This window comes from Doryrhamphus excisus, chromosome 9 (genome assembly GCF_030265055.1).
Source record: "Doryrhamphus excisus isolate RoL2022-K1 chromosome 9, RoL_Dexc_1.0, whole genome shotgun sequence".
NCBI classification, from domain to species: domain Eukaryota; kingdom Metazoa; phylum Chordata; class Actinopteri; order Syngnathiformes; family Syngnathidae; genus Doryrhamphus; species Doryrhamphus excisus.
In genome coordinates, this window is record NC_080474.1 from 11,948,456 (window position 1) to 12,008,284 (window position 59,829).

Below are 59,829 nucleotides of genomic sequence, written 5' to 3' on the forward strand. Positions count from 1 at the left end.
CTAGTTGTGACAGCCAATACTAACGAGTTCATCTTGCTCATTGTCATCCTCCAGTCCAGTGCTTGTCCTCCGCAGAGAGCTCATGGAAAGTAACCGCTGTGTGTAGACTCCCTATCCGAAAATGATCTCAATCTCTCTTTAACGAGTCACTTGACCTCCCTCGACGTCCCTCCGATCCAAGAGTGACGCAGGGGAAAAAAAGTGGGCTGGCGAAGCGAAGCGCAGCAGCAGTTTGGAGGAATCATCCCAACTCGTGCGCACTTGTAAGCGTCTTTCTCAGTGCGTGTCTCTCCACTGTGGGATGTTACACCGATGACAACTCTTTGGACTTTAACATGTGCACGGAGGAGAGCGGCAACAGACACTTTTGCTCACACTCGTCAGAGAACACCTCTTGATGACTTTCTCACCGCTGGACGCCACATCTGGACCCGGGACGAGACCTGACCTCTCTTTTTCTTTGACTTCACTTTCAGGTTGGAATATTGGACTAGCTCTCCATAACATCCTTTTTTTGTTCTTAAAAAAAGTTTTTTTTTTGGACTTGGACTTCTTAATGCCAAAAGACAACAAAAAATGGAACACTCATCAGTCATCAGAGTGACATGTATTTTGGTTTTTATCTGTCTCCTTGATAAAAGGTGAGTACAAGTGATTTAGACTAATTACTGAATGTCTTAAAAATATTTAAAAATTAATTAATTCAACAGTGAAGAGAATTTGTGTTATTTCAAAATAACTCACAGCAGTAAAGAAACAAACTAAATGTTAAAAAAATGAAGAGCTAATCAGTGTTGTATTTTATTAAAGATGTTATCTTTAGCAAATTATCTGGTTGACCATGCACCCCTCCTTTCTAAACAATGTCTCTCTTAATTATATGTTGCCCTTTGGAAAGAGCTGTTGAAACAAGCCTAACCTCAAAGCAGGAAACACAACAGGTAGTCACAGAAGCCTAAATGGAATTAAGAGTTAAGCTACTACAGTATCAAAATGCAATACCGTCACCAGGATGATCATCATGATCCTTTTTATTCTTTTTAACTCCCAGCAAGAGAATAAAAGATCTTTATAGTCTTGCGGAGTAAAAATCTGAAGAGACACATACATGCCTATGAAATGTGGCAACAAAATGTATGCAAAACATACAGCTGCGTGTCAGGTCACAGTCAAGCATGTGCAGATGTGCGTGTGTACGCCTGCAGCCATGCTCCACATTGCGTCCCGGGCTGAGGCTCTATAACACAAGACCTGCTCTTTACACTTCATGACAGCAGAGAAAAGAAGAAGAAGAGGCTCACCTGTAAGCTAGAAACGCTCTCATCAGAAGGTCATAAGTACAGCCTGTGTTTTGCTTGTTACTGATTTTGCTGTGAAGTGGAAAATAAGTCTCTCGATATGCTGTCAGCTCCACAGCTGTGCCTGACATGACTGATCTCGAAGACTAACTACTGATGTTCAAGCATCTCGAGTTCAAGTTATTCTGAATTCACATGATAGCAGATATCCTTACTCGAATTGACATGGAAAGGTCGTTCCTTCATGCATGCCACCGTCAACTCATCCTTGCTCCGTTGTAATTACTGTAGCTGTTCTATTTCCATTTATCAGAACTGAAAAGTTGTGAAGTCTTTATAATATTATACTAGAACTGTTGCTCCAGTTAATTACATCATCATCCATTTCCTATGCAGCTGGGGTCAGGTCTTTGAGTCCGAGTTGAGCTTGACGAAATCCCAGATGACTTTGAGCGAGAGGCAGGGACCGGTCGCCAGTCAATCACAATGCACACATTAATATCGATACACAATTTAGAGTAATTAGCCTAAGATGCATGTTTGTGCACGCATGGAGAACATACACACAAAGATTTGAACCCATTTCTCCAGACATGCCAGCCACTACGTCATCATGTCATCATATTTAATTTTTTATTCATATTTCGGTATATTTTATTCATTATTGTCATTATGTACTTGTTTAGGTACTGTGTTTAATTGAGTGGCTGCTACACTGTTCTACTACTACAAGTTTAAGTGATCAAATCTTAGAACTATGGAACTTATTATTGCTGTTTTCGGAATGGAGCATGAACGTGTGTTTTTCGTGCAGGGTAGACGCTAATGAAATCCTTGGCCTGAAGCTCCCCAACATCGACCCGATTCTGAATGCCAACACAGTGTGCCTGACACTGCCGGGCTTGACCCGGCGACAGCTGGAGGTGTGCATGCGCAACCCTGATGTGACGGCTTCAGCCATCCAGGGAATCCAGATTGCTATCCACGAGTGTCAACACCAGTTCAGAGGGCACCGATGGAACTGTTCCAGCCTGGAGACGAGGAACAAAATACCTTACGACAGCATTGTCTTCAAAAGAGGTCAGACTTGTTGCAAGATAATATCATCCTGAGACACAGAACTTTTGTTGTGTTGTATTGCTTCTATTGTACACAAGTAGTGAATGTGTATGCAACATGTTGCATGAAGGTTACATCTAAAGCAAAGGTTCACAAATGGTCTCAATCTGCCACCCACATTATCTAATTGTCATTAAGTTGTGGATCACTTCTATTTAGGTCAAACCAAGCAAGGTATTTCACTTATAAGCGATATAGTTTCTGCCAAATAGGAAGTTACTAAAATATTGCTCTTTTTAATTTTGACTAAATACAGACTTTTCTCAACACTTTGAATTTCTTTTGTGGATTAATATGGCCTATCATTAGTCAAAATTAGCAAAATGTACTTATCTTTGGCGTAAATTAGGGATTCTCAAGCATTCATTCATTCATTTTCTACCGCTTATCCTCACAAGGGTCGCCGGGGGATGCTGGAGCCTATCCCAGCTGTCTTTGGGTGAGAGGCAGGGTACACCCTGGACTGGTTGCCAGCCAATCACAGGGCACATATAGACAAACAACCATTCACACTCACATTCATACCTATGGACAATTTGCAGTCACCAATTAACCTAGCATGTTTACCTGGAGTACCCAGAGAAAACCCATGTATGCACGGGGAGTTTTTGGAATGTGGGAGGAAACCGGAAAACTCATGCATGCACGGGGAGAACATGCAAACTGCGAGGGTGGAATTGAACTCGGGTAAAGGTCTAAAGGGCTCTAATAATGTTTAAAACTTGATTTAAAAGGTTGTAAACAGTTTTCTATGCTCTAAATTTGAAAATATTCCATTTATAAACAAGAAATCCAACTTCAAATTCACGGTCATATACCATTATCATGGTCGGGTCTGGACGTAATTATCCGTTATAAAGGAGGGAAAACTCTTAATTAAAAAAAACAAGTCAGACATTGGTTGCATACATATTTTAACGACATTTTTAAATAGCTGTTTTTGTGTCCTGACCCATCAGATGAGAATCACTTAAACAAAGGTCACCTCCATGAGCTAAAACTTACAAGACAGACTACGGAAAAACGTATGAGGGCATCAAAGATTTGATGTTCAAACAGGTTGCGGTTTCACGCTCAATCTCACATTGATGGAATACATCAAAATGACAAGTTCATAGGAAAGATTTGCTGCCACAATTACACACGTGAATGAGCATACAGTATGTTAGTGTAATCTATTTCTCCACAGTCAAAGGAGATCATGTTTTCTCTTATTTTGGACTGAATCTTGCACATGGTTACCCCCACTGATTTCTGCCTACTTTGTAAACACCCAGCCACCGCTGCACTCTCAATAGTTTGGACAAAAGATCAGTGGACTTCAAAAGTTAGTCATCTGCAGATTACCAAACTTGGTGCAGATCAGTTTCCTCAAACACTGTTTGAAGTGTTCAGAGCTTTACAAGTTAGCTACAAAAGGATGAAAGAGGATCTTCACATAGATGGAACCCAAGTTACTGACTGGAAAGGGCATCTGGTTCTTTCGAGCAACAGGATTGATGAGCAGTGCATTTCGTGTGCACAGTACGTTGAGTCAAAGTGGCTTTTCATTTTTTTCCAATGCAGACGTAAAAGACACTTAAGTGAGAATTTTAACCGAAAATTGAGTATTGGTGGGTGGTTTTAATAAATGACGCACTACAATGCGATGAGGACATGTTGTTGTAGCTGATGATGTTTAGGCCAGCTGTTTTTTGCTCTTAATATCTGTCCCCAAAATGCTGGAACTGCATTTTAACATTCACATTAAGCCTGTTCTAACAAGCAGTGGGTAAAGTATGCATTGCACTGTAATTTGTTGAAAACCATATATTTAAAGTGTCTTGTTATGAGAGGTCATACAAATTGTATATCCTCACTGTGTTGACATTATGGCAAAAGTATAGTATGGCATTTTGATGACAAAATGTTTGGTTTGTGAATGTGTCGACTCACACCCTATTCTATTGAGAATTTTGTTAACTTTAGAAAAAATTCAATTCTAAATTCTAACGGCGGTTGAGTGGTTAGTGCGAAGGCCACACAACTAGGAGATCCGAGTTCAATTCCACCCTCGGGCATCTCTGTGTGGAGTTTGCATGTTCTCCCTGTGCGTGCATGGGTTTTCTCCGGGTACTCCCGTTTCCTCCCACATTCCAAAAACATGCTTAATATCAATATATAAATGACAATTTTTTATTTGTATAAAACATTTTTAATGTACCTAGAGGTTGCTCATTAATGGGATAACAAGAAAAAAAAGTGAATAATTCACTTTGGTTAAACAATATTTCCGTTTTGTTTTGAAATACTCCTAAACACCATTTATGTATTTTTATTAACTGAAAAATATTTGGAGTGTTACCTTAAAGTACTGTACATCCACCATAGCCTTCTCCAGGAAAAGTCCCGGTAAATTGTTGTGAAGTCACCTTCTGTTGAGCTTGTATATACAGTATACTGCTCCAAAAAATAAAGGGAACACTTAAACAACACAACTCCAAGTCAATCACACTTCTGTGAAGTCAAACGTGGAGGCCACACACACTACATAGCCTCATTTTAACTTTTTTTCAGGACATTAAATCAAAGTTGGATCAGCCTGTATGTGTTTTTTCACTTTAAATTAGAGTGTGATTCTAATAAATCTATTACATTTGAGTTACATTTATCATTTTTGTTTTTTATTATTTTTGTTTAATGAATGAATTATCATCATTTTCATCGTTATCTATTTGTTATCTATCTATTATTTATTTGTGTTTCAAGAAAATGCTCATTATGTATTCATGCTCGGTGATTGGCCAGTCGCACACAGCGACCGCCTCTCCCTAGAAGTACTGCAGCCACAAAGGCGCTCAGAGATGCTTCACAATGTGCAGTTGGGAAGTTTAAAACAGCATGGCATTTGTCAAAATGCCTCCACTTTATTGGGTTTTCTTCAGCTCGTCTTGATTTCTGTTTATATCTTATTACTCGGTAAACTTGCTCCGTAACACGCTGTGTAGCTCTGTACAGACCTGCATTTACTGGCCCAAGGGCGGTATCAAGCATTCTGCATTTATGGCTGGCATAAAATATGACTCCCCTTGCAATACGTTGCAGTATGCACCTTGCAATCTTGAACTTGTTTCATAAAATACACAGCATTTTTAACAGGACAGAGGGCACGATCGTGCATCAGTCACTGTTTATTTCTGCATATTTGGGGTGGTGGCTGGTGATATATAGTCAGTTGGAAAACTGCTTGTAGTACTGAATGTGGTGCTTTTGAGAAAAAAATACAAGACAAGTTATTGTTATGTTTATTGCCATGTTTCACGTTTTCAGGTGTGCCATAAGTACATAAATAAATGACATGCATAGCCAATTGTAGGACAATACAGAGTCAGAATTTGTGTAAATGAAAACACATTGTTACTCCTCATTGTCTGTGTACTCGCCATTGGCCCCGCCTCCACCCACTCGGACAATGAGACTGAATGACTGACAGGAGTCACTCTGTCCATTCCGCACTTTGGTACAAACACATATCGTTATCAGTACAATAATAGCTTCTGTAGCCCCACAGAATATGCTTACTCATCTTAATCTGTACTTGTACTTGTTTATTTAAGGTTTGTCATTGTTAATTGAGGCCTTGCCTCAGTTGCAGAAACCATTGACATAAACAGGCCCTTTGAATATGATGATTCATCTGGTACATGCTGATTTGGTCTTTTCTACAGTAGCTACAAAGTGACTGAAATTAACAAACTACTACAAAAGTACACTACTGTAAAAGAGACTTAGAGATTTACTGTTGTCTTGAGATCCACTAGATTGGCTTCCATCTAGGTGGAGTAGCGAGAAAATAATAATCTCAGATTAAATTTATGTGTCGGAAACAGGTTATCTTCACTTTGACTCACCCTAAAACTCAACTGACAGATTGCACCGATTTGTTTTACACATGTGCCTGACCTCATCATTTGTGTCATTTTACAGCACTCACTGCTGCTGTCATTCTCTGCCACAGATCATTCACTTGATGGATTTCATAAATTATATGAGCCCGTATCTACTGGTGTTTAGCTTGCATTAAAATCAGCCTCAAGAGAGCATCAAGCAAGACATAAATAGACAGAAATAGGCGAATACCTCTCATTCCGTTACTTTTCCTGTTACCATCTTCCCGCTCGCTGGGCTGCTTCTAATGCTTTTACTTCCCTCGCCAGTGCAAGTGCTTGTGAATTTCCTCTCAGCACTTTCCCAACTCTCGCCGGCAAGAGCATAAAACCAGTTTAGTTGGTTTTTGTAACACAAAGTGACAGTTTCTTTTCAATCTTTAATTCATTTTGCCACTTTCTCTGCCATCAGTTCAGCCGGGCATGCCGCAGCCAGTGAATTATTTGTTAGATTGATTTGTTCCCAGTCATCTGGGGGCCTGCATCACAGAGCCAGGCTCAGTGCAGGGAAAGACCTAAAACAGGCTTTCTATGTATGAGGCAGCTCCTAAGTGCTATCCCTCTCTCATGAGGTACAGTGTGTGTGTGTGTGGGGGTCTGTGTGCGTGTATTTGGGGGGGTTGATGTATACAGTACAGAATAATAGACTTAATGAAATAATATGTAAAATACTGCATTGTATCGTGCATATTTTCTTTAAATTAAAGCGACTGTATGTAATGGGTCATTCACCATCAAAACGTACTACCTAATGTAGTTGACATACTGTAATAATGGAAAATAAGCCATTTAAGACATAAATATGACTTGTGCTTGTGTGTTGCTATAAATGTGTTCTCTGGGGGAACTCATTGAGGGGCAGACAGGAAGTGACTTTGGTGTTTCAGAGTCGAGTTACAGCCGCAACAGTAGCCCGTGTTTTTTATCAGGGATTATTGTGCCTATAATAATAATTCAAACATCTGGTGCTCATGTGTATCGTCTGCTTTACTGGTCTGTTGCTGGGGTTTCTGATCTCTGGCTGCAGGAAATAAACACAGGCAATATTAAATTTCGCTGCTGTGTAAATATTTTATTTCATTAAAAAATATATACATTCTGAAATAAAAGGCTCATGTTAAAATCCATCCATACATCCTTTTCTATGCTGCTTATCCTCACGAGGTTTGCGGGGGTATACTGAAGCCTATCCCAGCTGTCTTCGGGCGAGAGGCGGGATACACCCTGGACTGGTCGCCAGCCAATCACAGGGCACATATAGACAAACAACCATTCACACTCACATTTATACCTATGGACAATTTACAATTGCCAATTAACCTAACATGTTTTTGGAATGTGGGAGGAAACTGGAGTACAAACTCCACACAGAGATGCCCAAGCGGAGAATCAAACCCATGTTAAAATCATTATTTTAAATAAATAACATACAATTAAATTATTTTCCTCTGTCATCTGTGACATCTGTGTCAGTGGTGACCATGCACAGCCTCTCTGTTCTAGGAGATGAAAAGGGCAGTTCTCGCAGACGGACTCTGCCAACAAAAACGACTGGAGAGGAAACATTCAAGTCCTTGAATGAATATGTCCGGTTAACTCAGCTGGGAAAACTCTATTGGCATGTGCACCGACAGTGCCGCCGCAATGACTGACCGCTTATCTGGCATCATGACCGCATGGCACACGTTAAAAACATACTGCACACTGAACCACTCTATGCCAATCCTTCTCTTTGGAAAAACAGAGAATTGATGCCTGTGTTGTGCACCATGTTTTCATTTAAAATTAGTTTTACCTGGCTTTATATATGACTACAATGAGGATCATGAGTTATCACATTTTTGATATGTACATGAATAATCAGAAGACTTGAGAGCTCCTGGTCTTTGATGGTCAACGGCTTCTCTTGTTAGCATTAGTGTCAGTGCTGTTGTCACTGTCATACACTGTAACTGTCAAAACTGCCAAAATTAATCAAGATGTGCACAAAAGCTTTGGTTCTGGTAAAGCAGTGTTTTTCAACCTTTTTTGAGCCACTGCACGTTTTTTACGTTGGAAAAATCTTGTGGCACACCACTAACCAAAAATGTTACAAAATGTCACCACAACCTCACACGTGCATCAATAAGTCTATCAGAGGAACAAGGTAGGTGTTGTCACACGGACCAATATTACATTGCTCTGACAGTCTTTACACCACAGACACTCGACAGTAGCCACGTTTTTACATGACGAGTTTTCTCTTTCCGAATGACCTTTCAGGAAACAATGGTATCCATGGAAAGGAATATTCCAATCTCTTGTCTACATGCACCGTGAAAATCAAACAGAATAGTCAATAGGGCATGCCCAGTAAAACGTAAACATCAACATCACGTGATACCGGCTTCCCCAAGTTATTCTTTCACTTGTTGGAATAACTCCGTACTGCCAGTTTTTCGTCAGTCCAGTCTTGAAATTTAGTTTGAATCAAAAACAAACTTAGTCCAGTGCCGATTGCTCGCCTCTATTTTTAAAACTGAAGAACGTCTGGATCTGCGTGTTACGTCATATCTGAGCATGCGCTGAAAGAACGCACCCGGGATAAATTTAAACAGGAAAAAATCAAATTCAATCTTGCTAATATTTTATAATTAAACTCAGTACACGTTTTATATAGATATACATTTTCTTTTTTTAATAAAACTGGACTTGTGAATAAAGTATAGAAGGGTTTAGATTCTGTTTCACAGATGGCGGTAATGCATACGAAAGCTGCTTGCCAACCGCCAATAAACAACAGAAGAAGAAAAACACCACGAAGAAGAACGCACTCTGACAACTTTCCGTTTGAGCGGGTACAAGATACCTCAATCGGATTGGTTAAAGGAATATTCCATCCCTGTTCAATTCTTTCTGTTTGAGCAAATATACCAAATGCAATTGGAATATTTCGGTCGATATATTCATGGCTATTGACATAATATTTGCAAATGATGATTAATCAATGTTAATTATAAAAAGTGGTATTAGATAATTCCTCACGGCACACCTGACGGTTTCTCAAGGTACACTAGTGTGCCGCGGCACAGTGGTTGAAAATCACTGTGGTAAAGGATTCTTACTTGGCTCACCCCTCTGTCATTTTTGTTCAACCTAACCAGCCAGAACCAGCCGTCTCATGTTTTTTGCACTGACTGGAGGCAACAACGCAAGACTGACTAAACAAGGAAATGACATCAAACAATACTAAAAAGGCAGTTGGAGTTAATAGCTTTTTATTTGACTCCAACAAGCAGCATGAATAAGTTTTCCCTTCAAGCACTTCTCTATAAAGTTCCAAGTGGTTTCTTTTCATCTGTGCTTCACACGTTTCCTTTCTAATCGTTAGTGCTTTTTTTTACGACTTCTGTGACTTATGTGCGGCCGTATAATAACCGGATGCTCACAATCACAGGCCTGGGATTGAATGATTGACACTGAAGTTAGGGTGGTGTTCTTGTTCCCCTTCAGTCTTATGGCTTATACAATTAGATATTAGGTATACAGTCATTTAGAATTGCATTGTTTTATGCATGTAAAACTAGAATCTTGAAATCTTAAAATTGATTTTTGTGAATATTTTGGGGGAAAAGATTAATTGGATTTCCCATGGTAAAATTTGCCTCTAAACCTTTGAAAACTGGGGTGTACAAAAACCAATGATTATGTAAAGTAAGTTTTAAGTTATGTAAAGATGACTCTTTAAAAATGATTCCACATTGGAGGTCAAAACTGCTCTCGAAACACTTGCCCATGTCAGTCGTAACAGTCACTTTGACACTTGTGTGGAAAAGTTGAACTGATGTAACCATCGATTTGTAGACATCATAATTTTATCACTGTGACATTCACACCAAAGATCAATTGTGTTGGTTCCAGAATGAAGTCAGCAATACTGGATTTAAATTGCAGAACTTTCAGAAAAAATGTATAGTCAAAGAAAAATGATGACAAGGCGATTATAATAAGGCTCCAAATGCATCAAGTATGTTTTAAAGAGCCATGAGGACATGTTGAGTCCAATGATGCAGTATAAACTCAGATGCAACCATTGCGAAATTGACTTTATAAAAGTACATGTAAAAAGCTGGCCAGTGACTAAACACACAGACGGAGTCACACTCTTGTCTTGGAACAATGTGTATTTGGCTTGCCCGCCTTCTGATGGGAGTGGTGGACCTCAGCTGCTCCACAGAGACAAAGTGTTTGCAACACTTAATTGCCATTGTCCCAGATGTTATCCTGTTTTTTGTTGATTTTAAAGTTAATGGGCAAATCAAATTATTTGTATGTCCTGAACAAAAAAGAGGAAGGTTAATTTGTACTGGCTGTAAGTCCTTTAGTAGTGTTCTAAATGTATTACTTTGGGTGAAAGCTCAGTCTGCATGTCAGGTTTTTAGGTGAAACAGCAATGTTAGAATATGTAAATCGGCGATTTACATAACTTGCAAAAGACATTGAATGCCAATATATTTACCTTTAATATGTAAGAGAGTCACCTAAATTACATGGTTGACAAATTACAAATATATACAAAACATATGAAATATAATATAAATACCCTTACAACAAAAATTTTACAAGAATAATGTTATAATATTTTATTATTGTGATGTTATATAATATTCTGAAGAAAAATTGAGTTTTTTGTGGCAATCATTTATTCGTAATATTATGAAAAACAAAACAGAAATTAAGTTTTAATGTGTGGTAAGCATTGCTTTACATTTAAATCAGTGTGAACTTTTGGATTTTCAGATTTAATGGCAATAACCTTTAATAACCTTTTAATATAATTATTATTGAAGATAATTTTTATTAAAGATAATGTTTTTACAATTTTTTTTTACAATTTTGTGGCACCTTTTGCATCCAAACAGTAATTGCTTCAAAGTAAATGGACACAATAATGACATTAGACTAGCTGTTTTATCAGAAACGGACAGTATTTATATTTTGGAAATCAAAACTGTGGGATTTGGCATTGTGTTTTTACCCTCTTCAGCAGCTTGTCAAGTTTAAAAGCAGTTTTTGCAATGTTGCCTGCTCTTTTCCAGGCAGTTTCTTTTGGCTCCTTGCTAGATGGATTTGTGAAGCAAACATTTTTTGTGACACAAACCACACGGTGCGTCAGTTCATGTGTTCCTGTCCAGATTGTTCCCGGACACTGTGGTTGAGTGCAACGATGTTAAAGGTTGTTTCATCCCTGTTCCCGCTTTACTCTGCTCTCCTCACAGGTTTTCGAGAAAGCGCCTTTGCGTATGCCATTGCAGCAGCAGGCGTGGTGCATGCTGTGGCCAACGCCTGCTCCATGGGCAAACTGAAAGCCTGTAGCTGTGACGAGAAGCGACGTGGCGATGAGGAAGCCTTTCGCATCAAACTGCACCGCTTGCAACTGGAGGCCATCCATCGAGGGAAGGGGATGGTACATGGTGTCATGGAACACTTCCCTGCCGAGCTTCCCGGACCCCAGGACTCATGGGAGTGGGGCGGCTGCAGTCCTGATGTGGAATTTGGAGAAAAATTCTCACGCGACTTCCTGGATGCCCGTGAGACCTACAGAGACATCCATGCCCGTATGAGGCTTCATAACAACCGGGTTGGCAGACAGGTGGGTCGAGTAATAACTATACAGTGGAGGCTTCAAAGACGAACACCATTAAAGTGACACAAATTGAAATTCAACCAAAAGTAGTACAAACCCTAACTTTAGTTTTTGTTGCAATACCACACAAAACTTTAAAGGTGAAGCTTTGCTGTGGAACTATCAGGAATGTCTAGAAGTCATAGAATTAGAAAAACCGTAAACGTCACACAAATTATTTACATATTTCGGATCTGAAAACATATTTGTTGTTATGCGTTCACCTAACATTATCTGGCTGTTTGATACTATTTTTTGCTAAAAAAAAAAAAGTATGCTAAAAAGCAATCCGTTGTAGGCCAATATATGCTAAAATATCTTAACAAAACATCATATCAACTTTGCATTTCAAGTGACAAGTGGAGCAAATTTGTGTGATAACTAATGATGTGTGAGAGTAGAGGGAAGCGTCATATGTCGAGGCTTGTATAATTTCTGACATACAGTATCTTATAAAGCGGATGTGCGTTTTTACTTTTAGATAAGCATGAGTAATATACACTAAGTCACACCTGCACACTAAATCAAAGCTTTTGCCGTGTGGCTTCAAGCATGTACAGACTTTGTGAGAGATTGTCAGAAGTCCATCTTCTGTATTCATTCAAGCAGAAATGTGTGCCGAAAAGACTCGGGGACTCCAAGAACTTTGCGTAATATGAAGAATACAATGGAGTTCATTAAACATGTTAACTTTTTGGAGAGTTAGCTTCCTCTTGGAGCCTATCCCAGATGATGGGTGAAAAGCAAACAACACACCCTGGACTGGTGCCCGGTCAATCAAAGGGCAATTATAGGCAAACAACCATTCATATTACACCAAACCCACTAAGGTTGCACACAGGTTGGAAATTATTACTTTTAAGCTTGTAAAATGCTTATTAATTAGTTGTTATCCAGTCTATTGTAGACTTTTTTATTATGATGATATCATATAGTATTTTAACAGATGGGGCAACAAAAGATTGAAGTGATTTCACAAGCTAGCGGGGCACCTGAGGGAGGAATACAACCAACAGGATACATAAAGTCATTCAACACCTTAACTCCTGGCTTTATGAGCGCTTTGATATCAGGCACCTTTTTGTGGTTACATTTGATCATTTTGACTTGTGGTTCCTCCGACATACAGAATATTTCCTTTGCTATATGATTGCCTCTGGTGGATATTTGGAATCAACCAACTGCTCGGTTACCTATTTCTCTTTTACTCCTCAGCTGCAGCAACTTCATATACGTATGCAGTACATCTTTTTGCATATAAATATGTTACGTAGTCTCTTTTTGATTTTATTGATTTTTTGATACTTATTGATTTTAGATTTCCTTTGTCTTTTTCCTGTGGTTGTGCACTGACTGACAGTTTGGGTCAGCTTTTTTTAGGTGTGGTAACTTGTTTCATTGGCTATATTGGCTTATATCTGTCTATATGAAAATACTATATACATATAATCTAGGCACAGCTTTAAATAAAATTATGTGAGTGTTTATAAGATCTGGTTTCACCAATTTACAAGTACTTTCACACCATATGACAAAAAAAGGGGTCGCTCAACTGTAGTTATCATAATTTCTGTAAATGCACAGTAAAATGAGTACATGTATATCATGGTAATTAATTATCTAACAATAACCAGAATACCTCCTTTATTGCAGTGAATTAGTTCCAACATTAGAACCGTCTCAACATGAAAAACACCTATATAGTCACTTTTACACTCGGATTACAAAATATGATAGACATAATAAGCGTATGTAAGACTCGTGTTTGTGTGTGTTGCTATAAACGGGCGAACAGAAAATGATGCCCAGGGGTTCTGAGTTGAGTTTCAACTCGGGTTGGATTACAGCCACAACAGTAGTATTTTCATTGCGGATTATAGTCCTTGTTGTGAGATCATTCAAACCAGCAATAAAAGCCTGTTTTTCTGGCGATCAAGTGTTTGTGTGTCGGTAACATTGCTGACACCTAGTAATCTTGTAGAAAACTTACTTATTTAGTCATATTTATGTTTGACAATGCTTAATTTAGGCAAAAATACGTAAAATTTGCTTCAGTATGCATATCAACCATGAAACAGCAAAATTTCACTTCACTTCAGTACAGTACACTTGAAAAAGTATACTGTACTGTATACTGTACAATCTATAATCCATAACCATTTGGCATTTTAAAATAGGCTTTATTATAAAATTCACTAAATGTCAATAGTATTTATTTTCATTATAATATAATACTACTGTATAGTACATCTTAACTTGCTAAATGGTTGTCTTGACTTGCATGATGCAAATGATGGAGACTAGCCTTGATGACCTCCAACTACAAGATCGACACAAAGTAGATGAAAATTGCACATTGTTCCCTATTTCCTCCTAAGTCATTTGGGCCTGGATCTTTCAGTTGACGGCTGGTCCTCTTGATTATGCAGACAAAACACAACATGGAAGAGCAACAACATTTGCTCTCCCAGTGGTAGCTGTAATAGTAGAAATAACCCTAGTTTCTGAAATGGTGACATCAGTTCCAAGTCAGTCTTAGGTGGAGGCTCATATAACATGTAGTAATGCACTCATGAGCCAAAGAAGGGAATAAATTGTCTTTGGGGGCCTCTTTTGGATGTATAAAGTATTGTTATGAAACTCGTGGGTCAGTGGGGGCTCATACTTACCCTGTCTGCTGAGCCTCAGGAGGCTAATTGCTTCTGAACATTGAAGTCCTTAGTGTGTTATTATCTGCAGTGGACTTGCATGTGGATTTATAAGCAGTTTCAAAATATCCAAATTATATGACCTTCACATTGCATATACAGTTGAACCTCAGAAGTCAAAGAAAGACGTTTGAGTCAATTTTTCCATGTTTCGACTGTCACTGTTAGAACTTATTTAGGTTAAGATTAGCTTTCTTAACTCATACAGTCAAAAGTAAAAACGGCAAACAAATAATGTGTTTTATTTAACAGGTGAGTAAATTCAAATCATGCCCGAGTCGTCTTTCCTCTTGCCGACCACCTTGCTCCTTCCACCCACTGCCCCACTCCCCTTTGCAGAAAGGTACTCTTCAAGTAGAGGAATGTGGTGGTTTTTTAGCAGGGTGTGCATGTCCCCTCATGCCCACCCCAGGGTTCTCACGACGTCCCATCTTGTTTTTACTTCTAATTAGTGGCTGTTGGCAGTTTGGAGACAGATGTTTAAAATCCTGCAAAAGATTTTTTACTTCAAACACCAGAGTGGAAAGTAGAAAGAGTTTCGCCCTTCCTTCCCTCCACTGGAATAACCATCTTGCACTGCTCTGTTCACATGATGGAAACTGAGAAATCAGTTCACTTAGTAAGTTGAGCAGAGTAGATTTCTTCACAGGGGGTTTCACAATATTCATTAATGTTACATACGTATTAAAATACTGTTTGCATTTAATAAATTACAATCAGTGACCACAACATTAGTTACACCTGCAACATCTAACAAGGCCAACTACAAAAGCTGTATCAAACATTCTCAGTTTACATTAGATAGATCTTTATATTCTCTGACCATGTGAAAAATGATTAAAATTAGTATTACAGTGATTGCTCGCCATGACCAGATTCAAATTAAAAAAATATATATTCATGAATTTTCTCAATGTTTCGTATTGGCTCCAGCGTACCTCCGTGACTGTCATGAGGACAAGCGGCATAGAAAATGAATGGCTGTATGCTTTTTATTTTTGTTGAATCCGACTTATTGTTAGTCCCAAAAAATGCACCTAAGCAAATTTTACGTGTTTTATGCCGCAATTATGTATTGTCAAGCATTCAAATGAACTAAAATACTTACATATAAGGCATTCAGAAGACACATTCAAAGAAGCTGTGACTCATATATAGTATTCTACATTGGTCGCTTTATATGCACAGGCTATTATTGCAAGCTAAAACTCAACTCTGAACCCTGACATCACTCCCTGTTCAGCTGCCACTCCCCTCGGGTACACACTCATAGTACTACATATAAGTATGAGCAAGTACAGCACTATCTGTATCTGTTTACCCACTAAATTATCTGTATCGTATCGGAAGTGGGTGTGGTTTAACCGGAAATGGGTGTGGCTTAAATCTGTACATTATTTTAAGTCTGAATTTGACATGGATTGATGAGAAGTTGCTATATGTACTATTGTTTATTATTCAGCTATATGTGTACTGTGTGTGTGAGTGAGTGATCCTTAAGACTTTATTCTTTCATTATTTTTAACGAGGTGTGTGAGGTTGGTGATTCATGCAAACATGGCAAAAAGGGGAATAATTTGTCAGCCTTGTTGACTCTATTTTTGTAAAAAGCAATGCATTCAGGACTACAAGCAGTTTTCCAACTGACTTTATATCACCAGCAAGCAAGCAGCAAGCAGACGTAAAAAAAAACACTGTCAGTGACTGATACGTTTTATGAAACATATTCAAGATTGGAAGGTCCAACGCATGGAGAGCGATGTAATATTTTAGTACGTTCATGTCAGCCATACATGCAGGATGCTTGATGCCGCTCTTGTGCGACAAGTGTACCTAATGTTGTGGCCAGTCACTGCAGGTCTGCACAACGCTGTTCACCGCGCATATTACTGAAGTTTACCAAATCACTTCATAAATAATAAACCAAAATAGAGGCGAGCTGAAGAAAACCTAATAAAGTAGAGGCATTGTGACAAACGCAGAGCCGTTCTCAACTTCCCAATTGCACCTCTGAGCTCCTCTATTGTGGCTGCATAGTCGATCTCGAGAGAGGCAGTCGCTGTGTGTCACTGGCCAATCACATAGTGAAACTATGAAAACATGTTTTGTGTTAACATTTTTGGCTTTCTGGAACGGATTAATTTGATTTCTATTATTTCTTATGGGAAACATTTATTAGGTGAGAGTACAGTCACAGACAAGCCTAGTTTCTTCAGTTTCCTGTTCATTTTAATGGCTGTTACTACTACAAGTATGTTACCTGAAGTATAAAATGAACACGACAACATCGAATGCCTAAAAGCGCTGTTTTTTGCAGTACCATGTTATAGCTATTTATTAAAGAACTTAAGTGATTTTGGATAATTTTGAGAAAATCATGGAAATGGATAGATTTAAATTAAATTACATCATTACATTTGTAAAAACAAGGCTGGTCTAATAATTCCTCTCCATGACTGTACGTTTCGGTTGGTGTCGGACCTTCTAAAATGGATTAATGACGCTAACCAAAGTTCCACTGTATTCTTAAATTTCAAGTCAACAACACATCAATAAACATTATATAACAAAGGCTAAATAAAAAGCAGCATCCAGGTAACAGTTTTCACTCATCTTTCGCAAAGATTCACATTCAGAAACACAAAGTGTCTCAACTTTTGTTTCCTGCTGCTCATTTTCCTCACCTTTTCAGCTTGATTGCGTGTATAACCCATCCCTAATCCTTCTGTTGTGTCGCATCCTACACAGCGTTAACAGAAAAAAGTCAAGAAAAAAAAACAATGTCTCTTTTACTTCAAAGAGCCGGCCCTAAGAGCTGTTCCGAGACGTCACTACTACAAAGTAATGTGAGTGTGAATCGTTTATTTGTGGTGTGTGAGGGACTGGCAACCAGTCAAGGGCGTACCCTGCGTATTGCCCAAAGTCAGGTGGGATAGGCTGCAGCTCACCCATGACTCTGAACAAGATACTTAACAGCACGCTAAAGTTGTGGGCAGTGTAATTAATTTGTCAAAAAGGGGATCCCCAGCACACACTTGGTACTAAAAAGACATTCATGCACACATTTATATTAGGATTGTCTCCCCGTGCCAGGACAGTGCTCAATTTGCCATGAACCAAAACACGTCAGTCAACGGTAGTTCTATAACCACATTATAAGTACCTGCTTAAGGCAAGGAAACCCTTCTGTGGGGCTGTAAATTTCATGACTAAGTGCTCTGCTTTTTTTTTTTTTTAATTTGAGAACTCTGCGCAATCTTTCAGGCAACACACCTCTGAAAAAATGCTTGGCGATTTTCCCCGTGTGCATGTACGAAACCTTTTTGAGCTGTGCCTCGTGTTCTGTTCAATCATGCCTGTTCATTAGGCAGGTGGTGACTGTGCAACAGTATTTTTTGTTACTGGCAAACACCCTGTGGTAATTATGATTACCATCAGGGCCTGACTAAAGGCGTAGTGGGTGAGATGTTATGGCCTTTTCTACAAAGGACCCATCCTTTCTTTTCCTGTACTATATGCCTACCATTGAATGAACATACACAAATATACTCTTTCTGTTGGCTGTATGTCAGAATCTGACCAGAATAATTTGCCATAAGTAATTTTATAAGGTTGATAACTTATTTTTGGGGCAATTAAAATAGGTTGACAGTTTCTGCAGATGTGATTCAGAAGTTATTTCATCCAGAAAATACATTTGTTTGTTCTGAATAGATTGCATTGGCTCCAATAATAGAACCTTTCAGACAGAGTGATGATAAATGCCTTTCAATTATTGAGTCTGCAATGAGTCAGACCCCCAGTCAAAAGTAACAAAATTAGTGTTGGTTAAGTCCTTTCCATGTCCGTGGTTGGCTGAGCATTTGATGTGACTCACCACACAGATCACATGCATATGTATACAGTACACACACTTTTATAACTGCACCTATTTAGTCACACGCATGCATTGGCATGAATGCTCAGGCAGTCGAGAGTTTCATGGTAAATTCTCAACAGGTGGAAGCACATATGCTGGTAATGACATTTTATTACAGCTTCTGAATGAGGTTTGTGGACACTGGTGCACAACATGCGCTCTTGCTGTCTTATGTGCTGGAATTTATTATCTGTATAAGTGAGTTACGATGCTTGCAAGAGAGCTTGTCTGTGTATGGCAAAGTGTTCTTTTGAAGCTAAGCATTTGATTTGTTTAAAGTGACTTGTGAGTTTGTGCATCTGGATTTTGTTTGGTTCTTTGATGACTCTCGTTTTAGCATTGAACTAACAAACACAAGACAGTGTTGATTTGGGACAAATAGACAGCAGACATGGATTTTTCCCGAGTGACTAATCATGATGACAAAGAGATTGACTGGTGATTACATTCCAAACACGCTACTGTACATTAAACATAAGAATGGCAATGATTGTCATTGGTGTCGCCCAGTTACATTTGCATCTTGCCCTGATAAAGGTACATTTTATACGGTGAAACCTCAGTTTTCATTATTAATTTGTAAATTAAATGATTAATTTGTTTGGCCCAACAAAAAAACAAACTAAATGAAAACGGAATCATTTTTTCTCATAAGAAATAATGCAAATCAAATTAATCCCTTTCTGACAATCAAAACATTTTGTAAAAAATAATTAGTCTTTAGGCTGCATAGCGACCAAGTGGTTAGCATGCAGACCTCACAGCTAGGACACACGAGTTCAATTCCACCCTCGGCCATCTCTGTGTGGAGTTTGCATGTTCTCCCCGTGCATGTGTGGGTTTTCTCCGGGTACTCCGGTTTCCTCCCACATTCGAAAAACATGCTAGGTTAATTGGTGACTCCAAATTATATAATATATATGCCCTGTGATTGGCTGGCGAACAGTCTATGGTGCACCCCACCTCTCACCCGAAAACAGCTGGGATAGGCTCCATTGACCCTCCGCAACTAAGTAACCTTTACATTGTTGTTGTTTTGTAACAAATACTACCTTCGTACTTTCCTACAACCTCTTTCATGAATTCAATGGTGTTTCTCCGCATTCTTGTGCTTACATCTTTCTTTTGCCGCCGTCCTAAAGAAGCACAGATTCTTTTAAGAAATCTGAAATATGCAGTGTACTTCAACGCCTCATCAGTACACTGTGCTGTGCTTGAAAAAAGACAGGAAGACAACAGGTACAGAGTTATTCATCATTCTGTGTGCATTCTATGAACCAATAAACCATCCACACACACGAGGATGATTCAAGGATTCCCTGCAAAAATCGAGATACAGTTCTAGTGATAATTGTTGGCAAAAAATGAATTCTACGATAACCAAGGTTCCAAAGTACCAAAAATAATACTGCTGTGGCATCAAAAAGTAACAGATGAATGTATAATCTGGAATCCAGATCAGACTTTGTCCAGCAAACATGAAAAAACCCTCCAATGTTATGGAATCCCATTCTTTGGTCATCTTGTGTCATAATGTCAGGGAGAGAAAAGTATGGCGAAGGAAAGGAACAGCTAATAATCCGTAGCATACTTGGTGGAGGTGATGACATGGGCATGTTTGGCTGCTAATCAAATTGTTTATAGATGTTTTTGATTGTTTATTAAATTCTTTATTGATGATGAAACACCTGGTGAAGTATGAGGTGTGTAGGCCCACATTACAGTATATGATGCATAATTCCTAAATGTTAAATGTCCTATCTTTGTGAAACTTTTGAAAGTCTACAGTTCAATCACATGGTTGATAAAAAACTAACACATTTAGGAACAAGGCATCAGCTTTGTACCGCTGACATTTTTTGGTTATGAATGCCAAGTCTTGATCATTTTATCACCTAAAGGTATTACAAAAATCATGGATGACTGCATAGTTACAAAAGTAATGTTTTTGGGATGTGATTTTAAAAACCACACACAACAGGAGTGTGGCAATACTTCACCTTCTGCATGCTGCCGTTATGTACGGTGTGCATTAAAGCACAACTCTAACAGGTATTTGCATGCTGAAAACTGCCTCCTTGTGTTTTCCTTTTCTGCAATATAATCACTGCAATTACTCACGCTAACACATTTCTTATTGACCTTGAAATTACACAACACTTCTACATTCTTGCCAAATGTGTGACAAAAATCAAAACAAAAAATAAGTATAAGTCATCACGCTTTCTTTCAGATTCTTGGCCGGGAATCTTAGTCTTAGTCACTCGCTCTTCCTTATCTTTTCATACTGTCTGCTGTGAATACATTTTGAAATAATCCAACCATCCAACTATGACAGCTAAAGTACATTACATGCCACCTCTAACGTTAAGATAACTGCATCCACTCCTTGCTGCACAGTAGTCGCCTCCGATATGGTGCACTGACGCCCCCGCCTCCCACCCACTCCCACTCAAATGCATCCTGCATCCTGCAGTCTGAATCTGCTCCCAGCATGTTGTGTTTGATCTTTGTCTGGGGTTGTTTTATAGTCGCCTCTGTCTCACTCTGTAACCCAATTAAAACTCGCCAGATGTTTGTCTTGAGCTGCGGTCTAATCTTTGTAGTGAACATGCAATGTAAACCCAGACATCATTGAGTAAAAACACAGTAGGTGTGGATGTCACCATCGCCATAGCCACCCTGCCGAAATTTAATGACGCCATGCAGGGGGTATACAAAATTCCTCTGTATAAGATGTACTTTTGGCGATCTGGAACTAATGAATTAGGGTTACACAATTTCCTTTGGGACAAACTACCTTGGTTTTTCTGGAATTTTTTTTGGTTTTTGTCTAAATGAATTAATGTCAAAAAGCAAGGTTTGACTGTGCTAGAATTTGTGACACATGGTGTCGAATGAGAGAGGATATAGGAATTGTGGGTATTGTTAAACGGCTTGTGTAGGTAGAATGATCTGTGATTTACACAAACGCTCACACATACACACTACAAGCTGAAGTCCTCTCCAAACCAAAAATCATCGCTTCTTTCTCCTGTCATCTTGTCTTCCTCTGTCATTTCCTTTCCCCTACCCCCCTTTTACTGCACACCCCTTTCAGCTTCACCAACCACTCCTTCACAGAGGCCGCATGAGGACCAATCTGTGCATCAGATTTCTTCTTTTTCTCCACCATTCAGTCATATGTCAGAAAAACTGAAAAGAGTGAAACAACCTATTTCTGCGTCTTTATGGGCAATCTAATCTGTAAAAAAAATGACAGGAACAACCCAGAATCACAACCATCTATGATGTACTGTAATAAATTAAAACTGGGACTAAAAGTAGTTTAATTTTTGAAATGGGTCATATAGTGTCACAGTTTACCAGGGACCATTGGGTTCATCTTGTTACTTTTCACTTGAACAGAATGTACTCAGCAGGATCAGCACACAGGCATGACAGTCTGACAGGACACTTAGAAGAGATCATATGGAGCAAGAGCAGACAGCGTCCTTATCCCCCACTACCTGTTAAGTGTCTCATGCCTTTCCACTGTCATGCCAATCACTCCAAATCTCCTAAGAGATGATTAGAAAACAGAGTTTGCAGAGTTCTGCTCATTTAGCGTGTGTAGTGCATGCATGCACAATATTTCGTGTTTGATAACTATACCCTAAACCAGTGGTCTCCAACATTTTTTCTTACAAAATGAAAATGGAGCTACTCAATTTTGTAGCATTTATTTTCATACAGTAGGTAATTTAAGTTAAAACAAACCGAACATCAACAACATGCTTGTATCCACGACTCACATTCTGTATTTCAGAATGCATTTATTTCTAGTGTTCTCAAATTATTAACTGAAAACCTGAAGGAAAAGCAGGCTTGCGGGCGCCTCATGTGGTCGTGGGTAACTGCCTCGCCCCCGCTGACCCCTGACCTAAATCAAGCTTGTGCTCCTGAGTTGCAGTCAAAAGTCAGCATTACAGAGCAATAGTCAATTGATATATAAAAATGTATCTCGTTTAGGTTGTTTAGGTCCCTCAGACTGGCTGACAAATGTCAAAGCTAATGTCAACATAACATCAATTGAAACCGAAACTAGCCACTTGTACATGTTGATATAAGTGTAGTTTTCCTCCATTTGTGCATATTTTTATTTTGATTCTTCTGTTTTCATGTTATATGTTGTACTCTTATCTAATACAGTAGAGCTGCTGCAGCAATGCCATATGTCGACTTCAGTGACAATGTGACAGCTTTTGTATAGGGGTGTCCCAGTACAACTTGTTCACTTCCAATATACTAATATCAATATAGCACCCCTGAGAATCGGCTGATCAATCGGATCAATCCGATCCGATATCAGCACGAATCATACATACAATGGAACCTTGCACAACGTCATTAATCTGATCCAGAAGGTCCAAAATTGTTTTGCCAATATTTATTTATTAAAGTCAGTAGTATTTCTGACCACAAGTGTCTGCTTTTCTTTTGAGCACGGCTGCAAAATAATTATAAATAAATATGTTGGAACTGTGCCAACGCGTTGCATGGGAGGCGGGTTTGTACTCACCTACTTTGACGTCGCTCCTTCTACTTAGCACACACAGTTTTTGTGATCACATGGGCTCTATCCAGATGCTGCTGAAGTGGAGTCTGGAATGGAGTGCTTATATCGGAGTGCTGATGCTTGCTTTTTTGCTGAAATCTGACTGATATTTTGTTATACATAAATACGCATTTACGCCTTTGGGTCTCACATTTTATATCGCCAAAAGTGGACCAGGACTTGATGAGATGGTCGACATAGATGGGTTGTCGACATAAACACGACTGATTTGATTTGATATTAGCTGGTTTTAATAAAAAGATGCCAAAGAGAAATAGTTTGTAAACCTTTCTCTTCACTGAGGCAAATGCACAATGATATACTACCGTTTTTGGTATAACCCTGCAATGACAACAATGTTTTTATTGTATCACAGTGCTCTTAATCCGCCATCCTGCTGAAAGTACGGCATCAAACAGTAGCAATGTGGATGCAATTATGACTCCTACAGTAGGTCAGTCTGACTCTTTAAAGTTTAAGTGGGCTGGAGAGTTTCATGATTACAGACTTTGCCATGTGTTTAAGTCCAGCATGTTTGTGATTCTGGGATTGAATCTGCCCCTAAAAACTTCACCAAATACTGCAATTTGAACACAGTGCAAGCACTGTTGGAGCCATTATACTGATGTTTACAAAAAGGCTTCCAGGCTCTACTATGCACCGATCACAGCTTCTTTTCAACACCCCCAATAAGAGTAGACCCGTGTTTATTCAAAAGGCCATACTGGTTACTCTCTGTTATCGTGACAGACATTATGGGCACACAGGGATGCAGAAGAGGAGCATATTTTCCATTCTTTTGTTTATTTGCTTAAGCCAAACATTTCATTTTCTCGGATGCCCTACATTCCTGGCCAATTTGATGAGTGATAGCTGCAGAAATACATCCGAAAACATAAACACATTGGTACAAGGGTCAACGTAGGTTAATACATGAAAACCAAGATTTGCATCATCAAACTTTAAACATCTTATAGTAATATGTGTTATAGACACTTTTCTCTGGTCTACTCTCTAATCACCTGCTATGACTTTTCCTTCTCTACAGGTGGTCTGATACATTCTTATCCCAACCCTGGTGTTCTTTTTCAGACAGCTTTGACTGATGTGACAAAACATTATTGACTTTGGCTCTGTGACTTTGTTTTTTTCATTTGCCTTCATGCCTACATGTCAATTCCAAACAGATGAGTCAAATCTATTTATCATCATCAATTTCAGTCTCCCACTTCAATTATTTTACTTTTTTTTTATTATTAATATCTCATATACAGCTTGAGGCAAAAAAGGCACAAGCTTCCAGGTGGTCAATGTAACTTTGATAAACTATATTTTGTTTAGTGAATACATACGGGATTCTGTTTCATGGCAAATATCCAATGTACGAAGGAGGCCACACAGGGTTCAGTATTCATGTTTTTGATTTAAACCTTTTTTAAGGAATATATTTGTCCTTTTGTGCTTTAAATATCTATAATTAGGCTGCTATTTGGTAGAAAATGATTATCTGATTTACCGCATTGGTAATACATTCTAAATATGTAGTAATGAATTGCTGTTGTACATATTTAGTATAGATGTTTACACGTACACTCACACATCACAAACCAACAGGAAACTCGCTTATGGTGTTTGGTCATGCACAAACATTTTCAAGTGGAAAAGTTCTGATTGTATAACTGTTGTAACTATCTCTATATGCATTTTTTTCAGGTGGTGCTAGATCACATGAGGAGGAAATGCAAGTGTCATGGGACATCAGGAAGCTGTCAGTTAAAGACTTGCTGGCAGGTCACTCCCGAATTCCGTGTGGTTGGCTCCATCCTCAAAGAACGTTTCCACATCGCCACACTTATCAAGGCCCACAACCGCAACACCGGGCAGCTGGATCACTCCCACCACAACAACAACAACAACCACCACAACCATCACAACAACCACCACCACCATCATCACCACCACCATCACACACACCGCCGCAGGCCAAGCATCAATGACCTTGTCTACTTTGAAAAGTCACCGGATTTCTGTGAGCGAGACCTGGGTTCGGACTCAGCGGGAACGCAGGGACGGATCTGCAACAAGACCAGTCCAGGCATGGACAACTGTGAGACACTTTGCTGCGGAAGAGGCCACAACATTCTGCAGCAGACACGCAGTGAACGTTGCAACTGCAAGTTTCACTGGTGTTGCTACGTGGTATGTGAAGAGTGCAGGATAACAGAATGGGTCAGTGTGTGCAAATGAAGAAGTATTGAAAAAGACTACAAGAAAAAGAAAGAAAAATAACATTTAAAATTGAGATTATTGACAAGAAAGTGGTCTGTGACTGTGAGATATGTGCCCCGCTCCATGTTGCGTTTGGCTTTGCGGGACAGAGGAGCAGAACTCTGCGAAGAGCTTCAGGCGGCATAAATTTGCATGTTGGAAAGAGACATGCCCAAAGCTGTCACAACTCTGCAAGCATGGATGTTTTGCATTTCTTTTGATACAAAGAAGCACACTTCTATCAGGTATATGAAAGCGATAAATGCAAAAAAAAAAAAAAAAGGAAAAAGGAACGGCACCGCACTCTGAAACCCATACACACAGACAATAACACTATTTACAGCATAAACACCATGTTACATAACATTTTTATGTCTTATATTTACATGTACAGTAACAAACAGACTGTTTCACAACAAGAATTTGTTGGAGCATGCCTGGAGCACAGAGATGTCAGGCACTGTTCAAGGGCACTTAGGAAATGAAATGTGTATATATTTGTATGCAATAGCCTTGGACAGTCCTTAATTCCATCAGTGAATATTAAAATATTAAAAGTGTGATGTACACACCAGCTAAAGGCAAGCAAATTGGACCAAAACAGAATGTACCACTTCTATGACAGGAGGAGGACTTTGAGGAAAAAAGCATGGCCTCAATCCGAAATCAAAGACTGAAATTTAATGACAGTTGAGAGAGTGATCTGATAATCTGATTGCTGCTGCGGCTTCCTGGGATTTCTCCTATCAGACCTGAGCAATTGGAACCATTTCCTTCCCTTTAATAGAGGATGTTGAAATAAAAGCCACCTCAATTAGCTCTGGATAGAAAAGGCACAATCACAGTCACGCTTTATCATGTAAAACGACTGTCAGCGTACAGTGCCCAGTGGATCCCCGAGATTGGCATTTCCTGTAAATATGTATAATTATAATAATGCTGTATGAATGGAATGAGCACATGAACACGTTTTATCATGCCATGTGCTGTGTGCAACACTGTGTGGCCTTTGTGTTACGTATACACAGTACCTACACTCACACTTTGTAAGCACACCTGTGGATATTCTGATGTCAACCTCCAAGTCTACCAATAAGAAAGCTGACATGGTTTCTGCAACATGCAAACTTCTAAGCTGATAAAATGTACAAGAGTTGGCTGGTTTGTGAAAAAAAAAAAGAAAAAAAAGGCTAATTTATTTCAAGTAAATATGGTCCTGTGTTGAAAGTACAGAAAACAGGAATCTTGTTTCTGGTGTTTAACTGATTTAAGTCTGTTTGCACAAGCAGAACTTTATCCAGGAAACTCTGGGAGTATTTTCTCATGAATTCATGTAAAATGTGTATTTTTTTATGTTTTTATATGTTTGTTATCTAAGTTATTTTATTTTTGTGGATAACTTAATATTTGTACAACAATAAAGAAAGAGCATTATTCTCATATGGGTATTGAATAAGAAGAAATAATAATCAAGATGAAATTATTGTTGCAAGATAGCTGCTGCCTGCAATTGATCCTAAATTAAGCTAAATGCAGAGTGGGACTACTTTAGCGATCAGAAAGATAATTTCCATCTTCTTACATTGATGATCACTATTTACATATATTTTTGCAGATGCACAAATGTGGTAGATTTATCGTGTTTTTCACATATTCCACATAGATGTTGCATTTGGATTCAGTCATTATGCTTTCTAGTATTTACACCAGGGGTGGCCAAAGGGGGGGCATTTGTGGCCCATGGCTTTTGACCAGCAACATATTCTAAAAATATAATTTCACGAGAAAACTACAACAACAAAAATGGAAAAAATCAGTAGTAGAATATATTAATAAGAATTAAGTCCAACTATTCAAAGAAAAAAGTTGTCATGAGAAAAGTGGTAATTTTATGAAAATAATGTAATATGAGGGAAAGTATTGTAGTAGCACACAATTCAAATATTAAAGTAAAAACTTTAAAAAGTCCAACAAACTATCCTTATTTTCCACAAGATAAGGTGCACCTGATTGTAAGGTGCAGTCTCTTTATTTCTGTACTGAACACATACATAAGGTGCCCTGTGGTATTAGGTATATGCTAAATATACCTAATAGGGGCTAAATGTCAAATGCAAGAGCAAACTCAGTGCTGCAACTCACTGGATTATTAAACGACTTGTTGATTTTTTGAAAAAATTAATGGATTTTATGTGCACCATGTAGTGCGGAAAATATGGCAATGAATAAAGTTGTAATGGAAACTTGGGTTGCAGAAAAAGTCAAAATTAAGTCGAAATATTATGGGAATAAAAGCATGATGACAAGAAAATGACAATAAGGAAACTGATTTTTTTTTAAAAATAAAACAGGTCATAGTATTATAAGTAAAAACCAAAAATAAATAAAGTTGAGTTTTTAAAATTGAGTTTTTTGAAAAACGCCAATAATTAAAAAAAAAAAGTCATCAAGTCATAATTACGAGAAAGTTGAAATTGTTGAAAACAAAAAAGTGAAAAATGTTTCAGTGTTTGGCCCCCCATTGTCAGCATTACATTTCCTGCTGCAAACATCATTTCTGTGTACGCTATATAGAGTTTTGTCCATGAAGTATTTAAGATATGGATATTTTTATTTTCCTACTTTTTTCCAGTCTGTACATACAACTATGAATTGTTGAAAGCAAATTGTTTATTTTCCATTGGGTGTTACCATTCTGACATGGGAACATACTATGTGTATTTATGTGTATAGTGCCTCTCTGAAAACTGAGTTAATAAATGTCAAATCTGCTGTTGAGAAAAGGTGCTGAGGATGATTCATTTTGTTATTTATACGATCTATAAATTGTCCATCTATGCCGCTTATCGCGGGGGTATGCTGGGGGTACACCTGGACTGGTCGCCAGCCAATTGCAGGGCACACATAGACGCATGGTAATGGAGAACATGCAAACTCCACACAGAGATGCCCAACAGTGATTCAAACCCATGTTGTGGAACAAATGGTTCTGTAAACATTATATTAGCGACATGATGACAAACTCAAATGGGCTTTGCTGGCGCACTTATATTATCACATTTTTACTCGAGAAAATTATTTGAATCTTATAGCGTTTAATGAACACATTGATATTTATTTTATGTGATCATTATTAATATTTTTATTTTTCATGATGACAGCCAACTTGATTTTAGGTCACAAAATGTCTTGGGTAAAAGAGGACCTTTGGTCACCGCAGTTCATACTCACACAACCTTTGAATATGGAATCTTTGGGTCTGATTCCACAAGATTGTTTTCACATTTTAAAAAGTGGAAGACATTGATTGGAGTCAGATCACAACCAAAATGAGTACCAGTAGATACCAGCTGTTGTTTTGGATGTGCTCTAAAATGCCTGTGATACGTAGGTATGCTCCGACATGCTGCTTTTTAATCATAAAGTAGAAAAAGTGTACATTCACTGAGGAAAATATGTGTTACTTACAGTACATAAGCCAAATTCCATCTATTCGCCCATCCGTTGTGTATCCCACTTATTCTTTTCTGGGTCAAAGCAAGGGCTTAAAAAGGTGGATTATACGTACGCTGGACTGGTAACCAGTCAGTGATGGCAAAGGTGGCTGGGGGCACTGAGTGTGGACCAATGCCAAAATATGCTTTTCATTAATGGTGATGTTAATGGTTTAGTGGATTTGGAACATGCCGAGTTACATTAAAAAAACGTCGCGTGTCACACAAAAACGGAGTAGGAAGAAGCAAAGCAATGCTATTCCTAATCCTTGCATCCAAAATCACAAGACTACAGTCTTGTTATTTATTAAATCACAAGTTTTGACCATCCATCAATTTTCTATGCCGCTTAGCCTGGACTGTTCGCCAGTCATTCACACATATAGTGAAATTATTCACACTCACATACTAACCATAGTATAACGCTATCTTCCAAGGATAATTATCAGGATATTTGCCTCTGACAAACTGTGTCCGACAAAGAGTGCTACTCCTCGGACAGGCGAGGTTGGAAGCTTCTCCTGAGCTCCACCGCACCAGCGGTGCCTATGTTACCACTCTAAGTTCATACACGGTAAGTCAGAGGTCTCTAGCCAGTAGCTCATGAGCTGCCAGTAGCTCTTAAACACTTTTCAATTAGCTCTCCAAAGACTTGATCAACTCCTATAACCACTATGTTAGATAGTGTGGTCCGTTTGTAGTTAGGAAGCACTATCTAACCAATCACTGCGCAGTGGCCGTGCCCATAGTCTAGCCATGGGTGAAATCATTTAAAACATACCTTTTTGGCGGGAAGCATAAATCCAAGGAAATATAGCTGGAATAGGTGCAGATTCTGGAAGATCTAGAATGTTTTCTGCGCAGGTAGGAGTCTACAACTCAATACAAAGGGTTGAAAAATTAGCATAATAGGTCCCCTTTAAGATCAAACAGGGAAAAAGTAACTTTTTGCAATTTGTCAGCTTGTCTTAAAAGTTTCATTCGGAGTATATACTAGTATGTGTGCATAATTAGCATGTAAACATATACTGTAAAAAAAAAATTCAGAACACGTTTTGGATTACGTTCTTACATGAGGCTCCATTAGGATATGCAATTTTTCTAACTTTGATATTAATAATTTAACATGCCTCTGCCACCGTGCTTCACATTGCCTGACTTTTAAAAATATACACAGCCCAGATAGCATGACTTTGTGGTCAAGTATCAACCGTTATGTACTAGTTGCTACTTGCGTGCAGAGAGGAATCCTGTTGAGCGTCCCTGACTCATTTATAACTTCTGCGCCTCCGGGGGCGAAGTGATGAAGTCACCAAATCAAGTGTAAGAATGCTAGAGATACACTTTCAAAGTAAACAGATGTGCAGTAGAAATGAACTGTTTTGGAGTCAGGCAATTCTATTCTTATCCAAACATACTGTTCACAGTCGGGGAGGAAAAAGCTTCCCTTTTCCGCACCTCTTACTCTCTTCTTCGCTGCACCATCTGTATGTTGAGTGTAGCATGCATCGTGCATCTTTCAGTGCAATGAAAGTTTGATATAAGTGAACATGGTCCTCATCTCACTAAATAGTTTATGTGAGTATGTGCTGACAACTTTGCGCGTGATTGTTTTTACAAGAGTGTGCCCTTTTTATGGTTTTTAAATGATTTGTTGATTGGCAGAATGGCATGATATGCTGCAAATTAACTGGCACAACCAAAGTCAGAGCAAAGTTAGTCAAAGTCATGTTTCTCCTCCCCATTGTTAAATAAGTAATAATTACACATTTAGTTATCACCTCTTGTTCAAACCTTCCATGCAAGATGAAACAGATATGAAATGATCATGTTCACATCCTGAATGGATTATGATAAACACTTAATGCAAAAAAGAAAGGTTAATCCTCATGAAAACAGCAATTCCCTGTGATGGATACAGCAGACTGAACACCAGGCCTGGGCTTGCGTGTTGCATTTATTTGAGCAGTGGCTCCCAAAGTGACTGCTGACTTGAGCTGAAACAACATTATGCTGGTGAATGGGATTTATTATGTTATGATCTTTTGGTATGAAGTAGCAAGCCTGCATTGCCTGAAAAATCGGTCTCCTCAATGTATAAAAAAAACGGGGGATTTGTAAATCCCGTGCACCTCAGAAAATAAGCTGAAAAACACATCAGTTTGGCTTTTCCTTGCTCAAACAAAACAGCCATCAAACAGGTTTGGGACTTTAATGTGGTATACCAAACTGTGCCCTGCTGGAAAAAAAACAGCCTAGACCAGCATACGTTTTGTGCATATGTTTTGTTTTCTTGCTGGTAGACCAGCAAGACCAGCATCCCAAACTTCCAGACCACAACGTATGCTGGTATGGAAACCAGCATACGAGCACAAAAACACAACATATACTGGTTTATGCTGGTCATGCTGGTAGCTGCTCTATGCTGTTTTCTTCAGCAGGATAGAGAGAGTACTGATACATAAACTAAAAAAAGTGCATATTTGATTATGTAGTATTTATGAGAAATCGGTAGAGGGAAGTGCTTCTCAAATAGTGGTGTGCACTTCCAAGGAATCAGAGGGGTGCAAGGTGCATGGACGACTTTTATGTTGTTCAGTGTTGTTTTACTAGCACTAATGTTTAGTTTCTACTTGCTGGCTCAGCGGGACAGGTAACTTCTAACTTAAGATGCCAGTTGAGTTCCATTTCAGAGCCTTTACTTTGACAACTGAGCACGCAGAAGTCAGTTTAGCACGTCAGTTATGACTATAAGAAACAAATAATCCAATGCACATAAACTAAATCCATTAAAACTAATGCACTAGCTCAATGCTATGTACAATGGAAATAGGCTCTGTTCATTAGAATTAGAAATTTACATGGAGATTTCCAGAGGTGGGAGAAAGTCAGTCTGGGCAACTCTCAAGTAAGTCTAAACTCTTTAATTCCAAGTTTCGAGTCAAGTCTGAAGTCCAACTCAAGTCTCAAGTCAAGACAGCCCCGCTGATAAAAACAGCATAGACCAGCTACCACCATAACCAGCAAGACCAGCATATGTTGTGCTTTCGTTTCATATGATCTGCATACTGTATTTGTATATAACTCTGGGAAAAACTGTTGATTTTGTTAATACTTGGGTTGTTTGTATTGTTTATTTTTCTATATTGTGTATTTTGTACTGTTTAACTGTTTCTGTACTCTTGCTGCTGTGCAATACAAATTTCCCCACTGAGGGGCGAATAAAGGCATATCTTATCTTATCTTATCAGCATACCAGCAAGACAAGCATATGTCGTGTTTTTGTGCTGGTCTGGAAACCAGCAAGACCAGCATATGTTGTGTATTCATGGTGGTATACCATGGTGGTATACAGTCAAGACAATCTTCAAGAATGCCTGACCGTCCTTGCAAAGTACATCACAGAAGCATGGCACAACCTCCCTGTTTGGGAAATGTGGATACCCAAAGCTGAGTTGAGGAAAATAAAGGCTAGAGTGCATGCCATCTGAGATATCAAGGCCACGCTGGAAGTACTAGGGGGAAGACCAGTGCAAGAGCGAACCGAGCTAAACCCCCTTCTGGCTCAGTCAACACTCAAAGCAACTCATCTACCAGTGTTCAATGGTTGCAGCACAGGATACTATAGATGGAAAACCCTCACGGATCGGTGGAAGTCTTGAGTCCTAACTAATAGACAGTATCGACGAAAAGATTGTTAAAGAACTAAGGCTTTCCTCCTACGGCACTGGTGAGGAGATATCCATAGTATAGTCTTGGGAAATAAATATGGGAATAAATCATCTATTGTCATTGGGATACTGAGGGAACTACAGGAATTGACGCCTGTCAGGAGAAAATAACCCCGCCAAAAATCCTTGAGCATATCAAGAAGATAGAGATAGCCTTGGCTGATTTGGAAGATTTAGAATATTATGGTGCGGCAGAAAACAGACTCACTGTGCTGGCAGTGGAAGGCAAATTACCTTTCTTCCTTCAGGACCAATGGCTAACTTTTACCGAAAGGCCCCAAAATGGCGTCAATTCTTTGAACCGTTTCAAGAAATGACTTGCATTCCTAAAAGAAAAGGAGGCAACTCTTGCGAAAATAAAGTAATACAACATGCACTATGCCAAGAGGCTGGACATAACCGAGAAAAGGCAGACATTCACCAGAACATTGACCACTACACGGATAACCGAAAGCACGTGCTGCGTTTGTGGGGAGAGTCAACATTACAAGATTTTCCTCTGTAGGAAGTTTAAGGGCCTTGGACAGCATGAAAGGGTGGCAGCAGTCACAGAACTGGGGGGCCTGCAAATTGTGCCTGAAATGCCACGACGAGAAAACTTTCCTCTGTAACAGCAGGGGAACCTATGGGGAACCTAATGTACTTAAGATGGAACACAGATGAAGGGGTTCAGGTACGGCGAGTTGAGTGAAAAGCCAAATTGACTCCACTGGACAAAAAGGGAGACGCCTGTGGATCTAACCTGGCAAATGAAAGACCCATCAATGCAAGAATACAAAGCCATGAAGACTGCGTGGAGTATATCAGCCACAACACCAACATTCTGCCAAGAAATGGTGCCAACTGGCTGGACCAAACCTTTTTGTCAGGAATAAGCGGCACACAAAGGAACGGAACATCTCGGTTGGAGATATTGTCTGGGTTGCTGATCAGAATGCACTAAGAGGCCAGTTCAAAATAACCTGAGTCATCAGCACCAAACGTTGAGGTCAAGGTATCACTGAGTTACCCAGCGTCGACAACAAAGTATGTCACCCCCTGCGACCAACCAGGTCAACCCAACGGTCTGTTGGGGGTCAGGTCAACCACCACCCTACGCAGAGATGTAAGACGCTTGTTGTTTTGATACCTGTGGAAGAGCAAGTACAATCTTAGACTGTGTAACCGAGATGTGTGACCTCCTTGAGTTTAAGAACCAGGAGGTCAAGTGGGAGGCGTTCGGTCCAATTTGACTAATCTAATTGGCCCAACATTAGAAGGAAAACAAGTGTCATATGATTGTATGTATGTTTATGATGTGTTTGGCTATGCATATGATGTGTATGTCTTTCAAATCCCTGTTACATACCTTAATTTGTGTTACACATTATGATGGCTTGTTTAGAGACTCCAGTTTAGTTTCATCAGTGGAGGCAACACATGTATATCTTCATTTAGTTGGTTTTGGTCGACCACATATTTTGGATTAATCACCCTGAAAATCTAATTTGGTTGACTGACTTTAATTTATATAATTGTGCATAGTCTCCACGGGCCATGAATGTATTATTTCTTGTTTTAAATATCTCAGTTAAAGCACAGTGGCTGCTTGTAACTTGGATTTAAGACTTTCTAAAGATAGGCAGTGTGTGTTGATGACTAATTCATTGCTGTTATACCTTGTAGAGTTGCTTCATTCCCTATTTAAATTGTATGTGACAGGGACAGGGAACATGTAGAGCACGACCACATTATCTCATAGGGCCTCTCTTGTATAGCAGCTAGTGCTTTCAGCTTCTTTACAAATACTTGATCTACGCTAACACTACAGTTTGATCTGTATTACTAATTCATGGCATCTCCCACCAGGGAGGGATCGAAGAGGAAATGGGGATCATTTTTTGTGCAAGTTCTCTTATTAATTATTGACAACAGAGGCCAACAAGTACATGCTTTTAACACCATTTGCAACATGTTCTGCTTGACCTAAGATGACATTTGCTCCACTAGATTTTAGTTCTACTTTTCTGAAGGCTGACAGGGAATAAGATGATGTAGAGAAAATGCTTTTTTAAAATATTGATCAACACAGGTCAAACATTTTCTCGCAGGAGCAGCTATAAATGGAAGAAGGCGAAAACCTCTTTGGCTCAGCCTTCTCTGGGCAATGTGATTGGTTGATTCCTTTTACTCAGCTAAAGAAAGTACCTAAAAAATTTGCCTGGGTGCAAATAACAAAAATGCATTGGACACCTCTTTCTCTTTCTAAACACAATACGACGTACCTAGAGAAGAATCAATCTGGAGTTGAATGAGACACACCTGCCAGGACACCAGGCTGTTTTTTTTGCAGGTTCGAATTAGTTCAAAACAGGCACAATAATACCCTTAAAATTCCTAATAATTCTGCTACCATGCTAAGCTACTTGTCTACCCAGCACTCAGCTCTCCAGGGAACACATTTATTTTGTTGCTGCTCTCTCTCTCCAGGTTAGTGCAGCACCTGGAGCGGTAATCCGGTCAACTCCCTACACCTGTGCAACCTTCAGAGCGTAAAAGCCTCAGCCTGATCACACATGGGGGGGACAGACTTGGTCTCCAGATGAAGCTTACATTGTACTCATTTCTTATAAATAAATGTGCAGCATTGTGCAGCAGGTCCGGTCTCCCTGCTTTATCGTTGTTGTATTTGTTGTTGTCACTTGTGACAACAGGCTCTTCCATTTCTGGATTGATTCTTGAGTTTTTAATGAGATGGAAATGTTTGTTGGCCATGTGCTATGTTGACAGGTGCTACCTTTGTTGTAAATGTCACCTTGGAAATGAAATTTGTGGATGAAAGGAATTGCTCAAAGAAAAGTAACACAGAGCACTCAATTACTGCAATCACACAAAAACTGTACTGTACTATTACCGTGTCTGTTTGAACAGGTGCTACATTTGTACTTTGCTATGACTTCTTTATGTATGATTTGGTTTTCGACAAAATTGTTTGCCAAAAACTTTTGCCTTGATTTTGTAAACTGCCTCAGTTATCACACAATTTGGCACATACAGTGTTGCCAACTCGGCAATTTTGTCGCTAAAGTTTTTCTGGCATAGGGAAGATTCCTGGTATTTGGGGACTCAAAAGTGAAAGCACATATTGTTCTGCATTTTGTGTTCTCACTGAGCAACAGTGGGTGCTTTTCACAGTTCAAAACAGCCAAAGGCGGTCACAAGCCGGGCACACTGCCTGGATAAAAAGGAGGGTGTGTTTGAATTTTATTGTTAGTCTGTTACTACTCTGTATTTGTGAAATTAAGTGGATTATTTGACAATTCTTGAGGTAAATGTGGGTGGAGTGTGCTGCTCACAAACCACACTTAGTCCTGTTAATGTGAGCCATAGAATAAACACAACAGATTCTTATTCACTGTTCAATTGTACTCATTTAAACATTTTCTCAATAGCCATTACTCACATTTTTGTCTCCGCTACGAGGTTATGCTTTTTTTACAATTTACAACATCATATGCAAATTAGATGACATCATCGAGAGACTTCTAGGACAACCAACAGCTATTTTCATATGGAAAAGTTGCCAACAGAGTGAACATAACGGTTTTATTTTACCCTTTACACATGTTGAATCTTGTGGTATTAAGATGTGGACCGACTACTCCCAACATTGTTTATTCAACCATCTTAGTTTACACACAATACCAAGCCTTGCAAAACTTTAGAGCAGTGGTTCCCAAACTTTTTTGCAGTACCCTCGTTTTGGAAATGACAAACATAACTCATGAAACATGAAAAACCTTTACAGTTAAATAAATACACTTGTGAGTTTACCAAGCCACCAAGAATGAATAAAAATCTTTTTTCCTGCTGTACACGGAACCACACGGCTGCCCACTGTGACAGTCCACAAAGCAGCACATTTTTGGATCTTAACGGTGTTCTGGGTTGCAGAAAGGGACATGCCAGAGAAGTCACGATGTACGTTGCATGTAGCATGGGTGGCCATAACACCGCTATGGTGAGGGGGGGTAGTGGGACTGTAAAAACATGGAAGTACCCACAACCGCTTGAGAGTTCTGTGTGGGAAATACACTTATAATTTGGTAGAAAGCAGCAGTGTTCAATATCCCACTGTAAATGATGATGATGCCCATGTTTGAGTGAGAGATGAGAACGACTATGACAAGTGGATCAGACATTTTGATGAGGTTGTTGGATATGGTAGTGACAGGATATGCGAGATTTCCTAGCCTGATGACATAATACAAATTAGGCGAGTGAATGTACTCCCATCCCAAATGTTGAGTCATCCTGATGACGTTTCTCATTTACAAAAATCATTTATCTGTAACCATTTTTAAGCTACACTATTTGAAATAGTAGAATTAAAACGGAAGACTAAAAAAAACAAACCACTTGTCTGTTTGCCTGCATATTTTGCAGACTTGTGTGTTCAAAAACAGAATCCCACCTGTTAAAAATTCGCTTATGTTTTTAATACACTTTGAGTCCAACTGGGTTTGTAACATGTCTTTATTACAAAATAGGCCAAAACCGGAAACGGAAGTTATATTCCCAGAGCTCTGTCACCAACAGTTACGCCAAATAGTCTAATTTGGGGGGCATTAATAGGCCTGCCTTTTGATATCCGGCACTGTGGGCTCAAACGTCTAACACTGTGACAGAGCGAGCGTTACCTCTTCCCTTGGCCAGAGAGAGTGGAGTGCAAGCGTTGAGAGAGTGAGGCACGCTATAATCTTCTGCAGAGCTGCGCTTCAAAGGACTTTTTACCCACGTTTCCCTCTGTCTTCCCGTCTGTCCGGCTCCCTGCTCGCCATGTGTAGTGTGCTCAGGGCCTACATGCCATCCCACACACACATCCAAGACCTCAATGAACTGCTGCACGTTGTGACTGTTTCGCCCTTTGGTTCACAGGCCTAACCAAGACACTTCCTGGTTACGCACCAAGTAGGGCACACTTTTGGCGGTCATGTGACCACAGACTGAACCAAGCTGCCTGGTTTTTTATTTTTATTTGCGTGATAATTAATGAATTTGGATACAATAGTAGCATACATTTTGGAATTAGCACACACACACACCTATGTCAGTGATCCTCAATCTGTCAGTAAAGTCATCCACTCATAAAAGCATTTGCCAGATGATACTTGACAGTTTATTAAGTCTCCATCACACAGTCATGCAATTGCCTCAATAGCCTCGATTTGTACTGTTATCTTTCCGCCTGTCTCTCTCGATCTCTTCTTCCTGTAGCTTTCTGCAAGTATTTCTGCCTCCGGTGTTGTTGTCAGAGTCTGGAAAAGCATTTGCAACACCCAAACCTACAATTAGTATAATAATTATAATTATAACCATTATTTTTTTATACTTTTACAATGTTCTCCCTATGTACAGTAGCTCTCAATTCCAACTAGTAAGAGGCTGTCCTTGCTGCGTTCCTTTCCTTGTAATGTTTTCCCATTTTTATTATTCTTTTGCTTCTTTTGCTCAGGGGGTAATCACTGTGTGAGGGTATGGCCTAGACTTGCTGTATATGTGGCGTGCCGGGAAAAAAAACTTTTATGATTTGGCACTTAATAAAGCTGACTTGACTTAACTTGACAGATTTTTTTTCCAAATAACTGCAACATTGAAGTATTATGAGTTCATCTACAGTGTGACTGTAAAAATACCGACACAGTATTTACTTCATCTGTTTGAATATACTTTTTTCCCCAATTAGATGAAAAACTCAAGTATACCATCATTCTATTTAATTTGGGTATTTATGGTACAGTTTTTCAGCACCTTTTACTTCCTTACGTGGCAGGAGGTAAGGAATTGTAGGCATTCTGACAGTATTGAAGCATATTAGATGTGAAAGAGATTAGATATAATTTAATCAGTATCCAGTTCTTTGTGTAGATGCCATATCTGCTACTTCACCTTGAGTTCATTGCTTATGCTGTCTTTGCACAGACCTGCCAGTCAGAGCTTACTCTTCATTCCTTACATAGTTCCTTCTGTCTTTCTTTCCCTCCACTCTCACAAGGCACGCAAAAAATATCAATATTAGTCCACTGAACTACACTGCGGGTCAAAAGTTTTGGACCACTCTAATTTTTAAGTGATAAAATGGTCTGTCTCTCTTCCATTGTTAATTAAGGTCTTGTTCAAATTACCTTCTCCAGTCCAATGCTGTTCAACTGATGGTCACGAGGGTATTGTACCCCAGTGAGTTCCTAACATTGTTTTTCGGCATACAGAGGAGGTAGTAAGTACTCCAGAACATGGAACCTCTGTAGGAATTAGCTGCACCAACTGCCAAAGTTTGATCAGCCTCGATTTCTGCAGAATAGCTTTAAAACATTGGGCCATTTTGTGGTCCCTGAAACAGGCCTTTTTTGTATAAAACAGTTTTTGATTTTACCTTACCTCTTTTTTTTTACCGTGTGGCACTTTACCACTTATCTTTTGTACCATTTCAAGCTACTCATTGGATTTGAAAGTCTTGAATTTCAATAATACTTGGAAATAAGGGGGTGATACACGCATACTGTTCATTACAAACTGTGGACATGGAGAGAGAGTACACCATTGTTAAAATAAGAGGTGTACATACAGTGTGGACATAAAGGAAAGTGGAGTGGTTGCAATCTTCCAACGTGCCTCATTCTTTGCATCACAAATGTTAGAAATCACAAAACATTTTATACCACTCCAGTTAAATAACATTTAAAATTTTTATTTTATGTAAATATGCATTTCCAGACTTCAGGAACATCCTGTGTAAAGTGCAGCTGAAGATTAAACCCTGTATATAATTTCGTAACATTTACAGTTCAAAAATATAAACAATCTGTTGAGAGGTGAAAGTAAATTACATAAATCTGTGCACACCCAAAAGGAATACACGCCTGCCTTTTGTATTAACTTGTTTGCTTTGCTTTCACAAAATTGTCCTGACCGATGCACCAAAAAAATGCATGTTTACATTGAAAAAAGGTCTAATCCCATCGTGTTTCAACTGTCACCTGTGCCAGCAACACAAACATAACTATTTATAGCATGCAGTGCATTCCACGTGTTTAACTAAAGGCAATAGTGTGATGAATGGAGACAACAACTACTATTTTACTACCACCTCCACCATAGTACTTGTTTTCCAATATTAATCAAAGCGGTATACAGTATAAGTCTATTGATCTATTGTTTGAATAAGTTGATACAATTCTGGAACTTCTGGTGTTTTTGATTGGACCCACAAAAGGCAATGATGTGGAGCATCAGAGATGAGGACAGATTTAAACATGTTAAATAGGGAGTGTCAGTGCCGCACTGCTGCCACGTTGTTCAAACATGTCCCATACAGAAAGCATTTATTTGCACCTTGCTGAAATCAAATGCCTGGGACTTTCATATAATGCAGACCTGGAAGACCTGGAAATTAACCTCACGTGTTTTTTGGTCTGGGGGAAACAAGAGAAATCCACTATATGGAGGGGCATGCACACTCCACACAGAAAAACCAAAGTTAAGCTGTCTTGCTTGAATCAATCCGGGGACCTTCATGCTGTGAGGCAGCAGTGGCAACTTGAAAGACCCAGCGAGCTAATTAATGTTAAATGTAATGTAATTAATTCATTCATTCCTTTTCGACCGCTTATCCTCACAAGGGTCACAGGCGTGCTGGAGCCTATCCCAGGTGTCTTCAGGCGAGAGGCGGGGTACACCCTGGACTGGTCACCAACCAATCACAGGGCACATATAGACAAACAACCATTCACACTCACATTCATACCTATGGACAATTTGGAGTCATCAATTAACCGAGCATGTTTTTGAAATGTGCATGGGAGGAAGCTGAAGTACCCGGAGAAAACCCACACATGCACAGGGAGAACATGCAAACCCCCACACAGACATAGCCGAGGGGGGAATCGAACTCAGGTCTCCTAGCAGTGTAGCCTGCGTGCTAACCACTCAGCCTTTTTAGAATATGTTATATTATATGTACATGACCCTTTCACATCAGGTGTGATCCATGCATGCCTCACCCTCATTTTCCCCAGCAAATGGATTACTCACTATGATGTGACTGGGAGATATACTTGAGTATATCATATCATAAGTATACTTATGTAGACCAACAACCATGTGAAGTGCATTCTTTCTGCCTGAGACCAAAACTGGATGCGTCGCTGTAGAAATACATAGTTTTCATACATAGGGATCACACATACTTGTGGGTCCAGCCAAAATGGCTTCTTATTGGAGGGCAGGGATGTGTGCGGGGACTGCTGAGGTGCTGGGCACTAGGTGGGTACACTCAGGGGCTGGGGGAGTCGGGGCCAGGTGGGTTGGCTGGCGGGGTTGGTGGTGTGCTTCGGCAATATCCTGGGGTTTTGCTGGGGAGTCCGATGTTCCCACTCTTCTTTTGTTGTTTTGTCTTATGTAAGATTCTGTGATTATATGTGTGGAAAAAATCAGTTATTGAATTGGTAACTGCTCTGGCATGGAGAAGGGGTAGGATTTAATAAGCTTTGCTTCTTCCTGCTCCTTTTTGTTGTGTAGTAATGAGGTGTTGTGTGTGTGTGTGTGTGTGTGTGTATATATATATGTATGTGTATATATATATATATATATATATATGTGTGTGTGTATGTATATATGTATATGTGTGTATATATATATATGTATGTATGCTGCATATATATATCTGTGTGTATATAGTATGTATGTATATATATGTGTGTGTGTGTATATAGGTGTATGTATGCTATATATATATATATATATATATATATATATATATATATATAGTATATGTGTGTGTGTGTGTTTATGTAAGTAAATAGATATTGTAAGTGTATATGTGAGAAACACTAATGTAACGTAGTATGCATGTCTAAAATAAATTAAGAAAGAAAGAGGAAAGAAGAAGTTTTAAATTAAACAGATAACCGCCTCATAATTTTTGTTCATAACTGAATCCTGGTCACAACTATTTTGCATGTTTTCGAGCTTGGCCTTAATTGAATGACACATATACTTTATGCCAACAGATTGTGTGTCATGGTGCCTAGTCAGACCTTGGTAAATCCCAGTCGGTGGGCCATATTCAGTCCATTAAGCCTTTTAATCAGCCTACTGGTATTTACATTATTTGTAACATGATAAATGTAGCTGTCAATAGTATTTGCATTGCTCTTCTAACAGAGTTAAACTGGCCAGTTAAGTTGGCCACTGGATGCTTCCCATTTGAATTTCAGCAGAATTCCCAGGATGGTGCACAAGAGTGAGGTTGTTCCTCAGGCCAAATTTTTTGTCCCATTGTGACCATAAAGTCAAAATATTTTCCCCTGTGCTTAGTGACTCAATAGTGAGACACTGTAGATTTAGCTCCCTAGGCCTTGTAACCCTTGCTACGGATCCAGAGTCCCCTCACTCTGGTGCCGGTAACATCAGCACCGCTGACATCATCCTACCTTCTGGCTGCATGACATATGCATATGTGTGTGTATGTTTGTCTCCGATATCTAATACAATGGTGCACTCACCAGACACCTGGAAGGCTATGCCTTAATTGCGATTATGACATAAGCAGTATTCTCTTACAAGCAGCAACAAACAAGCGTGTGCTTGCATTTGTTTGCGTTTGCATTTGTGTATGTGTGGCCTCGTATACAGTATGGCTGTGTTAGAAAAGCAGATGGGAAAAATATATAAAGGGAGCATTTAACACTGCACATACCTCCAGTCGTTGCAGCTGCCTTCTTCTCACAGGAGGAACCACAACAGAGATTTCAAGAGGAAACCTCATTGGCATGTCACTGACAGCTCTTGCCTAAATGGAAATTCCACCTTTTTATTTATGCAAAGGTGTGCAAAGCCACAACACATCTACAGTATACTTTGTACAGATGGCAACTAAGTTGAACTTTAATACAGTTTAAATATGTCAGGGAGATCTTATCTGAGTTGCTGATGTAGGATGGTTTCACTTTACTAAATTACACTGTGATTCATGTGATGTCATAACTAAAGTGCATATACAGTGGAACCCCGCATTTTTGCAATTCAGCATTGATGGCCCTGCAAATTTGTGGATCTTTGCTCAAAGTATGTATATTAATTTCTTTTTTTCTGAAAATAGATTTTCTGCAGAAATCATCTTTCATTCACCATGAATTGTTAACAATTTTAAATACAGTCGAACCTTGTTAGCGTTTTTTACTCCGTTCCAGATATGCATTGTGCTGTAATGCAACTCATGACAGGTGTAATGAGGTAATGTTTGGGAGCGATTGCCAAATGAACCACCAATTTCCAACCTCTCACCCCCATTTCTCTGTCCATCCATCTGTTGATTCATCCATCCATTTAACCACTCAGTTGGGACATCCAGTGCAGCGCTAGCCTCTAATCTGTACGCCCGTGCAGCTGCTGCTTTGTGGCTTACAGGCAGTAGGGCTCTTATTATTGTACACACGTATACAGAAACACACACACACACACACGTAGTCACACACACAGTACACACACCGAAAAGAGTTCTCTAATGTGGTAGGCCAGCTGCCAGTAGCGTGCCTTACCCTCACCAATGTGAACCAAACACTGTTGAAACTCCTGGTGTAGCTCCTTCACTCTGGGGACTTTCCAGTGGAGGCGTGAGAAAGAGCTATGAGAGATATAGAAGGTAGTGATAGTGGCGTAGGAAGGCCAGGGAATCGGCTAAAGACAAAAAAAGATGTGGAAAAAGGTTGAGAATCAAGAAAAGCCAGTGCACAGACAAAAAAACTTAAAGGGGACCTATTATGCAATTTTTTTAGCCCTTCATATTGAGGTGTGGAGTCCTAGAGAGCAGCTACACACGATAACCAGCACACAAAGCTTTCTAGATCTTCCAGAATCTGTACCTATTCAGCTGTAGAAAAAGGTAAGAATCAAGAAAAGCCAGTGCACAGACAAAAAACTTAAAGGGGACCTATTATGCAAGTTTTTTAGCCCTTCATATTGAGGTGTGGAGTCCTATAGAGCAGCTACACACGATAACCAGCACACAAAGCTTTCTAGATCTTCCAGAATCTGCACCTATTCAGCTGTATTTCTTTGGATTTCATGCTTCCCGGAAAAGGCACACTCACTCCGCTGAGGTTGGTCAGAAGGGCTTCCGGTGTTGTGCAGGTACAGGTATTTATAATAAACTGAGATTTATCCTTTAAAATGTCCACCTTTAACATACAGGCATATGTTTTAGAATTTTTGTGGTAATGTGTAATGTGGTCATTATAAATTGTTTGCGGTACTACCTGTGTTTAAAAAAACTCAGGTAGACCCACTGATTGTAGTAGGAAAAGGCTGTTAGCAGCTCCATATTCGGTGAGCTTGTAATTTGCACACTCTATAATGCTACACCGCTTTTGTTCCATTATTGCACAAAATAAACTCAGTTAGGATCATGATAAATTGTTACTTACTGCTTGCTCTTCTGACTCTTAGACACGACAAGTGAAGTTGGAAATGCGTCGGGCTTCAGCACGTTTGTCGGCTAGTCCAGCTGCATACTGGCTCAAAACATTCCAGTTTGAAATCTTTTGAAATCTGTGACATCACACATTCCCAGTGTTAGCACGTCTTTTGAAACCGAGCGTTTTGAGCCATCCCAAACTTCTTTTAGGGCTCACTTCCAAACATTGTAACTACATGTATAGGTCAGAAAAGTGGAAAAAGCATAATAGGTCCCTTTTGTATGGGTGTTGCAGGTCATGTACTCCTTATTTTAACCATCCATTACTTTAAGTCATTGGAAGTCAAATCATAGATACTGTATATTACTCCATAGAAAACTATATATAAGCATGCTGACAAGTGATAGTTTGAATCTCAATGTAGTTAAGTTAAATACATTTCACAACACTGTAGCTTTAGTAGTGTTTCATAATGCACTCAACATTCATTTTCACGTTTCCTCAAAATTTGGGCTCCACTCCACAAATGTCTTGCCACAATTAGTCACCTGGGGCATCGACCACTGGAAGTTCCCTAAATAGATGACCCATTTGTTAGGTACAGATGGTGCCTAGCTTTACTATAGCCATATTTCCACCAAGCGGTACAGTTTGGTTTGGTTTCGTGGGCACCCTCAATTGGTTAGCTTTTCCGCTGCGGATGTATAGTTGATGGAAGATAATCATAGGAGTTAGATATATGAGCTCTACCTGCAAAAGTCTCAAGCTGAGTAAATATGGTACTTGTTTGATAGATACCATATTATTTCACACTTTTTCGAGGAATACGCTCGAGGATTGTGACTATTTGATGAAGTGACAAATAATGAAATCGATTCAGTGATGTGGAATGAGATCGGGAGCTCAGTGAACTTGATAACTGATACTGATAACTTGCCTGTTGGACTCACTGGGCTGTTATGTACATTTATTGGGTAGCTAATTAACTGTTAATGTGTTACAGTATGTGACCATACCAGACATCTATTCCGCCTGTTGTTCTGCATGATATTGTGGAGTCGAATAACTTGCCTTTCCAGATTGAGTGTCTATTCCTGGGCTTGAGTTTTATGAACTCAATTTCTCACATGCAATTTATAGTCCAGTGCAACTTGCCTTTTTTCCCTTTTCATTATGCATTTTTGACTGATTTTGACTTTGGCTGCTTGTCCACAAAGACTGTTTCACTGAAAGATGATTAAGTAGCATCTTTCACGATCAGTGTCAACACAGTCAGACTAATCCAGCACCCCCCGCGACCCTTGTGAGGATAAGCGGTAGGAAATTAATGAATGAATGAATGAATGAATAATCACTTATCCATTTTGTTTATTTAAATCATTTTAAATTTCCTGAGTCATCCATACCACTAGACCTAGGTAAAATAAGATATTCACACACTTCAGCTGTGATTATGGATCACAGTAATTGACGGCTTTGCCTCTTTTTTTGATATGCTGCAGACCAAACTCGCTGTTTGTGTTTTGTTCATCCAGCACCTAACCAATTACTTGATTAATTCAAACAACAAGCTCTAAATTAATCAAGTAAGATAATAATCATAAATTGCAGCTTTACTGAAAACTATGATAATGATATTCGATCTTGTGTAATAATACCTTAATGACCAGCAAGTGAAGTTAGGATTCCAAACATTGTGTGACGGCAGGCCAGCAAGGACATCTGCCGGGGAGGTCAGAACTCTCTCCACATTACAGTAACATGAGGATGATGGATGCTTTCCCCACAGAGGTTTTCTTTGTGGTTTCTGCCTCTAGAACTAGATCCAGACTCCATCACTCTCTGATGTCTCCTTCTACTTTGCTCTCTTTGGCAGGACTAGATTCAAATGTTGTCATGTGTGATTACTAGATAATTGCTAGTGGTAGAGGGTCTAAAAATATTAATACACCTGTTGGAGGGTAGGCTGAGATGGATTTATACAGAAAGTACAGAGCTTCTTTTTTTCTTGGGCATTGTTAAAAGGGGTGAATGGGATGCCCACCCCATAATTTACAAGCGGCAACCCAAATTGTGGGAATTCAACTTAAATTTAGATATAATATCTTATATTTTCTGAAGAGTGCCGTTTTTAGATCACACAACATGCCAGCACAAAACAAGCTTAATGAACATTTCTGGAACATTCATTCATTCTCTACCACTTATCCTCACGAGTGTACACCCTGGACTGGTTGCCAGCCAATCACAGGGCACATATAGACAAACAACCATTCACACTCACATTCATACCTATGGACAATTTGGAGTCACCAATTAACCTACCATGAGGAAACCGGAGTACCCGGAGAAAACCCACGCATGTACACGGAGAACATGCAAACTCCACACAGAGATGGCTGAGAGTGTAATCCAACTCAGGTCTCCTAGCTGTGAAGCCTGCATGCTAACCACTCGGAAGCCTTTCAGCCTATTTCTGGAACAATACATTGCCATTCACAAACTCAAAATTATTTTAACCAAAGGGGTCTGTAAAGATTTTCTAATTTGCTGACGTTTGATCTCTACGTGCTAGCTCAGCAGACAGTTCTCAAAGACTCCAAGTGAGACTGAACATACCAAAATGAAGCCTTTTTTCAGATCATTTTCGATTTCGCTATTTAAGATACAAAATCATTTTTCTCTGACATTTTAACAAACAAAATGCATTCAAGAAAATCCCCCAACTGATGATAATTTATATTGAAAATCCCATATACATGCTTGGGATTAACATTAGTGATTTTCTGGGGGCAATCTTAAATGCTAACTAAAATGCAGTTTCCATTTAAACAGCTGGTATGTAATGAGTATAAAATACCGATGATCAGCAAGTAACACGGTTTCAGTCTGACCATTTGTGAACAGATTAAGGATTCTAACTGATGTTCCACTTTTTCATAATTTTTTTTTGCATGTTTTCAATTCTGGAATGATGTTTTTGTGTGATAATGCATGAAGTCAAAATGTGTTTGAACAAAGTTACACACTAAGCGACTCAATTGAGCCATATTCCGAATGTGCCACGACGCTATATTTTTTGGCCATGAAGATGTTCAAGATGGTCATAATCTTTGATCATCTTTGATTAAGGGGGAGATTAAGTAACCTGTGATGAAGGCTAAGGCTAAATGATAGGGCAAGGCCTATTCCCATCAAATGAATGGATGGCTGTCACTTGGAGGATTGAGATTAAATTATTAGTTAAAAGGCCAACGCTCTCTCTCGCTCAAACACAGACATGCATATTTTCTGATATTATAACACGCGTGCATAAAATCAGTCGTTTCTTACACCCAGCTATAAAACGGTTTCTTAGATCTGCGGAGTTGTTTTCAAAAGGATTTTCTGTGTTCTGTGTTTGTTACACAAACATATTTTATCTCAGGAAAATTAAAGGACAAGGCTTTAACCCTGTGATGCTCTGAAGGGATTATGATGCTGCACTTTGTTTGACATCCCAAAGTGTTATTATAAGGAGTTATTTATAATTCATTCCAGGTTGTTTTGTGCAAGCCAAATCACCTTTTTGTTTGTCTTTCTTGTAAAAACCCCCACGGCTGACATTTGCAAACCCTTTCTCTTGATATTAAATGTTACTGGAACAAGAGCCTTGACTTACGGTAAGGGTCTGTGGGTGTTTGTGTTGAGTCACTACTGTTGGGATATAGTCACAAAGTGAGGTGAAAGGTCAAATGAGGTCCCACTTGCCTTGACAGGAGTGACCTTGTTTCCTGTGGTTACAAGCTTCATGTGTGGCTCCTGCGAAGGGAAGACAGGGAGTCAAGCTTCATGGATGGAGAAAATATAAGTTCATTTGGGGTATTTAATGGGCTGCACGTAATGACACAATTGTATCCAGATGATGCAGATGGACGTGGGATCTTTTCTCACAGGCCAGTTGAGCACAGATTGGCTTAAAAATGTTGTTTGACTCATGATTGCGTTCAGACTTTTTAAACACCAAAACCCCCTGCAAGTTTAGGTGGACAACAGGTTTATAGCGTAACAGCCAATTAGAAGCACAATTTGTCTCAATTATTTTGCTTCTAATATATATTATAAAAGTTCCAGTGACTTTTTCATTTGCATAATTGCATCAACTTACTGCAAGGGTGTCCAAAGTGTGACCCCAGGGCCATTTGGAGACAACAGACATTTTTTTTTTACTTTCTAAAATTAAGATTTACCATAAAATTTTAAAAGAAACCAGCAGCAATAGCAATTTTAAAAGAATACACATGTAATATTGTGAGGGCAAATAATGTAATTTTAGTAGCATAGCGCTGAAATATAAAGTACTTTTTTAAAGCGTTAATGTTGACAAAAAAAAGAAATTCAGTAATTTTTGGAAAAAAAGTTAATACTATGGATATATGAGTACTATAAGTAAAAGCATTACTTATACTTGTTATAATACTAATACATGTATTCAGTCTTACTTTTAAATGTGTTTTTTCTCACTATATTAAGTTCTTTAATTTTTTTTTAATTACTGCTTTATTCTAAATTAATAAAAATATTTTTTTAGCTTTTTATTGTGAATCTAATACTGATTGGTAGCAAGTTTACCTAGCATCACCACCTGGGTGTTATTGACCACATGAAGCCACAATTAACACCCTGTCACCATCATCAGGTAATTTACTACTTTAATTACAGAGAAAGAATACCAGAAAGAGCTGAAAACCTCTAAAATAGGTATGACCCTCGCAGGTCACCTTCGGGGTCAAACAGTGTCACCATCACTCTTAACAAAATGAGTTCAACTTGGCAGTTTCAGTTTGGCAATCAAAAGTGGCTTTGAATTTAAGGAGCTTAAGAAGCCTTACACTTGTCATAGTGCTGAGATGCTTCAAACTAATCAACACTTAAATCTATCTTGGTATGACAAAATATAAATCATTTAGTCTGATGTAAAATGTAGTAAAATGTACTGACAGTCAATAGAAACTTTGAGATAGAAATGTATGCATATTTCTACTTGTAGGAGGGTTGTAATTCTACCTTGTGGCTATATTGTTGACTTAGTGCTCAGGTAGTTGAGATAATGATGAGTTGTCATGTTGTCACGGTTCATTGCACATGAGTTTTTTTTTTAGATAGACTCCCTTTATTGTCATTGCACAAAAACACAGCAGTGAAATTGCCAACGAAATGTCGTTGCCTGGCTCCCATATAACAACAGACACAAAAGAAGATAAGTAAAAACAAATAATAATAATAATAATAATAATGTGGAGAATAAATAGATAGAATAGACACCAAATATGAACAACATAATGTAAAGTGCAGCGTGAACAGTAAATTGCCCAAATAATTTAAATAATTAAAATAAATAATAATAATGTAAGTAAGGTGGTAAGGTGGAGTTGGTCTCTGTGCAAAAGTGGACCAAATACACATTGCGCAATACTCATTGGGTGTCTGCATACATTTAGGATTGGTTTTGGAGGCTGATATAAAGGCCCCAAAAAAGGCCAGCATTGTTAGTGCAGTGAACGGCATCATGCCGCGTCTATTAAGTGAACGTCTTCGATCACTGGGTATGGTGGAGGCCCGTTTGAGCTGCAGTGATATATAGCCAGGCGTATGGGCTGTTCGCAACCCTCAATCAGAAACCTGTATGAATGCCACAACATGCTCTGTTGACAATAGACCATGTATAATGTAAGATGACGATTTTAGGATTGAGTGAAGTGGGGCCTCTACCTGCCAACGAGGTGATAATGGTCATGGACCTACTTGAACCCAATGTGACTGTGCTAAATAACTTTTAGGAAGGGATGAAAGGACAGCATTGTATTAGCGAGAAAGGTGGTGTCATAAATTTTCTCCTTGCAGGGAGGTACGTACAAATAACAACTCAGATCATCAATGTTACAATATGAAGGTCACTACACTGATTCCTCACATCCATTGCACAAAAAAGTTACATGTTACATACGATGGCAAGAGATTGTCTTGCATGTTTTGTTTTTGTTTTTTCTTTTGTTCTTGCCATTTTATCATTATCTTACACTGTAAAGCAGCTTCAGAAAAGAGGAATGAAGAATACTCATTTTGTTTACATAATACATTTATCTTAAAGTCAACATTTTCTAAGGACACTCACAATATGTTTTCTTTTAAACATGATATTATGAGAATTTTGCTGAAAGAAATTGCTGAAAATCAATTACTTAAGTACAGTAAATGTGTCTGCCAAGTGATGACAAGATTGGACTAGATATTAGATTGGACTACGTATTTAGATTAAAATTTCAGCTGCATTCTTTTCCCACATTTTTTAAAGTTTCATATGTTTCAAAGTTTAACCACAACCACAATAACATAAACCATGATCAACCAACAAAATGTCATAGTTCAAAAGGCATGAGTGGTTTATGGTTTTGCCTGCATAATTTCACATGCTTATGGTCAACCTACGTACTGTATGCATCTGGTGTGTGAGTGTACTGTATGTCTGTGTGACTGCGGGTGGATTTGCATATTTCACGTAGTTCATCCTGGATCTGTGTTACAAAAGACTTGTCAAGTGTGTGTGTTTATGTGTTGACTGCTGTGGGTGAGCAGGGTGGGGTTAAAGACCCTGATGTGGTTGCCTGTGTGTTACTTCAACACATGGTAATGGGAGTTTGAGGCTCCATGCATCATCAAAAATGTCTGGGAATCCTTACCATCCATATATATGAGTGTGTATAGTGGTACGATTTGACCATACTGATCATTATGTATTTGGTTGTCATGACCATAGCCTGGGAACATTTACTTCAGATACTAGAAACAGCTGCTGTCTTCTGCCAAACTACCACGATCAATCCCATCTTTGTCCCATCTACCATGATGTACATCTGTAGTCTTTTTCTATTATGAGGATTTCACCTTGACAAGTTTCGACAGCATCTTGTTTGCATGCATCAAGAACGTTTTTTCATGCTTAAGTTGAATTAAGGTCACAAGAGCCAAGATATGAAGCCTGTATGAGAATATGTATACATGAATATGAATATGAATATGAACATTCCCTTTTAGTTTAGTTTGTTTTTGTTACATTCTCTAAACCAGCGGTGTCTTAATTGTGGCGCAGCATTATGGCGATAATACAGCGTTGTGCGTGATAACGCAGCATGGGATCACTCATAACGCTGGGTTATCATGGATAGCACTGCATTAAGTTGTCGAACATTATGTTGTTGTTGTATATGTCTTGTATAACGATGTGTTATATGTGATAACGCGGCGTTATGCGTCATAACACTGCATATGCAGCCATGTAATGTGATACTGTACAACATTTACGACAACATAATATTATACAACATAATGCAGCCTCATCCTGTAACTTGTAACTGTAACTATAATTTGTAACTGTAACTAGTAATTGTAACTTTTAACTGGTAATTGAAAGTATAACTTGTATAAATGTAAATATAGAATAAAGTAAAAATAATGAAATGAAACTACATGAAGCAATGTCAGTAGACATTGTGTGTAAATAATGAAAAGCTGAAGCAAAACTGAAATGCTTTGAAAAGGTACGGAAATTGAAATGTAGAATGAACATATCTGCTGTTTCAAAGATGAAGCTGGACTGAAATGCTGTGGAAATATGCCGAAATGTTGACAGTAATAGTTTGGAATCAGAGCTGAAGCTGAAAATGACTTCCATCTGATGTAACTGATACCGCTTATTCTCTTTAGGGGCACGGGGTATGCTGGAGCCTATAGAAGCAGAAATGTTGATGATAATAACTAAGAATGACACAAAGCTCTTTTTTTCAAACTTATTCATTCATTCATTCATTTTCTACCACTTATCCTCACAAGGGTTGCAGGCGTGATGGAGCCTATCCCAGCTGTCTTTGGACGAGAGGCGGAATACACCCTGGACTTGTCGCCAGCCAATCACAGGGCACATATAGACAAACAACCATTCACACTCACATTCATACCTATGGACAATTTGGAGTCACCAATTAACCTAGCATGTTTTTGGAATGTGGGAGGAAACCGGAGTACCCGGAGAAAACCCACGCATGCACAAGGAGAACATGCAAACTCCACATAGAAATGCCCAAGGGTGGAATTGAACTTGGGTCTCCAAGCTGTGTGGCCTGTGCACTCACCACTCTCCACCATGCAGCCTTTTTAAAATAAAAAAAACATAAAATTAAAAATATGCATAAAAATATCAAAATGGCTCCCCCGCATCTTTTGATTTTTAATATGTGGCTCTCTGTGGGAAAAAGTGTGGACATCCCTGCATTAGATAATTAAACGTATGGACATCAGACTAGAGTCGTTGAGAATGAACTGATGAAGCCTATCTTCTAAAAAACAGTCCAGTTGTGATGTATTCAATGCTGTTGAACAAGGTATTTTACATCTGCAATATAAACACATTCATTTATAAAGCTAATCCATGACTTAGCTCTTCTTGGCTCTGGTAGAGTTTACACCCTGGATGTACAATTTCCAAAATAACTTACTATCTGATATCTATTTCACAACACACAACTCTGTAAATTGTGGCTGGAGCACATGTCGAGGTTCTCCACAGTTCTGCGGCAGTTCCCTTGAGTGGGTCTCGTGGTCATTTCTCCATAGCAGCTGCACAGAATCAGCGCCAATCTTCTGGTGACTTGATTGTTCAGCTTCCAAATTTCAACCAACCTTGGCAAATAGAGTTCAGTTTTTCCAGAGATCCCAGGCTCCCGGGATCAAACATCCATCCCCCAGCAGGCAGGCAGGCAAGCAACGGCCACCACAGCATGGCCTCGGGGCCGGAGGGAACACCCTCCCTGTGGCTTTCCTCTCCTGACAAATATTAAAGACCTGCTTTTTGCCCCCTGGCTGTTTCTGCCTCTTTATTTGTGAGCTGCTTTGTGCTGATATTGATTTAAAAAATGTAATTTTCTCCTAAATTTGAATTAAATATTTACAGTAGATCTCATTTATCAAAGAAACAGCAACACTGAATATCATTAAAATGAAAATACTGTCAGTATTTTCCTCTCCATCCATCTTCCCTGACAGCTTTTAGGATGAGTGGACATGTCTTCAAAGACAAGGCCACATACCTATTTTCCAAACACAGGATAATTTCACCAAAGGCAAAGAACTAAGGACCAGACAACCTAAAATCACAGGACACTTCACCGACCAATGGATCACTTCATTGTTACCTTTAGCATAAGCCTTTAGTTTTCTCAGAGCCATTACAGGGCCCATAAAACCCTAGCATGTGGGCACTCCCACCTTTTCTTCTCACTGCAGCAAAAGCATACAAATTACATGTTTCAGTTACAGAACACTTTGGTGAATAAGTGTATGAAAACAGTTTCAAAAATGTTCAGTTTATTTTAGTTGTTTATTGTCTATATTGAGCATAAAAGAGAGGCAAAGGCAGGGCCGCCCCACCCTACATGTAGCGTAGCACGCTCGCTGTGAATAAAGCCCGACGATCCACGGGGGCCCCATTTTGTACAAGGGGGCGCATTTTCACAATTTGACACCACACTGGTTTCCATAGTCATTTACCAACCCACCTTTCAGTTCCTGGTGGTATAATGCATAGGGTGCAGGTTTAATCTCAGCCTCTGGGCATTTCAAAAAAATATTCTGCAATTTTGTACTAAAAATAAATTATATAATTACAACTGCAGACAATAACAGCCCAAAGTGGATTTGCAATATTGTTCAACAGCACATAATGCAATGCTGCAATGTAGACATCATTAGTCTAAATGGGTAATTTGGAGAGATGGCCCAACTTTTTTTATTTTTCGGAAATCATAGGATGAGCCCGTGCAATTTAATGTGAAGGGATATACAAAGTAGTGTAGTATTGCACAACTAAATAGAATAATATTGTACAACTGTGTTGCTATGAATCTGTTTTCCACTCAGTTTTGGAGGGAGTGTGATCTACTAGGAGGAATGTTCATTTAAAATTCTGATTTAGATGACCTGCAAAATTTCTCTTTGACACAATTGGGGTGCAGTTTTCGTCCATTCGTCCTGAAGAACATTTATAAGGTCAAATAAGGGGGCCTGGCTCATTACCTTATTGTTGTTCCTCCCTATAAGTGCTTGATAGGATTAAGATCAGAGCTCTCAAGTTATTCCACACCAAAACCCATACAAGCATGCCTCTATGGTTTTTGTTTTGGGGATGGATTGGTTTGCCTTGTCGCCATGCATTACCTTCCCCGAAAGGGCAACTTCCTGGCTGTTTTTGCCCACACACTTGGCCAGACAGTCCAAATCATTCACTGGTGTTTAATGGGATTTTTCTGTAAGTCTCTGGGCACCTTGTTTTTCCATATTATCTCTAATAATGTCTTTTTAGGGCGGCACGGCGGTCGAGTGGTTAGCGCGCAGACCTCACAGCTAGGAGACCAGGGTTCAATTCAACCCTCAGCCATCTCTGTGTGGAGTTTGCATGTTCTGCCCGTGCATGCGTGAGTTTTCTCCGGGTACTCCGGTTTCCTCCCACATTCCAAAAACATGCTAGGTTAATTGGTGACTCCAAATTGTCCATAGGTATGAATGTGAGTGTGAATGGTTGTTTGTCTATATGTGCCCTGTGATTGGCTGGCAACCAGTCCAGGGTGTACCCCGCCTCTCGCCCAGAGACAGCTGGGATAGGCTCCAGCACCCCCCGTGACCCTCGTGAGGAAAAGCGGTAGAAAATGAATGAATGAATGAATGAATGTCTCTTTATTTACTGGTCCATTTCCAAATGATAGTACCATTTTTGAAAACCAGATTTGATTTTAGCACTAGGCACAACTGCTACTGACCGCTACTAAATATCATCAGCAGTGAGCGCACTTACACAGGATCAAGACATCCATGCAGATATCGGCAGGATAGATGGCCAATATCAATGTTTACTTTTTGGTCAGTGTAAATATTGAACTTTAACTGCTTTTTTTTAATCATTTCTTTGTTATAATTGAAAACAATTCCATATTTTTGGGGCTCCTGTCAGTCAGGGGCCTTTGGTCTTTTGATTACACATGACTTGCTGCTCTATGAGCAAAGCACATCCTTTGCACAACTGCCCACAATGTGCCCCCTTGTGCAAAATGGGTTTAAGCTGTCATCATGGTGAATCTATATCAATTTAGATTCACTATAGGCCACAGTCCTATAAAAACAGATCCGGTAGTATTTACTTTTACTTGAAATGACGGGTGTAATGAGCTGTGAGCAAGAGAGAAAAATAAAAAAAAAGAGCAAGAGAGACCTCTATCCTACAAACTTAGAAAACTGAGCTCATTTTCTTTTGTGGAGGAACACATCTGGACAACAGGTGTTGTAACCAACCACAGTTAGTGGTTAAACAAATAGGAAATAACTCCCTCTATTGGTCTGTAGGTAGTATTGCTCTTTAATATTGAGCTCCTTGCCACAAGCAAACAATGAAAGGACAAATGCTCTTACACTGGGTACTGTCACTGCACATACAATACGCACACACAGAAACTGCATAGAAAATATAGTTCTTGGGAAATTAAATTCAGGTTCACCATGAATGGTTACACAGTTAACCATTCATGTACCCAACCTCTTGCCAAGTCAGCTGGCAAAGGCTCCACCTCACCCATGACCCAAATGATGACAACCAGTATACTGTAGATAATACTTTCAATTGTGTGTACATGAATTGTTGCTCAATTCACTCATATATCCTTCCTCATCCATATTCTGCATCTCTGAGTCATAAATCAAAAACTAGGGCAAACTAGGAGTCATAGTTCAAGATTTAATTCTGCCGCTGACGACCTTTTCAGCATGTGTGATTATCCATTCTGTGGTGCAATTCTGTATGTCCTAAAAAGGTCTTGAGCCTGAGTGTTTTCATTGCACATCACAGGGATAATCCTCAGGTTGTGTCATCTCAGAACCAATTACTTGAATCTACTTTCTGTCACAGTATGGGCTTTAAAGGGGACTTATTATTATATTATTATAAATGTAGTCAGAAAGTTGTATTCTCCATGCCATAGTTTAATGAGGTTTGTGCATTTAGAAATGAGCCCTGAAAGAATTTTGGGATGGCTCTGGTTGCTCGATTTCACCGACTCTGGAGTTGCTAACACCGATAGTACCATGAAAAAACGTGTAATGATCACATTATACATTACCGAGGCTGTAAAAAAATCTAAAGCTAAAATGCTATAGCTACTTACGATTGAGAGAGGTCTTGAAGTAACCTATTTTCTTGAGAAACTTCGGACTGTAAAGATTCTGGAAGATCTAGAAAGCTTTCTGTGCTGGTTATTGTGTGTAGCTCCTCTATAGGAGTCCACAACTCAATACAAAGAAAAATAAGCATAATAGTGATTTTATGTGTGTTTGTATGTATGTATATTTCTTGTGCCGTAAAACAATGCATAATTATCTTGGGTGACCCTAATGATTTTGACAGACAGTCAGCATCAGGACATGGCTTAAACAAAAAGTGCTGCCTTCAGATGATCTCCACTCACTCTGTTCTTTTCTGTCCTATTTCCTCCATCTGCTCTCTCCCAGGTGAAGCTGTTTCACATGACTCCTTGAGAGGCCCTGTGCAAGGTTAAAGGTCAAAGCTGAAACACCATGCAGCAAGAACACTGACCCATACATATTACAGGCCCATACTGATTATCAGCGAGCATTTTAGCCGAAACAAGGAGAAGGGGGCAAGACTACAGAAGCTCACCAGGAGGTGATTAGACTTTTGCAACAAAGTATCAGAATTTCTGGCACATTTTGGGGGCTTATCATGTACAATAAAGGCAGACATTGTGTGACTTCCTCTTACATTTAGACCTACAGTATATACATTAAAGTGTACCGTAGGCAGTACTGTACTGAGGTTTGATTTTCTCCAATGTGTTATTATGTGTGCTCCATTCCTGTATCCTACGAAGTCCAGTTGCAGATGCATCCATCCATTCATTTTCTATGGCGTTTATCCTCACTGGTATGCAGGAGCCTATCCCTGCTGACTTTGGGCGAGATGCAGGGTACACCCTTGTATTGCAAATTTACAAAATGTTAAAGTCAAAACTATGCATTCATTATCCAAAGGTGATGTGCAACTGTTTTGAAGTGATGTGACATTACTGTTCATGACAACAAATTGAACAGTAAGTCGTGGTTGGTACAATATGTTGGTTTGTTATTAGGATATTGGATTGATAGTTGGCGGAAGGTTGTAAAATAAAACATGTGCAGGAAATTTTTTATTGCAACAACATAAGTTTCATGTATTGATTAATTATTTAAAGAGCATTTATCAGATGTGATCTGGCTTAGTGTAACCTTCCCTGCCTTCTCTGCAAGAATCTCAGCCTTTTTCCCCCCTAAGTCTTCAGGATATCTTCTTTTTATTAAAAAATAACAATCTCAAAACACATAGCCAACTACAATAGCCAAACGTAAAAGTAGGTAAACATTACAAAAAAAAGGACTGGCATAAACGTACAATTGACGCTAATGAAGCCCTCTTGTTCTAATAAAAAACACTGTAGACTTCAGGGACTTTACCTTTGCTTAACAGAAGCAATGCATGCAGCTTTTGCCTGGTGTGTACTGCCCCTAGGTTTGACTTTCTCCAGCAACAAACTGATGTTGTGTTATTATGTGTGCTCTGCTCCTGTCTCCTTCGAAGTCCAGTTGCAGATAAATCCATCCATCCTTTTTCTATGCCACTTATCCTCACTAGGGTCACGGGGGTATGCTGGAGCCTATCCCAGCTGACTTTGGGTGAGAGGCTGGGTACACCACGGACTGGTCACCTGCCAATCACAGGGCACATATAGACAAACAACCATTCACACTCACATTCATACCTATGGACAATTTGGAGTTGCCAATTAACCTAACATGCAATAATTAGTCACAGAAAAAGAGTGCTGACATTGCATTGGTGTAATCCATTTATTCGTTGTTTGTTCTTAAACATGATTGGACGCTAACAGATGCATTGAATGAGGCAGATTCAAACAGAAAATATGTTGTCTTGACATAATAATGATCACATTAGTTGAAAAGCTTAAACGGGGACAAATTCTACTTAACACATCCACTGAAAATCTCAAGTTTTTCATCAGACTAAAGTCTGAGTCTAACCCGAGTTATTGATGTCAAAGTACAAGTCAAGTTGCAAGTCTTTGATTATATTGTCAAGTCGAGTCCAAAGTCATCAAAATCGAGATTAAGTCATGTGACTTTTTTGTCACTTGTATTCCAAATGCTGATCCAATATCGAAGGACAATGTCAACATTTTGTTTGGAGGGGGAGGAGCAAGCCGGCATCACATACATAATCAAGGTATTATCAAAGTATCTCAATTATCTCAAAAGTTGCCAACTCCCAGGGCCGGCCAATCAGATGCATGTTTTGGTGAGGGAAATAAATTGTTCAATAATTTATTTTGTTATTGCAAATTCTGCTGCTAACAGAACCTGTTTCTGTTTTGGCCACGCCCTCTCTTCTTTCTTCCCTCATACACACACCCGCTCCAAAAGATGAAGGGTCATGATTGAACCACTAAATCAAAGTTGATTTGACAACACAGGGCAACTTAACCCAAAACCCACAAAGAGCATGATAATTAGCCTCTGCATGGCCTGATATTATCATATTCATGCCTCATTCATTTATTCAAAAGACAAACTGATCAAAAACACAAGCTGTATCAAAAGGTAATGTCTGAGTTCACTAGAGGGCAAACATGACCCATGAAAGCTGAAGGTCATGGGAAGTTGCAGTTCTTGGCTTGACGGAATAGGAACGTTACTGACAGGTTCTCCTCAGAGCATGTTTGTAAAGCCTATACCGCTAGTACCACAGCAAAGAGCAGCAATGTGCCGTCCATCCCGGGCCAAGGACATGTCAAGCACATCATGACGTGTGTGTGTGTGTGTTTATGAGATGAGATGAGAGAAGGAAAAGAATATGTGCTCTTATTTTGGTGGGTTGATTTAGTTTGATTGCATTTGAAGATGGCAATCAGCTCCGCTCCAGTCAATGCTTTATTGTGGTTGATGTCTAACGTGACAACACCATAGACTACCCCCCTCCCCCACCCTCCACACACACAGAGTGACATTTAGCAAATGTATTACCAAAAAGCAAGTATAATACCTCCTGCTACCTTCACTTTCGTTACATCTCATTTAACTGTGGGTCTCGATACCTCTCATTTTGGTGGCAAGTGAACACATTTGGAAGTGCTTGGTCACTCTTACGACGGGAAGCAGTGCCACTGTGACTACAAGTTAATGTGGTGCAGAACCGCAGCTCACACATATGGCTAAGAGACACACACATTACACACACATGCAAATGTTTGACTCGATACCGTGGAAACGGGCAATGTTTGGTCTTGATAGGCTCTCTCGCTCTTTAATTGTGGGGAAATGGTTTTCAGATGTTACTCCGCGACTGATCACTCAGGGCCCCGTCATGTCCTCCCAAACCACATCAAGGAAGGCAGGCCTGATGGGGAATGATAGCAGCCCAACAAGAGAGTGGGCTGGGGACTACACCTTGGGGTGCTCCAGCTGATGTATGATCAGCTGCTAATGGGGATCAAATAATCATCTGCC

General features: G+C 39.2%; 1 protein-coding gene across 1 annotated transcript; it reads left to right on the top strand.

Annotated features, from left to right (window-relative positions):
• Window positions 1-251: 251 nt before the first annotated feature.
• On the top strand, window positions 252-28,228 carry wnt10a (wingless-type MMTV integration site family, member 10a). The gene is made up of 4 exons (XM_058082802.1): window positions 252-641; window positions 2,113-2,378; window positions 11,602-11,975; window positions 24,946-28,228. Exons 1-4 carry the CDS (start codon window positions 577-579, stop codon window positions 25,477-25,479), a joined length of 1,239 nt encoding a protein of 412 aa, XP_057938785.1. The 5' UTR covers window positions 252-576; the 3' UTR covers window positions 25,480-28,228.
• Window positions 28,229-59,829: the final 31,601 nt, after the last annotated feature.

Coding starts and splice junctions, on each gene's coding strand:
- wnt10a (XM_058082802.1), top strand. CDS start 577: ATGGAACACTCATCAGTCATCAGAGTGACATGTATTTTGGTTTTTATC. Junction 2,379..11,601: donor CAGCATTGTCTTCAAAAGAG/GTCAGACTTGTT, acceptor CTCTCCTCACAG/GTTTTCGAGAAAGCGCCTTT. Junction 11,976..24,945: donor ACAACCGGGTTGGCAGACAG/GTGGGTCGAGTA, acceptor CATTTTTTTCAG/GTGGTGCTAGATCACATGAG.